Below are 72089 nucleotides of genomic sequence, written 5' to 3' on the forward strand. Positions count from 1 at the left end.
TACTACTATATCATCTGCATATAAACACTCTGTTATGAAGGCGGTGCAGTGTTCTGAGGCCCAAGGGTAGGGAGGGGGGCGCTCCCCTGATCCTTACAGCCATTGGCCGAAAGGGCTCCAATGATCTCTTTGCTGTATTTGCATGAGAACAGCGATTTAGATGGGTAGCTAAAGTGCACTTAAGTTTGAAGTGAGGCCTGCCCCTTTATGAATGAAAAGCAGATTCTGTAGTAGGGGATCTCTGTGTATAGTCATAATCTTTTGAATAGCCCGCCCATGTGCGGGGACCCCGGAGCAATCTAAATTGCCTCTTAAGTTGTCTTCTTCTGCAGTCCTGCATAGACACTTAAGAGAGAATCAAAGACAAATAATGCAGCCTAAAACTACAAGGCTACATTGGCCAGCACTTCATCCTGAAGTGAAAAGGATAGCCAAATAATGTCAAAATGTACACATTTTGCTAAGTTTCACACATAGAGAAACTCCCCTTCACAAAAATCCTTTGAAATGATGGAGAGGAAGGGTTGGACAGACAAGCCCCCTTAGGCTGCCATTATGTGTCTTGAAAAGGGATACAGTGCCTTTAAGGAACTCTCCAGAGACCCTCGGTATCCCAGGATGCACAGCCAAAGTCCTTTTACTTTCAGTTCTTTTTTCTGGCTCCAGCTAGCAGGACCCTGGAGCATTGAGCTCTACCTTTTTGGGTATTACTTCACTTTCTGGCACTTTTCCAGTGTTTTGAGTGTTTCACTTGACGTCTGGGGGCTTCCTCTTCCAGTTGCTGTGCTTTTTGGCTAGTTTTGCCACCTCTTTTTGTCAAAAATGCTAGCTTTATTCGACAAGTGCCCTGAGTGTGGCAGGAAGAAGGCTAAATCTGACCCTACAGAGTATACATACTCTGCCTCCCTTCCACCCATGTCCCTGACTCCTGTGAAATTTGTCACTGTTTCTCCAGGAGGACCCTGCGTGACAGGGAGAAGATTTGTCTCCCAGGCCTGGAGCAGAGAAGACACCAGGAACCAGGTGGGACTTCGGGGCATGGAAGGACCCTTTCATCATCCTATGCCCACGCATCGGCCTCTGGGGGGCTCCCCAGTCAAGAAAAGGCCCAGAAAAGGCACTGGTCCCGGTCGACGTTGATGGCTTCGACGTCGGTGTCGAGAGGTATGACCACCATATGCTCCCCGTCGACCCAGGGCTCCGGTTCGAAGCGGCGTCGCTGTTCGACGTCGAGGTGAAGAACGTCGAGACCTCGGACGAGGTCGACGTCGAGGACTTCACCGGTGTCAACACACCATCGATGTCGTGATGTGTCCCGAAGGCGAAGGCGAAGGCGCTCGCCGCCGAGCCATCACCGCCGTTCGCCGTCAACGTCGATGCGAAGGTCGACGTCAAGGAGAGGCAAGTCGATGTTGAGGAGAAGACTTTCGACGTCGAAGAGTTCGTCGACGTCTGGCAGGTCTGCCAGACGTCGAGAAAAGAAGAGTCGGGGAAATCGATCGACGTCGAGGAGAGAAAATCGACGTTGAGGAGACAGTCAAGGCCTAGGGCGGTGTCTAGTGCCTCGGTGGTTAGTCTGTCCTCGCCATCGGCGATTTTACGGTCGCGGCGGCGCTGGCGCTCATCCGCAGAAAGGTCTGCCTCCAGAGCATCTTCCCCGAGGCCTGCTCGTAAGAAGAAGAGATTGCCTAGGTCACCGGAATCTGATTTTTCACGGACCTATTCGCCCTCAAGGCCCAGGACGCCTACGCCTACTTCACTTCCTCCACTGCCTCCAACGAGGCCTCCTCCTCCTCCGCCTCCGTCTCCACCACCTCTGCCTTCTCTTCCACCGCTTCCCCGGCTTCCCAAGCCACAGCCTGGGGTTCGGCTATGACTCCTCCGCTTCCACCGCCTCCAAAGCCGGCGGTTCACGCGAGACCTAGGAGGTCAAGGTCCAGAGGGAGGCATCGCTCTCGCAGTGAGCGTCGATCCTCGATGAAGTCCCGTCATCAGCGACGGAGGGAAAGGTCACGGTCCCGGTGCACGGGCTCTTCTAGTAACAGGTGGTATTCTCCCACGTTGTCCAACTCTCCTCCTACGAGAGTGTCACCTGTGGACGACATTGTGACGTTCCGGGATGTGCTGCTGAGGGGAGCAGCGAAGTTAGAGATCACATTGACGGTGCCCACTCCTTCCACCACTGTGATCTTTGAAACATTGCACAAAAGGCATCTCTCTCGTCCATTGCTGCCTTTGGTACCAGGACTGGAGGAACCGGCGATGGAGCTGTTACTGATGCCGGCCTCGGTGAAGTCTGCGCCATCTCGACTTCAGAAGAACTACAGGCCACCGGATTCCGATCCGGCGCTCTTGAGGTCAGATCCGGTCCCGGATTCTGTGATCGTGACAGCGGCCAAGAAGCAGCATTCGACTGCCCCTTCATCAACGGTCCCTCCGGACAAGGAGAGCCATCAGATGGACTCTGCTGGACGGAAAGTCTGCGGTACAGCTGCCACCTCGATCAAAGCAGCGAGTGCCTCGGCGCTCTTGGGTCGCTATGACCGCTCATTGTGGGAGTCCCTACAACAGTTTATTGAGCTCCTCCCGAGGGATAGGCAAGGAGACTTCCAGGAGATACTGAACGAGGGCATGATGGTATCAAATCAAGTCATCAGCTCGGCTGCAGACGCCTCTCTCCTGGCTGCTCATGGGTACTGCCATGGCATCGACCTGAGATGCCATTCATGGTTGCGTCTTACCTCTCTTAAGCCAGAGGCACAGCAGAGGGTTGGGAATTTACCATTTTCGGGGTCAACCCTATTTGGTACGCATGCGGATGAAGAAATGGCCCGCAGGAAGGCGGAAGTAGAGACTCTGAAGGCCGTTGGTTTGGAGAAACCAAAGGAGCAGCGGAAGTCCTTCCAGCCTTTCCAGAGGCTGTACTCTTCCCAGAGGCGATGGAAAGGTCATCAAGCTGGCCAGCAGCAACAACAGCAGCAACAATACCAGCGACAGCCCTTCCAGAAGCGTCAGACAGGCAGACGCGGCCAACAGTCCTCCTCGGCGAACAAGGGCCCGGCCGGGTCTAAGGCCTGAGGAGTTACTTCCCCCTTGTCCATTACCCGCTCCGGTGGGGGGAAGCATACAAAATTACTTGGCAGAGTGGAGAAAAATTACTCAGGACAAGTGGGTGCTGAATATTGTTTTCAATGGATACAGTCTTCGTTTCGTCAGCCCTCCTCCAGCCATTCCAGCGGTTCGTTAGCATTACCAACTGTGCGAACTTCAGGCGGAGGCCGATACCCTGTTAAGAAAAAGGGTGATAGAAGACGCCGCACTGTCTCAAAGGGGAAAGGGTCTATACTCAAGGTTCTTTCTGGTACGCAAGAAAGACAAGAACAAGTTCAGGCCCATTCTGGATTTGCGACAAGCAAACAAATGGATTGCCAGGGAGAAGTTTTGCATGCTGTCTTTGCACCAGATTTACCCTCAGCTGCAAAGAGGAGACTGGCTTTGTGCAATAGATCTGCAGGATGCGTACTTCCATGTGCCCATTGCACAGAAACACCGGAAGTTCCTGCACTTTCTGGTCGGCACCAATCACTATCAGAACACCGTACTACCGTTTGGACTGAAGTCTGCACCCAGGACTTTTTCAAAATGCATGGCAGTGGTGGCAGCGCACCTGAGAAAGAGCAAGGTGTTTGTCTACCCTTACCTGGACGACTGGTTGATCAAAGCCTCCACCTTCCAGGAAGCACAACTGCACTTCAACAGAACGGCTGTTCTGTTGAACCAGCTGGGTTTGCATATAAACATGTCCAAGTCTGTCCGACTCCAGTTAAGTGCCTGCAGTACTTGGGAGCCTCCATCAATACTCTTTCAGCAAGGGTGTCTACTTCGGAGGAGCGACGCTTATTGATCCTTCGGAAGGCTCAGGCTCTCATGTTCATTCCTCTTGCATCTTCCTCACGCCACATGCACGCCTCCACATGAGGCCGCTGCAGGAATGTCTGGAGGATCAGTGGGACCAGAAACGAGGGAGCTGGGACGACAGGATCCGACTGTCTCTACACGCTCAACAGTCCCTGAGATGGTGGTGGTCCGCATAGAATCTCCTCAAGGGGGTTCCTTTCCCAAAGGACATTCCCAGTCAGACTATCGTGACCGATGCCTCTCTCCATGGCTGGGGAGCGCATTCGGACCAGTTATAGATCCAAGGAACTTGGTCCCCGGCGGAGTCCACGTATCACATCAATTTTCTGGAACTCAGAGCTGTTCACTTGGCACTGAAGGCCTTTCATCCGTCCTTCCAGACCAACTCCTGCTTGTGCAGATGGACAATACGACCACGATGTATTACCTCAACAAGCAGGGGGGCTCGAGATCGCGTACACTGTCACAGGAGGCGCAGATGATCTGGCACTGGCTGCTAGCCAGAGGACTGACGATAACGGCCACTCATCTGCCCGGTGTGCAGAATGCTCAGGCGGATACACTCAGGAGGCTGGTCCAAGAAAACCACAAGTGGGTTCTAAACGACGAGGTGCTAGGAAACATCTTTGACAGATGGGGCACTCCAGAAATAAATCTGTTCGCCACCGCCGAAAACAGAAAATGCTGCGACTTCGCCTCCAGGTTTTATCAACCGGGGACTCTGAGGAATGCGCTGTGGATCAGCTGGTCGAACAGCTTTCTGTACGCTTTTCCACCCATTCCCCTGATTCCGGCAGTACTCATCAAGCTGTCTCAGTCCAGAGTACGGATGATCCTCATTGCTCCAGAGTGGCCTCGACAGCGGGGGTTCACAGACCTGCTCCACCGGTCTCTCCAACCCCACCTGCGGCTGCCGTGTCGGCCGGACCTTCTCAGGAAGTTGAGGGACAGATGGTGCACCCCAACCTCTCATCGTTAAGTTTGACGGCATGGCTCCTGAGATAGTGCAATATGGACACCTGAATTTGCCTGCTGATTGCATGGACATACTCAAGGAGGCGAAGCGACTTTCCACAAGGACTTCCTATGCCTACAAGTGGAAGAGGTTCTGCATCTGGTGCATGTCCAATGACTATGATCCTACCACCTGCAAGGAAGATGTCATCCTTCCATACCTCTTGCATTTGGCACAATCTGGCCTTAATTTCCATTCTATTAAGGGCATTAACTGCGTATAGGAAATGCCCTTCACAAACATCCTTCTTCCAGATTCCTGTGATTAAAGATTTTCTGGAGGGATTGAAGAAAGTGTTTCCCCCTGTTCGGTGTCCTTCGCCTTCATGGGAGCTGAATGTGGTGCTGTCCAGGTTGATGAAGGAACCTTTTGAACCATTCATACGGCCTCACTACAGCACTTGTCCTGGAAGGCGTCCTTCCTTGTGGATATTACATCGGCCCGCAGGGTGAGTGAAATCCAGGCATTGTGTTGCCAAGAACCTTATACTGTATTTCATGCTTCTAAGTTTGTGATGCGTACTCACCATAAGTTCCTTCCTAAGGTTATTTATGATTTCCATGTCAATCAGACGATTACTTTACCTATGTTTTTTTCAACATCCTTCCACTCCAGCGGAGAGGTCTCTTCATTCCCTGGATGTCAGAAAAGTGTTGAAATTCTACTTGGATAAGACCAAGGACATTCGTAGGTCTGACCAATTGTTTGTCAATTATGGGTCGGTCAGGACTGGTCTTGCCACATCAAAACAGTCCATTTCTAGGTGGATTGTGTCCTGTATTCAATTATGTTACCAAAAGGTTAACAAAACCTTAGGGGGTAAGCCTAAGGCTCATTCCACCAGGGGCAAAGCGGCTACAACGACTTTGCTACGTAATGTTCCCATGGAAGATATCTGTAGGGCTGCCACTTGGAAGTCGGTCCATACCTTTGGTAAACACTACTGTCTGGACTCTGATGCCAGAGCAGACGCTCAGGTTGGACAGGCTTCATTGAGAAATCTGTTTACACAGTAGTGGTGTTGTCTTTTTCCTCCACCGTCGATTTGGTTTGTTGGGATGGGCTTGCCATTCTATTTACAAGATTATGACTATACACAGAGATCCCTCTACTACAGAAGGAGTAGTTTCTTACCTGTAACTCCAGTTCTGTAGTGGGGGTATCTCTGTTATATTCATAAGCGCCCGCCCACATCCCCGGTGGAGAAAATGATAATGTACTGTATGCTACAGGCCTGTCTTTATACGCCTTCAAAAAGAACTGAAAGTAAAAGGACTTTGGCCGTACATCCTGGGATACCGAGGGTCTCTGAAGAGTTCCTTAAAGGCACGGTATCCTTTTTCCAGACACATAATGGCAGCCTTTGGGGGCTTGTCTGTCCAACCCTTCCTCTCTATCATTTCAAAGGATTTTTGTGAAGGGGAGTTTCTCTATGTGTGAAACTTAGCAAAATGTGTACATTTTGACATTATTTGGCTATCCTTTTCACTTCAGGATGAAGTGATGGCCAATGTAGCCTTGTAGTTTTAGGCTGCATTATTTGTCTTTGATTCTCTCTTAAGTGTCTATGCAGGACTGCAGAAGAAGACAACTTAAGAGACAATTTCGATTGCTCCGGGGTCCCCGCACATGGGCGGGACTATTCACAAGATTATGACTATAACAGAGATACTCCTACTACAGAGCGAATAGTTTCTTACCTGTCGGTGTAGTTTTGCAGCTTGAAGATCTTTCTGGATTCACTATGCTGTGCATATTCCGCAATCTGGTGGTTGGGTCCGGAATCGTAGTCTTTTTTCTCTTTTTTTTTTTCCGTAGCCCAGGTGGGCGTCGACGTCCCACCATTTGGTGTACCTTCGGTGACGTCGGCATGCTTCCGGCGGAAGCTACCACCCTTGGGCGCCATCTTTGGATTCTTTTTTCTGTCTCTTTTCTTTTCTGTGTTTGTAGTGAATGCATGTTTGTTAATCCTTTTTTCTTTTTTTATTTTAAACGTAATTCTTTTCACGTATCTTGTAAGCTTCAACTTTCTTTCCTTTTCTATGCGTTTCCACCTTCTTTTCCAGCCTCATCTTTCTGGCGGAGGCGGGTGGGTTCGCTAGTGAATCCAGAAAGATTTTCAAGCTGCAAAACTACACCGACAGGTAAGAAACTATTCGTTTTGCAGCGTGAATTTTTCTGGATTCACTATGCTATGCATAGATTTTGTAGCAGTTTTTGTTACTTTTGTAGCGGCTGGGTGGAAGATGAGCGTTGTTTGTTGAATATATGTTGAAGCACCTTCTGTCCTACTTGTGCTTCCTTGTTCATTTGTACATCCACGCAATAGTGCTTAGTGAACGTGAGCACTGAAGCCCATGTTGCCGCCAGGCATATGTCCTGAATTGGTGTGTTGGCCAGAAAGGCAATTGTTGCTCCTTTCTTCCTGGTCGAGTGGGCCTGTGCCCCTCCTGTTAGCTCCTGGCCCGCTTGCTTGTGGCAGAATTGTATTGTCTGCACGATCCATCGAGCTATGGTGTTTTTTGTCACGGGTTTACCCATGTAACTGTTTGCGAAGGATACGAAGAACTGTTTTGTCTTCCTGTGTCCTTTCGTCCTTTCAATGTAGTGCATCACTGCCCTTCTTGCGTCTAGAGTGTGGAGTGCTCTCTCAGCGCTTGTAGTGAGGTTTTGGAAGAAACTAGGGATCTGAATACTCTGATTCATGTGGAACCTTGACACCACCTTCGGCATGAAGTGCGGGTCCATTCTCATTACGACCCTGTCACTGTGTATCTGGATGTAGGGCTCCTGTAGTGTTAGAGCCTGCAGTTTGCTCACTCTCCGTAGCGATGTGATTGCTACCAGAAAGGCTGTTTTCATAGTCAGCATTTGCAGTGATGCTTTGTGGATAGGTTCGAAAGGTGCTTTCATGAGCTCTGTCAGTACTACATTCAGGTTCCAAGCCGGTGGCGGCATTCTTTTTGGTGGCGCTATTCTTTTAGCCCCTTCCAGGAATCTTTTTACGACTTGAGATGTGAAGAAGCTTCTCCCTGTTTCTCCTCTTGTGTATGCCACAATCGCTGCCAGGTGTACCCTGAGCGAGGATGAGCTTAGCTTAGCCTTTATCAGGTGCGCGAGGTACCTTAGCACCGTAGATTCCCTGGTCAGTTTTCTATGGAGTTTTTTCTTGCAACAACATTGAGTGAATCTTTTCCATTTTTCCCCATAGCATTTTCGTGTGCTGGCCCTTCTTGCCTCTCGCAGCACCCGCAGGATGCTCTCTGGTAGCTTTAGATGTGCGAACTCTAAGTCTTCAGGAGCCAGGCTGAGAGGTTGAGGCTCTCCAGCTCTGGGTGTAGAACCTCTCAGTTTTCCATGGAGAGTAGGTCTCTTCTTTTTTAGAACTTGTGGGGGGGGGGGGGGGGGGGGCCTGCGCCATCTCCATTATCTGAGAGTACCAGGTCTGCCGGGCCCATTGTGGTGCCACCTGGATCAGCGTCATGTTGCTCGTCATGCATTTGTTGAGAAACCTGGGGATCAGTGGTATCGGGGGAAAAGCGTAGGCTAATGTTTTTGACCAGCTTATCCATAGGGCATTCCCCTGTGATAGTGCCTCTAGTTGCCTGGATGCAAAGTATTGGCATTTTGCATTTTGGTGTTGCAAATAGGTCTATTGTTGGAGTGCCCCACCTCCTGAATAGTCTCTCTGTTTCCTGTATATTGAGTTCCCACTCGTGGGATGCTGAAGTCTGCCTGCTGAGCCAATCCGCTTCTACATTGTCCTTCCCTGGCAGGTGTATGGCTAGCAGGTCTATTTTGAGTGGTATTGCCCATCTCCAGATTTCCTGTGCCAAGCTTGACAGAGGGAATGATTGAGTTCCCCCCTGTTTGTTTATGTAAAACATTGTTTTGGTGTTGTCTGTTTGTATCAGCACCTTCTGGCTGTACAGGTGTTTCTGGAAGGCCTTGAGGGCTAGCAACACTGTTTTCAGCTCCAGGTAATTGATGTGTATGACCGCATCTGTCGGGCTCCACAGGCCCCTCACTCTGAGCTTGTTCATGTGTGCGCCCCATCCCTTCTGGGATGCGTCTGTGGTGATGGTCACTGTTGGGTCCGGTGGTGTTAGAGGTTTCCCTACTGTTATCCTTTCCTTGGTCCACCACCTTATTTCTTCCTGCACCCTGTGCGTTACAACCACTAGATCCTCCCAACTTCCTGTAGCTTGTGACCATTGCTGTTGTAGCCACTCTTGGAGCGGTCTCATCTGTAGGCGTACATTGGGGACCAGGTGTATGCATGACGCCATCATCCCCAAGATCTTGCTCACTGTCCTCACTGTCAGAGCTCTCCCCTTCTGGTAGTGACGTTTCTCCCTCAGTAGGCTGAGTGTTCTCTTTTCGCTGGGTGACACCCAGCATTGGACGGTGTCGATTTGAGCACCCAAGAAAATCTTCACCTGCTCCGGTTCCATTGGGCATTTTCCCCAGTGTATGGAGAATCCCAGGCCTGTTAGCGTTCTTGTGACCTGCTGTGCGGGATCCTTGCATGTCCCGTAAGAGCTTGCATTTATGAGCCAGTCGTCGAGGTAGGGGTACACGTGTATCCCCTCCCTTCGCAGATGTGCGGCCACTGCCGCGAGGCATTTTGTGAACACCCTTGGTGCGGACTTTAGACCGAAAGCCAGGGTTGTGAATTGGTAGTGATCGTTGTTCACTGTGAATTTTAGCATGTGTTTGTGCTGCCTGTTCATGGGGATGTGCAGGTACGCATCTTTGAGGTCTATGGTGGACAAGAAGTCCCCGGCCTTTATCTGCAGGATGACCTCTTGTAGGGACGTCATCTTGAATTTTTGGGTCTTTACATATTTGTTTAGGAACCGTAGGTCCAGGATGGGTCTTAGGCTTTCGTCCACTTTTGGCACCAGGAAGTAGTTTGAGTACACTCCTCTGTTCCGTTCTTTGAATGGGACCGTTTTGATGGCCTCTTTGAGGAGGAGTTCTTGAGTTTCCTTTTGGAGCAATTGCAGCTCTGTTCCCGAGTGCTCTCTTCTCTTTGGCTTTCTGTTTGGTGCATTCTTTATCATCTCTATGCAGTATCCAAACTGCATGATGTTCAGTATCCACTTGTCTGTGGTGAGCCTGCCTCCTACTGGAGTTACATGTTTCTTTGGGTCTTGTCCGTGTAGCCCTCTCCTCTTGTTTTTCTGTGCTCTCCCCCCGGAGGGTTTGAGTGGGTGAGCTCCTTTTCTCGTGTGCAGTCACTTAGAGGGGGGTTGTTCACCGCCTCTCCTTCTCTGCCCTCGTCCATTTCCTCTTGATCAAAAGGACTGGCCCCTGTTCTGGTAGTTCCAGTTTTGCCTCTGCTGGCCCTGGTGACCTTGGTTGTCACTCTGTTGTCCCTGGTGGAATGCCTGGTGTGATTCTCCTCGCTGGCTTCCACCTCTGCCGTTCGGCATCCGCGTAGGAGTGCCCCTCCTCATCCCCCTGAATTGCAGGGCCCCCATGGACCTTGCCGTCTCGTTGTCCTTCTTCAGTTGTGTGAGCTTCTCATCAACTGGGGCTCCGAACAGTGTTTCCCCATTGAAGGGTGTGTTCAGGATGTTGTTCTGAACCTCCGCTTTGAAGCCTGAGATCCTGAGCCAGGCTTGCCTTCTCTCTGTGATGCCTATAGCCATCAGTCTGCTGGATGTTTCAGCCCCATCCAAGGCTGTTTTTAGGCTCGAGTTAGCAATGCTTTTCCCCTCTTCCACAAGGTGTGATGCTCTCTCACGGTATTGCTCCGGGAGGTGCTTGAGCAATTGCTCCATCTCATCCCAATGTTGGTACTGATGTCTGTTCAGGAGGGCATTTGAGTTCGCCATCCGCCAGTGCGTTGCGGCTTTTCTCTTTATTTTCCTGCCTGTTAGGGCCATCCTCCTGCTTTCCTTGTCAGGTGGAGGCCCAGATGTTGTTGGGACGTTGGCCCTTCTTCTGGCCGTCGCAGCGATTATTGAATCTGCTGTGACGGACCCCTTGATGTAAGCCGGGTCCTGGGAGGAGAATTTGTATTTCTTTTCCGTCCTCCACGTTACTGATCTGCATGTAGCCGGGTCCTTGAAGGCTTCCTTCCCCTGGTCTGTGATACTTTTCAGCATGGGCAGGAACTGGCTTCTTGTCTGTGTGGGGAGCAATGTTTCCAGCAGGAAATCTGCTTTTGGTTTCTCCTCCTCCAGCTTAACCCCATAAGCTGCTGCTGCCTTCCTGACGACCTCGTTGTATGCCCCGATGTCATCCGGTGGCGAAGGCCTCGAAGGGTATGTCTCCACAGCCACCTCCGGGTTTTCGGCCTCGATGTCCTGCCAATCCTGGTCGTGGGCCGTCGAGGAACCTGAGCCGTAGCTTGACTGCTGTTCCCCGTAATCACCTTCTGTATAATAGAGGTCCTCTTCCTCTTCGTGTTCCGAGAGCTCCGGAGTTTTCGGCGGCTCCTCGACGTCGAATTCCTCGTGCTCTTGCACCTCAGCGACGGCCGTTGCCGGCTTCGAGGGGATCTTGTAACTTCTCATTCTTTCATCGAAGTCTTTCTTTCTCTGGAGAATGTTCTCCATTTCGGCCTCAAGCCTTCTTTTCTTTCTCAGCATCTCCGCGGCCTGCTCGTCATCGAGCGTTTCGGCTGCTCTCTTCGGCGGTGTCGTCGACGTCGAAGCTTTCTTCAGCTCCTTTTCCTTCGAAGTCGAAGACCCTTTTTCGGGGGCTTGCTTCGACGACCTTTGCTTTTCGCCGGTCTTTGGCCTCCGGGAGTCCTTCTCGAAGGATTCGCTGGGCTCTTTTTCGTAGGATGCAGCTTCGGCCGTCGAACTTTTCGGCGCCGGTGCTCCTTTCGGGGCTTTGGACTCTGACTTTCAAGAGTCTGCCTCTGGCTTTCGAGGCCCTGTGGGAGTTTTCGGGGTCGTAGACTCTCCTACCTTGTCAGGCGTTTTCTTATCGGTCTCTGCGACCGTGAAGTCATCTGGACCTTCGGCGATGTTGTCCTCATCGTCGGTGGAGAGACCCAGTTCGTAAAGCGTCGGGGCCTGGCCCTTGCCCTGCATCGTGTAGTGAGGTGTCCTCTGCTTCTCTCGAACTCGGAGTGTCTTCGGCTTGAAGACGGAGCAGGCATTGCAGTCTCTGCTCTCGTGGTCGATTGGCAGGCAGAGGTTTCAGACGGGATGCTGGTACTTCTGCGCGAACTTGTGGTGGCAGTTTTTGCAGAATTTAAATGGAGTCTTGTACATCCCTGCACTCAGGGGGCCCCCTGTGTGCGCATTCCTCCAAGGATGTCGAAGATCTCGATGTTCTTCTCTTTCTTCGTCTTCTCTTCTCTGATGGTCTTCTTCTCCCAATCTTCTCAGGTCTTTACCGTCGAAGAGTTGTTGTATTTCCTCCTTTTCTCCTCCAAAATTTCTGGAGCTTCACGTGACGATCCAGACCCAATGGCGGAAAAAAGAATCTGAAGATGGCGCCCAAGGGTGGTAGCTTCCGCAGGAAGCATGCCGACGTCACCGAAGGTACACCAAATGGTGGGACGTCGACGCCCACCTGGGCTATGAAAAAAAAAATGAGAAAAAAGACTACGATTCCGGACCCAACCACCAGATTGCGGAATATGCACAGCACAGTGAATCCAGAAAGATCTTCACGCTGCAAAACTGGAGTTACAGGTAAGAAACTACTCCGTATCCTGCAGGGCTCACAATAAAAGACTATAACATATTGCGTCACAATGAACAGTGCTCACCTTAGGGTTAGGGATGCCAGCTTTCCAAGAGAAAAATGCCAGCCATTTGTTATTTATTGTTTTTAATGAGTCTACAAAGGCCCAGATGTTATGCAAAATAAGACCTTTAAATAACACTATGTATTAATTTGTAACTTGACTTTTCTGCCTTTCTTTACTTAGGAATTGTTAATGCATCTCTAGAACACATTTAAAAGTACTTTCTATTTATACCTGCTGTTTGAAGTATGTAGAGAAAAGGGTTAAACAAACCTGCTTTGGGAAATGTTGCTTCTTTTTTTATTTTGGACAGGACATTAAAATACAGGTGGTACTGGTAGAAAACTGGTCATTCGGCAATTCTATTCACCTAGGATAAAAGAAAAGGGGCGAAGAAGCACAAATAATGGAGGTGCAGTCCAAATAAAGGGGTACGACAAAGGAAAGAACTAAGATAAGAGATGGGGAGAGATGTGAGAGTAAAAGTACAGCAGAGAGGTGACAGATGATTGTAATCAGGGCATAACAGCAACAAAGAGCAAAAGGCTTGAGGAAACAGAAAGAGGAAGAGGGGTATTGTATGTGATGAGCTGAGTCAGTGAGAGAAGGAAAGAATTTGGGCAAGGACGGTGCTAAGAATGGGTAATGTGGGCAGCTAAAATGTGCTCAGGTTGAAAACATGGGGCCCTGCTTCTGTGTGCAAGCCATCAGTCAGCCCACCTGCTCCTCCAGTACACCCTCCCCAATCCGATCACATCACAAATGCATTTTTCAAGAGAGGTGTCTTAACCTCCCTCATCCAAGGGCATGGTGGCATACTTGGGGTGCAGGGATGGGGATAGGACACAGTGGGTGGGGAAGTGGGCAGCACTAAATCAAACAATGGTTTTGGCTCACAACGTCAGGAGCAGTGCAGACCATCACTTAAAAACCTGCACTGAAGGGGCGTGGGAAGCGGTCATAGCGGACGCGCCTTAACATCACTCCTACAGCCCACTATTAACCCTCCTATAATCCTGCCATCATACTGCAGTTACCTTTGCCTTGACCTCTCACGAATCACAGCGAAGGGACGGATCACTCGCTGTGCCTGTACTGGGCTTCTCCTGTCGCAGTGGAGCCGCCGTCCTCGCTGACGTTGCCTGGCCCGGGGCTCATCCTAGACGTGGTGTGCCTCCGGTGGAGGGGGTCTTCCGCCGCTGATCATGCCTGCCTGCTGGGGCCCCTCCGTATGCTGCCTGGGGTGTGGCTGGAGCTGTCTCTGCTACTTTGGATAGTGAGCCGCTGGCTGCAGAGGACGGCCATTTTGTAAAGGCAGGTCGTACTCCCTGCTCCGTTCCTGCCGTGAGATCCACGCAGTGGATGCCTGCGCTGCTGGCGGGCCGGACTGAACAATAACGGTGCCTCCTTCCACCTCGCACCGGGAGTTCTTCCCTGAATACCCGGAATCACCTGAAGTGGCTGCATGTGTGGGAGGGAGCAGCAAAGGGATCTGGACATGTGGCACCCCACACCCCTCTTTTCCGTCCTGCAATGGGGCCTGGAGGACGTGATCGCCAGCATCCCTGTCCACCCTTTTATTGCATATCTGGTGAACCGGGGCCTTGGTGGTGGCCCCCATGACGGGCGGCAACTCCTGTACTTTGGTGGCCAACCTGTCTGCTCCTCCGGCAAGAACTGTTTCCTGTGGTGGCTCAGAGGGGCCTACCTTATCCTCTCATCAGCCTGGTGAGTGATCTGGCCCCTACTAATTCTCTACTACCCCACGCCGGAGAGACTGTGACTAACTGACCCACTGCCCGGGTCTGCCCGCTAGAGGGGCTGGGGGTCTCCGCCGGCGGTGACGGGGTAGGTCCTGGTGCTGCTTGTGGGTGTTGGGCCCTCCCCGGTGACCGCGCTTGGCTGACCAGTGGTGCGTCCCTGTGGGGGGGGGGGGTTGTGATACTCTCTCACTTCCAGTCGCCTTCCACCGCTGGACTATTCCTCCCCAGTATCCTTCATGATGGCTAGAGACAAGCCTAGCAGAGCCACGTCTAAGCAACCTACCATAGACAAGTACACCGAGGCCACCCCCCAACCTCCCAGCTTGGAGGCCGCGGTGCCTGCCGTCCCTGATAATGCCGCACTGTTGGCGCAATCTCGAGATGCACTTGAAGCCAAAATTGGTGCTGTGGGATCCAATGTCATGCTCCTCTGGCAGGACCTTCAAAATGTGGTGCAGCGGATCACCGAAACTGAAACGCGGATTTCCGCGATGGAGGACATTGTTATCCCACTCCAGAAAAAAGTTTCTACTTTGAAGTCACTAACGTGCAGACTTGTGGCTAGGGCAGAAGACGCTGAGGGCCGAGCTCGGAGGATTAACTTTCGCTTTGTTGGTTTTCCCGAGAGCTGTGAGTCCGACGACGCTGCCACCTTCTTGACAAAATGGCTTACGGACTGGCTCCCTCCTGAATCCATGTCTCCCTGCTTTATCATCAAACAGGCACATCGCATTCTGCAACAGAAGCCACCCTCAGGAGCTCGCCCCCGTCCATTGATCGCCTGTTTGCTCAACTACAGGGATATGATTGTCCAGCAGGCCCGGATCACAGGGGTACTCACCTCTGCCTCACAGTCCATCATGGTCTTCCCCGGCCATACCAAATTGTTCCAGCAGCGTCGAAAGTCATTCACCGAGGCCAAGGTCCGTCTCCGTCTGCGTGGCTGGAAAATCCAGTATTTTTAATTGTACCTGGCCAGCCTGTGGATTTCATTTAAATCAAGGACCTATTTCTTTGACTACCCGGAAGAGGTTTTCAACTGGACAGATAAATCGGTCAAATGGAAGGTTAATACCCCCTCTGAAATGGACTCAGCAGGTTCGGATCGGGACATGCCTATGCCCACTGGGAAGCACTTGAAAACAAGATTCATAATTGTATTTCAAGGCACATTTAGTAAATGTTTGTAGAGGTGTAAAAACCTCATGTGCACACAGGATTACCTCACAGTGTATCGCCTAGATTGAGCGCGCGAACACTGACTGATTGTAAAAATATGTGGGTGTAAGCAACAAAAACTGATTTATGTTTATGTCTATAAATGTCTGTGCTGTAGATGTTTATATATAAAAATTGGTATATGTTTATGTCCACAAATGGTTGTTACGTAAATGTTTATATATGTGTAAAATAATCATTGATTTTTTTCAAAGGAAGTCATTGTAGTATGTGTATTTTTTAAATTGTTGTTTAAAAATTGGAATGGAATATTGACCAATTATAGGGTAATTTGATGTTCCATAGGAGTAAATAAGTACATAGATTTTTTCCCTCATACCAACCTTTTGCAAGATGTGTAGTTTTCTTGCCCAGGTACAGGAAGGTGATATGGGCAAACCCCGTTGAGTTTGTACCACTGGGATGCAACAGCGCTGGCGCGCTCGAGACAAAGATACCGGCCCCGCAGTGACTCTCGTAGGCTTACAATTGATGGTCGGCAGTCCCGGTCCCCAACATGATGGAACATTTCCGAACTCTCGTTAAGATGTATTCCTCTCAATGGCAATCTAACCTGGGCTGCATAGTTCTGTACATTCTGGCAAGACTTTAGTAGCCTGATGTACACTTTATGGTTTGTTGGGATCCATTGGATGGAAGCGGATCCTACCCCTCCATTGGGGGCGGGACGTTTCATACCGCAACAGATGCGTCCACTGTTTTGAGGTATTGAGGGGGGGGTTGGGATGTTGGGGAATTGTTTGCGGTTTGTTAATGTCCCGCTTCGAGTCTGCACATATCCTGATACCCATCCACCTGTCCATTTATGCGATGCCACTCTTACATGACTCTCACTCAGGATAGGCGCTTAACCATTGTTAGCAGGAACATCCGGGGCATACTGGACAAGGTTAAACGAGGGGCAGTACTCCGCCAGGCTAGGCGCTACAATTCTGACATTCTCATGCTGCAAGAAACACACCTAATGGGCATCAAGACACTCTGCCTAGCACACTTTGGTTTTGTTCAGACTTATCATTCGGGCTTCACCAGGGGATCCCGGGGTATGGCAATTCTGATCCAACGCAGACTGCCGTATGTCCACGACCACTCTTAGTCCGATCCCCAGGGCAGGTTTATAGCGGTATCTGGCACGCTCTATGGTGAGCCTCTCATGCTGGTGTGTGTATATATGCCCCAGCCTTTGTCGTCATCCTTGGTGGAATGGGTGACTTCCCTTTGGGCTGAATTTCCGCAGGGCCTGCTGTTGGCTGGGGGTGACTGGAATGATGTTATGTGTCCCTCGCAGGATAGATGGCGTGGCACAGGGCCAATGACTGGTATGCATGAGTCGAAACTACACGCGCTAGCACAGGGTCTGGGGTGGATTGATACCTGGCGGAAACTACACCCTGCTGCAAACGAAAACTCGTATTTTTCTGCCTCCCACAACTCCTTCTCACGCCAAGATTATATATTCATATCTCCCTCACACGTTCACAAGATTGAGAAGGCTGAGATCTTACCCAGAGGTCTGTCGGATCACTCTCCCATCACACTATTTGTGCAGCTGGGCCCGGCTTGCTTTACTCCCACTGGCACCTCTCTTCATGGTTACTACCGGACGATTCATACCACCAAAAGATGTATGTGGCCCTTACTGAATATTTCTCACTTAATAATGGTACTGTAGATTCCTCGGGAACCCTGTGGGAAGCCATGAAACCAACTCTGCCGGGGTAGACATTGCCTTCTGCATTGCGTGGCATCGGCAGCGCCGCGAGAAGCTGGTCCAATCAGAAGCATAAATCTTGGACTTGGAATGCAGGAGTAGGGAATCTGATGGTGCGGTAGCTTGTCCCCAGCTTCCCATCGCTCAACAGATATACACCAGTGACCTACTGGACGAGGCCAAGCTGTACTGGCTGGCCATGCGTAGCCGCATTTATCTATGGGGGGATAAATCCAGTGCCCTCCTACACCGCCTGTGCCAGCAGACACTTTCCACTGTGATCCTTCCGGGATCCTGGGACCGGCGGACCAGGTCCTTACTGATCCCACTGGCATTGCCGCTAGCCTCGCTGCTAGCTTCGCTGACTACTATGCAAACTTATACGCCTTGCAGGAGCCTCTTCTTGCAGACCACATTGACTGATTTCTGGCCGACCTGCCCCCGCGGTCTCTATCTGATGACGTGCGGGACAACCTAGATGCCCCGAACACCATGGAAGAGGTCCAAACTGCCCTTACAGATATACGCTCTGGTAAATCACTGGGACACTACTTGGCGACTCACCAGGCTGTGGTTGACTAGGGCCGTCTCCTGGTTGACTGGCGTTACGTCGAGATAGTGGTCTTCCCGAAGCCTGGCCGACCCCCTGAGTTGGATGCCTCATACAGACGAATCTCCCTCCTGAACGTTGAGTCCAAACTCCTTGCCAAAATTATTGCTAATTGGATTCTCCCACATATCTCTACACTTGTCCATCCCTACCTGGCAGGCTTTATGCCCAATCCTGCTACTCAACACAATATTCGTCGGGCACACAACCCGATTGCCTCTGTAGACCGGTTAAATGAACCGGCTGCGCTCCTTCTTGCCGTTATAGAGAAAGCCTTTGTTTTCCCTCAGTTGGACTTATCTGTTCGCACTATTGACCGCTTAAACATAGGCCCCAGACTTCTTCAATACACTAGTCTCCTGTTCACTGACATCACATCCTCGGTGCAAATCATTGATTCCACCTTGCGGCCTCTGCATATTGGGCGAGGTACCAGACAGGGTTGCCCTCTGTCTCCCTACTTGTTTGCACTTGCCATCTAGCTGCTTGCGGCTTGGGTGCGAATCGAAGCCCAGGTGCACAGCTTTGAGTGGTCACGTGAGGTGTCAGATCATATAGCGATATACACTGACGAAGTCCTATTCTTCTTCACATGCCCGAATAGGTCTGGTCCCTGGCTACTCCAAATAATGGAAATCTTTGGCCAAAATTCCGGCCTCTATATGAAAGCCCACAAGTCCTATTTATGGCCTCTGCATGGGAGCGACCAGCTTGGGACTTGGACGCAACAAGTCACGGTTGTGCCTGTTGGCTTTAAATATCTTGGGGTGTTCCTGTCGTCGTCTCAACCGGACTCCTGATCTAAAAATTTGGCCCCCCTACTGCCTCACATTAGACAACAGGTGAGCTCCTGGTCGTATATGCCCCTGACGCTGTTCGGCAGTTCGGCCATCTTCAAAATAGTTTTGCTGCCTTACCTACTTTACCCACTCCAAAACTCCCCATACCCCATACCCCACACATGCTTTCGACAACTGAACTCAGCTCTCAGCCATTTCCTCTGGGGGGGGGGGGCTCCATGCGGGTTGCCTTGCGAACATGCTTCCAATCCACGTCCTGTGGGGACCTTGCGACCTGTATGTCCAGCTCTACTATGCAGCTTCCCACCTCCTTGTCCTAAGTGACTGGTGGTACAGCGACCGGCGGGACCCTGCCTATGCACTTGAACGTTGGCTGATGGACCCTAAATCTCTACACACGATGCTATACTCTTAACGCGGAGCTTGGCACGCTGCTGCCCAAGGCCTGGACTGTTTTTGCGATTTGGCGGCAGGCTCTGCATAAGATCGGTCGGTGGGGTAGACTTACTAAGGAGACTCCCCACTGGCATAATGGCCTCCTGCCGCACTTGCTTGAGCTTTCTGGGTTTGTGGGCTGGGATGCTATCGGAATCTCAATGGTCGGCGATGTCCTTCGGGGCCAGACTCTCAAGTCATTTCAACAACTGCAGGCCGACTTCCAAATGCCCCGCTCCCAATTCTACAAATATCTTCAATTCCAACACACCTTCTCTCCTTATCTTTCGCAAAAAGATACTATTCCTGGTTTTAGCCCTATTGAAGCCAAGGTGTTTATGGGCAAGAAGGGCGCACACAAAATCACAGCTCTATACCGCACCCTAGTCATTAACAGTCATGATACACTTCACACGACTTCATTAGACTAGGGAGGCTTGGCAGGACGACCTGGGTCCACTTGACGAGGACGACTGGGTGGAGGCTCTTGAATCCCCACGAGGTGCGGCCTTAGCAGCGCGTTTTCGGCTCATACAATTTAAATACTTCCATAGGTCATACTTTACCAGCTATCGGCTCTGGTGCGCTTGGATGAGTGTCTCTCCTTATTGCCTCTGTTCCGGGTCGGCCAAGGGCACCTTTCTCCACATGGTTTGGGAATGTACCTTCCTGTTGGGCTTCTGGCGCGGGGTGCTGACCTGCCTTTCCGAGGTCCTGAGATGGGACATCCCACGGTCTCCGCGCCTAACCATGCTCCACATCACTGACGAAATCGGAGTTAATAGGTACACAAAGCACCTGCTATTCTTAGGGCTTACCCTTGCTAAGCGAGACATTGCCAGGGCGTGGAAGGCGGCTTCCCCGCCCTTGGTAGGGGCCTGAAAGCACGCGATTGATTTCGCCATGGGGCTAGAAATTAAAATTTGTAAGGCACGCAGATGCCCACAGAAACACCAGAGAATATGGAAGTGATGGGCCGATTATCGCGGTATTTACCTTGAACCAGTCACCACGGCACGCAGTATTAATGATCTGCCATGATGATTGCATGTTGGGTGTACACCCTAGGACCTATTGGACATATATTGTTCTATTGCGACTGGAGCTATTTTCAAATGTTAGTTGTGTAGATCAGGTGACACTTTTGTTTTTTGTTTATAATGCGTATTTTCCACAGACTTTGATTTATGTATCCTCATGTTCTAGACAGACTCATTGTAAAAAGTTGACATCTTCACCAATGTCATATTATATATGCGATGTACTGCCCCGGACCCTCCTGGGCTTTCTTCTGTCTGTCAACAATAAAATCTGTTGTGAAAAAAAAAACGGACTGAAGTCTTGCCTGCCTTTTCTGTTTTGCATTGCCAGGCAAAACAAGCATTTACAATGCAATGGTTTCGCCTTTGTTAAAGTTAGAGCTATTGGCATTGCTCTTGACATTATTTTTATTTATGTATTTTTTAACATAAATAAATGGCATTGTCATTTACAATGCCACTAGCTTTATCTCTCGCAAATGACACACACAGAGCCCCCCCCACACACACAGCCACACAAAGCTCCCCACACACACAGCCGCACAAAGCTCCCCACACACACAGCCGCACAAAGCTCCCCACACACACAGCCACACAAAGCTCCCCACACACACAGCCACACAAAGCTCCCCACACACACAGCCACACAAACCTCCCCACACACACAGCCACACAGAGCCCTCCACACACACCCACATGGCACAAGCAGGCAACAGGGGCACACTGAGGCACAAGCAGGCAACAGGGGCACACGGACGCACAAGCAGGCAACAGGGGCACACTGAGGCACAAGCAGGCAACAGGGGCACACGGAGGCACAAGCAGGCAACAGGGGCACACGGAGGCACAAGCAGGCAACAGGGGCACAAGCAGGCAACAAGGGCACACGGAGGCACAAGCAGGCAACAGGGGCACACGGAGGCACAAGCAGGCAACAGGGGCGCACAAGCAGGCAACAGGGGCACGAAAACTGAGGCACAAGCAGGCGACAGGGGCACACGGAGGCACAAGCAGGCAACAGGGGCACACGGAGGCACAAGCAGGCAACAGGGGCGCACAAGCAGGCAACAGGGGCACGAAAACTGAGGCACAAACAGGCGACAGGGGCACACGGAGGCACAAGCAGGCAACAGGGGCACACGGAGGCACAAGCAGGCAACAGGGTCAGGAAAACAAGCACAAGCAGGCAAAAGGGTCACAAGCAGGAATTGTAATTTAGACGGGGCTGAAGTGGAGAACGGTCAGTAGGGAAGTAGTGTGGCTGGTGCAGTGGTACCAAGTGGTACCAATTATTCTGCAATTGACACTTGCTTTATTCCCACCTTTCTGTTTACAGACTACACTCCGAGCTACTGTAGTGGCAGTATCCTCTGAGCTCGTGTCGCAGAGCTGCCAGGTGGCGCAATGTATATTCAAGAGCACGTATGGGCCCCTATGTATAATATAGTCTCGGCGTGAAAGCAGCAAAATACAAAAAATATGTATGATTACAGCTTTACAGATGAACAGCAGTAAAGATGCATGATTAGAAATAGTGAGTTTAAACTACTAGTGTGAACTTTTTGGGTGTGTTCCTGCCTAATCAAATATATGAAGAATGCTACCTTTTTTACTGGATCTGTACTATAAATGTATTAAAATGTGTTTTATTGGAATACAAATAGCTTAATTAAATCCCTCCTTCAGAAACAAAAAGAGTAGCTTTGGGTTCAAAAAGTATAAAACGAGCGTCTTCGCTAATTTCCATACTGCGCACTTAAAATATTCCCAGGTGAGTGACAAGAGAAGGCTAGCCCGGCTCGGAAAAGGGCACAGAGCCCCCTTTCTCTTTCTATCTCTGCATCTCCTGCCGAGCACCACGCCCTGCCCCGGCGGCCGCTCCACCCCCCACCTCCTAATGAGAAGAAAGTCCCTCGCACATTCCCGCATGACAATGGGGGTCCCTGGGAACTAAAAGTAAAATACTAAAAATAAAATATTCCATGTCGCAATTAAAGTTACCATCACCCAGTCACTCGTTAATGACTGTAAAAACAGCATCATCGCCTATGTACTAAAGGGAGGAGTAAAGAACCTCAGGATGCCCTTCAGTGTAAAAGTCTTCATTGGCTTAGGGTGCAGGTGAGCCTTACTTTTGTTTGAGAAAATGATTTGAGCAGGCCCTGTCCCGTCCTGATGCTCTATTCATTAGGTAAAGACAGGCACCAAGAAACAAGTTAAAATAATACAATAAGATGCACACATGCCACATCAAAATGTTGCTATGATATTTTTCATCTTGGGGTACATGATTCATAAGCTGGACTTTAGTGCACCCAATAAGTACCATAAAGAGAGAGATAAGGGGCCTAAGATAGAACGTCAAAGGCTTCATTAAACTGGAAGGTTTAAAAAATGTTGCTAAAATGTATGTGTTCTTGCTGTTTTCTGCAATCCTGTGGTAGGCATGCCACAGAACAACTGTTGTACTAAAACTGTTTTGCCCCCAAAGCTGCAACGTGCTCTGCCAGAGTCCTTGGATTTGGAGTGTGCATATCTTTTCATCCCTTTGTTGTCCAAAATATACTGGGGTGCGGGGGGTTGCAAAGATTGTGTATAAGGGAATAGCGAGCAAGGAAAGAGGACTTTCTCTCGGAGATAAATAACAGGGCAAGTCTTATGAAAAGCTTCCTGTTTATGGCAAAGTTGAAGTTCATCACAATTCCAATGTTCTTCACCTTGGAGGCCATATAAAATCCCCAAGAGGTACACACCATGTAAATAGTAATAACTGGGAAAGTTCTGAGGAGTTTGTATGCCGCTGGCAGCATTCTTGTATCCACCATAAAGGAGTCATGGATGGTCAGAGACTCAAACAGTTGCATAAGCACCTGTTGGCACATCAGCCTCAAATTCCAGACAACATGAACTAAATGTTAAGTTGCTCTGAGAACCAGAACATTTAACAGACCCTGATATCAAACAAAACAACCTAGGTCTGGACTATAGTCTCTATTAACATTAGGAAATTCCTTCCTGGATTGCCATAGCCCTTTCATGACTACTTACCGACGCTACCAAAGCGCACTACCAACACATGGAGCCCAGGGGTTTAGACACCGATCTCCCACTGCCCAATTGATACTGCAACTGGGCGCCGGGATACCTTTGAAGGTATGATAAGGGCCATGGTGTATAAGAGTTCTAAAAACTGAGGGTACTAGTGAGATAAAAGCTTAAATAAGTTTACTGCTAGAGGGATGTGTTTAGAACAAATACATATGTTTGTTATACCCCTGTTGTGTTCTCTTTTCATTTACTCATTCATGAGATTATAGACTGGTAAAACATGCTGCTCTACATTCCTTCAAGACTTAGCCTGAAGGCTGCTCCCCACAGCTACCACTAGGATAGCTTTCTAATAAGGTTGTCTTTAACCTACCATCAATAAGGGTCGTTTGGACTGGTGCCATGTGCCCCCTAGAATAGCGGACAGCATATGCCAGGCAACCTTCTCCCACTATGCTCACAAGCACCTCAATGGCTCCCTGCGCGTCTCCCATATAGAGCACTCAACATGAGCAGCACACTAAATTTCCACACCTCATTAGAGCACTCCGAGGTATATCTCTGTCCCTACCCACGGGAGTCCCCACTGCCCGAAGGAGCCCCCAGTTCAGATCTACACAAACAACCTATCCAGAGCTAAAGTGCTGCATAAATCGTCGAACTTTCAAACCTGGCTCTCTCCCATGATCAAATGCTTATATGTGGCTTGTTGTTAGAGTGCAGTCCTAGCCGCCAGGGGTGGCAGCACCGTACATAATAAACTCATCTTAGAAAGAAAACAAACACAGGGACTTGCTGCCTGTACGTGTGCTCACACTGCTGGATGTTCATGATATAACCATGTGACGCACCCAACATGGGAATGAGCCATGATTCAAATATCAAAATACGAGCCACCCTGATCTCTGGGCCCGTCCCAGCTAGTAGATGCAGAAAGAAAACAAACGGAGATGTTATGGCATGACGTCATGCCAGGCGAGCCTTGTAGGGGAAGGGAACTCACGTGAAGAGAGCCATTTTTCTAGGGATTTCTCTTCTCTTTTGACATAGTTGTCGTAGTGTCACCAGGCTTTAAGTGGAATCTTTTACTATTGTATACAAGCCCTAGTTGCTGTCTATTCATCTTAATACAACTAACAACCGTCGAAAACCTTGTAGTTCTGCAGTTTACTTGTATCACATAACTGGATGCAATGGCAGAAACCGCCAAACACAATTAGGGCCGCACACTATGCTAAGCCCGGGTGTTTAGCTTACGTAATTTTAACAACGTATATCGTTTTCTTAAAAACTGTACACATGTCTCTATTTCGAAACATGGATTTGGATTGATCTCGAAATGCAATAAGCAAGATCATCCCCGATATTACTAACATGCTAAACTAGATGGTAGCATAGAAAAATTCCCCTCCCAGACTCTCGTGGAACATCATGTCCTTTGTTTTTAAGTGCTTTTATATATTGCCAACTTAACCTGCATCTGTAAAAGTGCTTCACAAAGAAACAGCAGCGCTACATGGATAGAAACTTACCATTGGTCATGCTACAAAGGTACTGTGCATGTGCAGGCAAAACCTGAGACCCCGCCTGCATCGGTACACAACATTAACTTCCAGCCGGCTGCGCTGAATATCTCTAAATATACCTGAGCTCTCATAGCGCTCCCCCACGCACAGCTCGCACTCAATGCCAATCAGATACACAAACAGTGAACACTTACAACATGTCACAAAATGGGTGATCAGACTGCATTTTACAGCCTGCCGAACGGAAATATGACAGGATCATTTAGATGTGTGTCAGCCGCGTCAGTGAGCGCTATCCAGTTGTAGGAAAGGTATCGTGTGTAATTCTGCACAAAGCATAATTGGGAAACCTTATGTTTGTATCTCGTCAAGAAGCGCTTAATGAGGACTGCAGACAAACACTGCCAAAGCACCGAGACAGTGGTGGAGAGGAAAGCTGGGTCCTGTCCCCTGAGTGGATTCTGGCAGTGAGATATGAACGAGCTGGGCCCTATGTGGCCTCGCTCATTGCTTTGCACTGAAACTCCTGGCTGGGGCGTGGAGCCTACAGGGGATTAGTCCATAAAGGTAAACTACAACCATTACCGTGTACCATTCCCAACTCTGGACTGTCACAGTGCGTGTGTGTCCTCTACGCATGTCCATCTAGTTTCTGTTTACACCAAATGTGAGCATGTGTACCGAATTCACACATGTGAAAACACAGTTCCCCACTTTACCCGAAGGTGTCAGAGCGCTACACAATCGGACCCGTTACGTTACACGAGAGAACTGTTGCAGGAATAGAGCCAACAACATTTAGTAAGAACAGACTGTCTAAGCAAAGTAAAAACAAAATAAATAAATCTGACATTTTAGATGACTAACGAACTTCTTGGCGAACAATAGCAGGCCAGATAATCAAAACAACGCATGTAAAATGAACACAATTTCACACGGCAAGCACAGGATGTACTCCCCCCTATTTTCAAATATCTTGTTTGACATTGGCAAAGCCACTTTGTAAGAGCATTCCTGTCTGAAAGCATTGCCTGCTGGCGGTGATTTCTTTGCTGTGACAAACCTCCTTTAAAAAACGGCTTTATATATATAAAGCACACAATCACCAAAAACGGAAAAAACGTTGCTTTCCGTATTTTTACCGATGCACACGCGCCATTACTGGAAAATCTCTAACCTGGCCAGCTCCTGGGACTCAGCCACACACTGGAGCATTTATACACGTACTCATAGGCAAGCGCCGATATTCGTGTGGCAGCAACAGGATGTGGTGACTGGATGCCCGCATTAACCACATGGTCGAGGGAACGCATTCAGTTCATGACCTGGAGAATCCCTGCCCATACCGCTATACAGGCCAAATTGGTAAGCTCCTCGTGGGGCTATAATGACGTTCTCCCCTGACCCCCAAGGGCGACACCAGCAGTGAAAAACATCACCGCTAAGGTAACTAAATAATGTGCATTTTACAGTACATTTTTATATTGCTGCACTGACCTCACAAGAAACCGCATGGCAGCTTAAATTAGATTAAGTGAGTGGAAGCCGCAGCTCGAACACTGGTCACCAAGCTCAAGAGTCGGCAACTCGTACCGCTGAACACTCCACTGGCTTCCCTCCCCTCCACATTTTCAGACCTTACACACGCGGTTCAAACCCCGCAAGAGCGCCTTAAAAAACACGGGCAGTAATTCGAGGGGTTTAAATGACGCTCGATCAGCATGAAAGCACACGGCTAAGCAAAGAGAGTAAACCTTGTGTAATCTTAGGAGTAATTAACCACAGCGGGCCGCTGTTAATCCCAACCATATTAGTAGTAAAACATACACACGGGAAGCTTTAGCGGCGCCTTCTATGCACGACACAAGCACTAGTATTGTAACACTGCTCCCGGTTTGTGCCCAAGAAAACAAATGTGCGCCATGGATATAACCCCTCGGGCCCTCGCAACCTCTATACGCATGGCAGTCTTCCATTATAGTGTGCTATACAGTTTTCCCGCTCGAAGCAACTTAACTTTAAAATGCTCCTGCATCTTCGAGAAAGGCTCCTCCAATGACGACGCTTATGCTTCCCCTCGGACCAGAGACCTGAAAGTTGACTCGCCCTCTGCTTCGGGCAATTTTCACCATCGCAAACAGGCGACATTCCGCTCTTTCCCAGGATCAAGCTCCTCCGCCATTCCCGCATTGCAGGCACCAGTTGCTTGTAGTTACGAGACCGGAAACCTGCAGAGGGGACAAAAGAAAGAAAATTAAACAGCCCCACGGTGGGGCGAGGAGCGACCCTGGGGAGCGCGGGAAAAACAAGAAGCCCCGAGCGCGGGGCACAACACGCTGTGGAGGAGCGTCCAGGGAGGAAACAAGCGGGAGGGGGAGCAAGGGAGGTGCCGGCAATGCCGGACCAGACACGGGGGCGTTCCCGGCGTCCCGTGACGTCGGCAAAAGCCAAAGAATGTCGGGAACGCCCCCGTGTCTGGTCCGGCATTGACGGACAGGCCCCTCGTCCAATGGCAAGGCTCCGTTTACGGAGCCAGCCAATCAACGACGAGGGCCGAACCAAAGCACCCTACGGTTCTCAACAGGATTTCGCCTGCGCGGAAAAGCTGCGCAGAGCGCAGCTTCCGCTAGGCGAAACCTAAAAAGGGCCCCTTTATTCCAAGGACCAGCTGGACATTATCAGGTGAGGAGAGGTGGGTTGAGGGGAGAGGGAGCAGCCAGAAAAGACTAACATGGCTTGGTTTAGCAATGCTCAATCACATGGGCCTTAAAGCACTGCATCAGGCTTCGAGGTCCTGGTATGGGTCCCCCTTCCCTGGGCCTTGCTGCCATTATCCAGTGTAGTTATGTTCCAGGACAGCCCCCACCCCCCTTCCACCTCTCCTGGACCTCAGTACCGTGAAGCCCAGTGGATGAAACTCCCTTATCTGGGTTTTGCAACATATGGAGTAGTTTGATGGAAGTGGGGAACCAGGTATAGGTCCTGGCATTGGCTCTAAATCGTGTGATTTTGAAAAATCAGTAAAGCTCCCCATGCCTAATAAAAACCCTGACCTTTTTTAATGGAATAGATACTTTTGTAAAGCAGTCAAAAGACCTTGGGCTGAGTTTCTGCAATATAAAGTGCAAAAAAATAGGAACCAAAACGTCATGCCACAGCTGCCTCACATCCTGGCACTGTGCATCATTCATGACTTGTGAACCCCCTGCTGAGTAGATGGGCGGAAGGGTGGGTGGATGGAAGGGTGAAAGGGATGATGGATGGATTGACTGAAAGGGTGGATGGATGGATGAATGAACTCAAAGATGAATGGATAGATGGATAAGTAAAAGTGTGGCTGTAAGGATGGGTGAGTGAAAGAATGGATGACTGGAATAAAAAGGGATGATGGATGGAGTGAAAGGCTGGATGGACGGATGAGCAGAAGGATAGGTAAATGTGTGAAAGGATGGATGAGCAAAAGGATAGGTAAATATGTGAAAGGATGGATGAGTGAAATGATGAGTGTAAGGGTGGATGAGTGAAAGGATGGATGAATGGAGTGAAAGGGTGAATGGATGGAGTGGAAGGTTGAATGAACGGATTAGCAAAAGGATAGGTAAATGACTGGATGGATAAATAAAAGGATGGGCGTAAGTGTTGATGAGTGCGGGAATTGATAGATGAGTGAAAGTGAGGGTGGAGGGATAAAATGCGGGATGAGTAAGTGAAAGGATGGGTGAAAAGGTAAATGAATGGATGAGGGAAAGGATGGAGTGAGAGTGTGGCTTGGATGGATAGATGATCGAAAGGATGGGTGGATGGATGGGTGAAAGGGTGGATGGAGGGATGAATGAGGGAAAATATGGATGGAAAGGTTTGGATATGGATGGAAACACGGATGGACGGAAATATAATCAATCAACTAATCAATCAGTAAATTTGTAAAGCGCACTACTTACCCGTGAGGTTCTCAAGGCGCTGAGGGGAGGGGGTGCTGCTACTGCTCGAAGAGCCAGGTCTTGAGGAGCTTCCTGAAGGTAAGCCGGTCCTGGGTCTGCCGCAGATTGGTGGGGAGGGTGTTCCAGGTCTTGGCGTCGAGGAAGGAGAAGGATCTGTCGCCGGAGGTTGTTCGTTGGATGCGTGGGACGGCGGCGAGGGCAAGGCTGGCGGAGCGGAGTTGGCGGGCGGGGGTGTAGAAGTTGAGTCTGTTGTTCAGGTAGGCTGGTCCGGTGTTGTGGAATGCTTTGTGTGCATGGGTGAGGAGCTTGAAGGTGATCCTCTTGTTGACGGGGAGCCATTGAAGGTCTCTTAGGAGGGAGGTGATGTGGCTGCACCGAGGAATGTTGAGGATCAGGCGGGCGGAGGCATTCTGGATGCGTTGCAGCCGTTGTAGGTGTTTGGTCGGGATTCCTACGTAGAGTGCGTTGCCGTAGTCCATCCTGCTGCTGACGAGGGCTTCTAAAGACTATAGACTATAGACTGCTAAAAGACTGAATGATGTATGAAAGAATGAATAAATGACGGAATGTAAAGGGGAAATGGTGGATATGAGCAGTTGGATTGGAGGATGAAATGATGATGGACAGATATTTAGATGGAAGAGATAGAAAGCTCTTCTGGGGAGGGTTTAGATGACTTGCTTGGTGCCCTAAAAGCTTTGGTTCAAAGTGGGAGGTATTTTAATTTTCTGGCTATCCCTTGCCTATGTGAGAAGTTTTTGTATTTGCCCTGTGTTTCCATATGTCATATCTACATTATAAGTATGACATTTTGAGTGCCACCCAACTTCTACTTGAATGTTACACTAGTACATGTGAATTGTACCATGTTTTGTTTTAAGTGTATAGTCTATGGAAAGCCTTATAATGCCATAAGCTGTGCTTGAGGGGTATAATGTGCTTATAGCAGTAGGCAAGGTGCCCAAAATAAACGGTATAATTGTGTTTTCGCTATGCCTTCTTCAAAAGTGCTGCAGAGAAAAACCCCTTTGTGACCCCTGCCAGCCATTGCTAGCCTCCCGGTATGGCAAACGTATTGCAGCTTTACGGATTACCCCCATAAACAAAGTCTCACTCCCTAATTTAAGCCCCACTTCTTGATACACGTATAATGCACCCCCTATAATTGGTCCCCCAGAGCGGTCCTCCTCTTTTTTCATCACCACAGAAAGAGCTCTTTAGTAACATTCCCTCAACAATGCAATGCAATCACTTCCTAATGACTCCAATAGTTTATAAGACCAATTATCTGGGGATGAGTAAGGTGTCCGCTTCCAGTTTCTAGCAAAGAAATGGAGCTGTTCCGCAGTAGTCTTGAGGCAAAACCTAATTGCTGATACTTTTTCTCTGTTCAGATGATCCAAAGGCCTAAACTCTCATCTCACTGCAGCAGCAGGAAAAACAGTACTGGTATACTGGAGCAACAAACGCACACGCTTGCATGACCATAGTCACACTAAAGCTGAGTGCTTTATCCTCACACTGGCTTCACTAATAATTCCAAAATAAGTGCATCGTCAAACTTTTTTTCCAGTCACAGTACAAGGGATTTATATGAAAACTGTAGCTCTTACTAGAACAGACATCCACCAGAGGAGATCTCAAGTTGCTTCTTTAAACCACATGTAAGTAGTTCTGCTGTTATTTTCTTGCATCCTGGAACATGAGTTTTCATTTTTCCATAATAACTGCAGCAGTACAAGATCCAAATGAAAGGAATAAATCGAATGACGTATACATTTGGGAACTGTAAAAACCCACATTTTAAACAGGCTTTTCAGTACAAGGGTGATTTTAACCCTTCTTTGATGTGGCCTCACAACGCGTCGACAGTTTACCATTGATTTCGACACCCTTTGTTTGATTTGGAATCAATATGGGATATATTCCCTAGGAGTTGGATTGATTGAGAAGCCATAAAAACATTGAGTTGTGCTTCACTTACTCCTATATATATTTTTGGTGTTCGAAAAAGGAATTAAGGTTATAAGAGACATTACCAATTTTTCTTATTTGCAAGCTATTGGGCTTCAGACATAACCCATGGATTAAGGTTCAACAATTGTACAACTTTATTTGTTTTTTTGCTTGTATGTCTTGTTGAAAATTGCTCGACACAAGAATATATATTGTGTGATTCCTTGATGTGTATGACCAAAATACTGAAGATCTTAAAGAGATTCTTAAAAGATTACTAAAAGAGTACTATATATCACTTATGTGTTTTGTGTTTTTTTAGAAAATTAGCCATAAGATGAACATAAAAATAGGACAGTTGATTTAGTCAGTATAAATGTGTATGGTGGAGATAGATAATTGATGGTATCTGTTTCCTCAAATAATTACGTTTAAATTTGAATACCATTGGCATCACTTGTATTTTGCTAGTGGCCTCACATGGGGGCATGGCACTTTTCTACAATACATGCTTTGCTTTGTTTCTACAGCACTCTGCAGCCCTTTATGTTCTCACCTTTGATTTATAAAGCTTTCAAATAAAATGTAAAAGGTACATGTATTTGAACTCAACTTTTTTTCTCGCTATATCTGGTTGCCCTATTTTTACTATAGTGATGCCATTCAAATAATATTCTGCAGTGCTCTGGTCCTTTTATCATGCACTAATCTGGAAACAAACAGTTAATATTGAGTAAGGAAATCCATCTTTGTAAGACCAGTGCCTAGCTTTTCTGTTCAATGTGACTAATATAATCCATGTAATGCAGCGTTAAAATAGACTGACTTATTGCATTTGGAGATTTAACTTTTTATCCATGTTACTGATATGCACACACACGGTCCCTTGGCGATACCAAAGAAGATTGAAATTCCTGTGATGTCACTTTCTCCGATGTATTTTCCTAAGATGTCACATGTAAATTAGAGGGGCCTCACATCTTACCTTTCGCCCGGGGCCCTAAAATTCGTTTGACCAGCCCTGTCCTCTGGGTTTCACCATGCTGCATCGCGAAAGAGTGAGGAAAAGAGCGGGGTCATTGTTTTCAAAACAAGATTCAAATATGTCACTTTCTAGCTGACAGAGCTGCTCTTTTCTTCTTTCTTATTGGCCAGGATATCCTTAACAGGTGCTTTCATTTATCATCCTTTGACTATGCTGGAGAGTTTATCTCCTCGCTGGATGAGCGTTTATTTAAATACCTCTTGAAACTTTCTAAGATTCAGGTCACCAAGTCCTTAGTGACCTGAATCTTCTTCTAGATAATACTTCTTACCCACAAGGCAAACTACTTCTTGACAATGTGGCCTCTTGGAACTTGAGACAATTTATTCAGCAACCCATGCATTCTGCGGGTCATATTCTTGACACCATTTTTTTTCTAATGGACAGGTGTTCGCTACTGGTTCAAAAACGCGTGATTGGTCGACCCCCATCTTCATTTTCTTCACTTAGATGATTGGCTTTGTCCTGGCTAGCAGGAGGTTTATACCTCCTTCTCCCTATAGGAATTGGTCTAAAGTCTCAAGTTATGAGGTAGTGTCCATTTGTTATGAAACCTTTCCGAGGATGAGTTGAGATTTTGAGGTTGACTCTACAATCGTCAACTGAAAATTGCGAACACTGTTGCACCCACTAAAATTCAGAAATCAGCCACTTTTATAAGTAGACTCTCCTCTGCGCCCTGGTTTAATAATGAAGTTAGGGCACTACGCAAGTATTGTAAGAAACTAGAAAGAGTCTTGAGAAAGGAGTATCTCCTGTCTGACAAAGCCAATTACAAAATGCTCTGAATGAATATCACTGTGCCTTCAAGAAAGTTCCATATCAAGGGATCTTCTGACAGTGTTGAGGAAGATTTTGCATTTTAAATCACTTTGCATAGGATAACATTTTACAGAACTGGTTAACGTTTATTGACTGCTGTATAGAAGTGTTGACAGAAATGTCTTTTTACAAGTGTCTTCCTAAAAGACATTTTAAGAACTGTTATGATGCACATTTATAACACATAGGCCAGTAACATTCTGGTCAACTAGGTCTGGTTTAAGGACTCTTGTCAATGAAAGTTTGGGAAATATTGTGATAAATAGTTCAAATGAAACAGTGTCAAGTTAGTAACACTGGTGAGAGCTAGACATGATTTAAAGACCCCTTTGCACTGGGCCTCATAGGTGAGAAGTAACCTCATGTAATTCGTGACAACTTCAGTCAGATTTGCTTTCTTAGTCAACAATATCTTGAATGCTGGGAAGTTTGAGCTCATTATAATCTAAAACAAAAACTATGGGCCTCAGACTGCAATGTGCTCCTGGATGAAACAGGATTGGCTGAAGGTGTCACCCATGATAATTGGCCATTTGGCAGGGACTTCTTACCCGAAGAATCTCTGTGACATATTGTTAGAAAGTGTTTATTAAAGAGCACTAGCTTACCCGTCCCGCGTTGCTGCGATCTCAGAAGAAAGGAAATTTAAGGAAACTTGTTATCATAACATTTAATTTACATTGTGTCATTTTTATTGAAACTTATTCTTTTTAATATGGAAAACATTTTAAAGTGTTGTTTTAATTCTATTTATTTATTCGAGTGCTTGTGGATACACGGTATTTTTTGTTTTTCCGTCTGGTGTGTACACGAATAAATTAGAAGGTTTTCAGACGCGTGAGCGGGCCACATACAGTTGTCTATGTGAGAAGCACGGATTCTCCAAATCTAGTCCACACACTTGCAGCGATTGTCCTTGTGCTTTGTTGATGGTCATTGCAAAAGCGAGTCGCATCGGAAACTGTAATTGTTCAGTATTGGAAAGATTATGAGGGCCCTGGGGGGGCCGGGTGGCCGATATTTAACACATTTTTTCTTTTTGTTGTTTTGCCAGAAACCTTCGCGGGAGTGTACTCAACAACTTTTAACAATTCTTTTTTTTTTTTGCCAGAAACCTTCCCGGGAGTGTACTAAACAACTTCACAAAGTTTCATGCCGATCGGATGAATGGTGTAGTAATGCATAAAGGACAAACAGACATACTTTCGTTTTTTGTATATATAGATTGGACCAGAAAGTTTGGTCCTAGTTGGTTATCACATAAGGATCACTTTGACAAAGGCCTATGGGATATCACCCAAGAAAATCTCTGAAATAAAGCATTGTACAGCAGAATGGACAGCAAGATTGGTCAGAGCTTGATTTTACCAGAAGCCCATAGTTCTATAAATAATGTTATGCTAAATAGTGGTATGCAGGTTTTTCCCACACTCTTTACCCCGCAAGACGTTACAAAGCAGGGAAGTGCCACTCAGCCCTTTATTGGTACTTTACCCTGAGGTTATTCACCATGCAGGTAAGTCGTTTTTTTAATGACGTAATTATTGTGTCATTTAAAAACATGGGGTATTCAATGGTTAAGGGATGGGTACGGGTTAAGTGATGGATAAGGATAAGGGAGGGTAGAGGTAAGGGATGGTAATGTTGTCTCAAGGGTTAGAGGGGTGGGTAGTGCTAAAGGGAGGTAAGGTCTGTATACTAGTCTGTCTGTGGGGCTCCGCCATCGCCTCCAGACGGTTCAGAATGCCGCGGTGCGACTGGTTGGCGGTATCCCCCTACGGGAGTACATAGCTCCTCACTGTCGTGAACTTCACTGGCTACCGGTCCACAAAAGGGCAGAATTCAAAGCTCTGGTCCTGGCCCATCGTGCCTTGCGAGGCAAGGGCTCTGCCTACCTCTCCACGTGCCTGATTCCTTATAACAACTCCAGGACCCTACGCTCCTCTTCTAAAAACCTTCTTACTGTCCCTAGATTCAGGAAAACCCGTTCTGGTGGGAAATCCTTCCCAGTACTGACGGCGGCCCTCTGGAATAAATTACCCAAACCTACCTGTTTTGTTGAATAATTATTTTCTTTTAACAACCATTTCATGCAGTATGAAGTTACACAGAAGCGCCGGGACACCCAGTTGGGGTAGCTGTGCGCGATACCAAAACACACTAAAATAAATAAGGGATTTTTAGGGTGTAGGGGAAGATAGAGGTAAAGAGAGGTAAGATTTTTTTAGGGTTAATGGGTGGGTAGTGGCAAAGGAAAGTAAGGATATTATATGGTCTATGGACAGGTAGAGGTAAAGGAAGGTAAGGGGTTTCTAGGGTTCTGGGGTGGGTAGACGTACATGGAGGTAAAGGGTTTTTAGGAATATGGTGAGGGTAGGAGTAATGGGAGGTAAGGGTTTTTTTAGGGTTCAGCGGTGAACAGAGGTAGAGGGATGTAAGGGATTTTTAGGGTACTGAGGAAGGTAGAGGTAAATTGGGAATGGGGGTTAAAAGTAAAGGAGTTTGAGAGAGTTACCCCCAAAGCAGAAAAAGTACAAAAGGAGGGGTTGTAGGGGTTGCCCCCAAAATGAATATGTATATCAAATAAAAAACATGCATATGTATTTATATTTCCACAGCCTTCTTTTCACAGAAGAATTAGTACGCACTCACAGTGTCCTATAAATCCACATTTTCTTTAGTTGCAGTGAGGTTTGCAGGTTTAGAAAAGAAACACCAACGCGTTTCGTTAGTTACCACTAACTTGCTCACGGACCGTGAGCAAGTTAGTGGGGTGAGTGGGCCATCTGTACATGCCCTTCCCATTAGCTATCAACATCTAGGTGATTCACGGCATCAGGGGTGGTAGACAGTTGGCTCTAGTTAACGAGAGAGCCATTGTGTTTTGATCAAAAATGGCTTAACTATATCAGTGGAGGGGTCAGTGGATGCAGAAATGTGATACATTTAGCAATCACTGCATATACTGTCGCATGTTGGATCGGGACACACCGTTAGACTAGAGTATTCGATTATAGTCATGGCCCGCAGATATTCATCTTGTGCGTGGTACAATATAATGACTGCTATTCCAATGCACTATTTAACTTTGTGTTTCCTAGGTCATGAGGATGTAGTCATGGCCGTCAGATGTCCATTTCGTGCGTCGTACAGTACAGTCACCGTTATAATGATGTACCATCTACTTTTGTTTTCCCTAGAACTGGTTTGGGAACGTTTGACGATCTTGCTGGTCCAGTTAATATTGTGGCATCTGATTCAAATGTTTATGGTGGGTGCTTTCTTTTGATTTCTAGGTGGTAGATTCTTGCTTCGGCTAGTGGCCCACTCACTATTTTGTGATGTGTTTGGGTTATCATACCTCAAGAGTCCTGTCACTCTTTTATTGGCAAAGGTCAACTCTACTTGTGCATCTCTGATGATTTACTATTTAACTCTAGTTCCTAGTGATTTGGGTCTGTTGCTTATATCTGTAACCGAATTCTGTCACTCTTTTATTGGTAAAGGTAGACTCTACTTGTGCATGTCTGATGATTTACTATTTAACTCTAGTTCCTAGTGATTTGGGTCTGTTGCTTATATCTGTAACCGAATTCTGTCACTCTTTTATTGGTAAAGGTAGACTCTACTTGTGCATGTATGATGATTTACTATTTAACTCTAGTTCCTAGTGATTTGGGTCTGTTGCTTATATCTGTAACCGAATTCTGTCACTCTTTTATTGGTAAAGGTAGACTCTACTTGTGCATGTCTGATGATTTACTATTTAACTCTAGTTCCTAGTGATTTGGGTCTGTTGCTTATATCTGTAACCGAATTCTGTCACTCTTTTATTGGTAAAGGTAGACTCTACTTGTGCATGTCTGATGATTTACTATTTAACTCTAGTTCCTGGTGATTTGGGTCTGTTGCTTATTTCTGTAACCGCATAGGATGTATATGTTTAATGTTTACACCGCATGTACGTCTGCTACTCGGACAAACTTATAATAGTAATACATGTACCGTGGTTGTGTAATTTTTTCCTGTGGTTTATTCTTGTGTTTAATATAAGTGCATAGATATTTTAATTACATGTTTAAGAATGTAAACTTTTTATACATGTTAGTGAGTTGTATAATGTGTACATGTTGTCTCATGTGAATGTATGTATTGTGCATGTTATATGTATGGTATTATTGTTTGACATTCCAGCCTTGAAAAAGTCTTAGAAAAAGACAAAACACATGTCGGCAAACCATGTACTGGGAGTTTTTTACATTTTCTATATACAAATAAAGGACTGCTGAACAGCAAGAAGATTGACCTATCTGGATTTTTATTTTCTGATTAGTGTTATTGAGTTGCTTCAATTATACAGTAGAGGGTTACCTATACCCTGAGAAGTGATGATTACAATGAAGACTAAACAGGGACTAATGGTGTGCTGCTAAAGCCCTAATTTTTTGTATTTAATTTGGTTGCAGATTGAGTTGTGCCTACAACACCTTGAGGTAGTAGGTGTTTGGGGCAAATTTAGCACCCGTATATGGTTACATAGTGGGACACCCATATTTATCACGCTGAATAATTGCTATATTACTATTTTGTTTAGTGAATGTGCGAACGTTTCCCTACCGGAACACTACTACCTGTCCATTGGCAAAGCCAATAGGTTTCACCTATGTGAATTCTATTGATTTTGTCAAAGTGTTTTTACCTATTCTAGAGCAGTTGAGCTGCTGTGCAGCCTGGTTTAAAGTTAAAAAAGCGCTATGATATGCACAACGCTGGCCGCGTCATAGTGCGTTTAAAAAAAGATTAAGCCATGTTTCACAGCAGCTCAACTGCTTTGTGACACGTAAAAAAACAAACATTGACAAAGCCAATAGATTTTGCATAGGCAAAAGGTATTGGCTTTGCCAATGCTTGTTATAGTTACAAAAGAGTGCATGTAACTGTTACGTTGTACTGAGGAATCAGGTTTGATTCTTTAACACTTGCTTTTTTAATTTTTCCTTAATTCTGGACACCAAGATTTCTGAATATAAAATACATGTATTTGTTTGCAAGCAATTTTCACATGGACGAAAGGACCTCATGCAACTGTAATGCACAAATCATTTGAACAGACAAGATGTCTCAATTTCGTATTAATGCATTTGCGGGACTTCTGATGGAAAGAAACAATGTTTTCTTTTGCAGATCTCATATTTTTTTTATACAATCTCTTTCATCAGATAGTTCAGGATTGTAATGAATTAGCCACTTCATAGTACTTGTTTGTGCTCGCACAAACTTTCTACCTGAATTCCTGAATTTACATATTACAAATAATTCTTTGTGCTATCCCGTACTTAGGCCCTCATTAGGATTGCGGTTTAGCCGCATCCTCCGGGCTGGCGGAAGGGTCCGCCGGCCCGGAGGATGCAGAAAAACCGCTACGGACACTTCAAAGACCCCCCCGCCAGATTAGGATGGCTGGGGGGTCAGGAAGACCGCGGCGGAAAAGCTCTAATATGGAGGCGGTGTCTAACAGACACCGCCAGCCATATTAGGAAGGGGGAAAACTGATGCCTTTCCGCGGCGGCTTCTCCGCCGTGGAAAGGCATACGGAGATGTCTTTGGGGGCCTGTTGCGGGCCCCCAGGGTGACGGGGGGTGGGGGGTGCACATGGGGGTACCCATGGTACCCCCCTGCATTTGCGTGCAAGAAGCAGCAGGCACCGCGCAGTGCCTGCCTCTTTGTGCATGCAAATGCGATGAATGCATATTTAACCTTGCGGCGGGTGCTGCTTCAAGCAGCACCGGCCGCAATGTTAAATATTGAGGATGTGACCGCCAGGGTGGCGGTCCCATCCTAATCTGCACAGAGGGACCGCCGCTGCCCCTGCGGATGGTCCCTCCTACTCTGGGGTGGCGGACGGACGCAGGTCCGTCCGCCATCCTAATGAGCACCTAGATTTTGTGGCGCACGTTTTAGAACATCAAATAAAGAGCTGGTGACTTCAACAGGTAGATAACCTAATTAGGATCCTGTTTGTGTTTTGGGTGTAACATACTTTGCATCTTAATAAAAAAAATGCTTCAGTTATTTCATCACTTTATGATGCTCTTTTTCATAACATTTCAATTACGTTTCTTTGTATAAAGATCATTTCATTATTAGAAAGCAGGCTGGACATGTGTTGTGCCAAAGAACTTGAAATATAAACATTTATCTTTTGTCGTACCTATTCTTAGATATAACTACCAGCTGATTTATTGATTTTATGCATCTACTGCGTCTCAATGCATTTTCCCATTGAAAAAAATAAATATTTTAGGCATTTAACATATGCACTGCGTCAGTTAAAATTGTACATCTTTATTTCTACGTAGAACTAATTTTTCTTTCCCTATACGTTTAAATATTTTTGGTCTTCCACATACATTAAATGCACTGCATGGCCACATTATAAATTACTCTGACAGACTAGACAGTTACAGACAGAGATAGATTGTTTTAAAGTACCATTACATATAATTCTCAAAAATGCTTGAACCATACTTGGAACAGACTGTCATAAGGCTAATCCATGTGCTTTGAACATCAAAGTGAAAATGCTGAAAGCAAGCATTGTTGAAATTATGTTAAAGGCTGGATGCCTCCTTCCTGTGAAGAGATCTTATCATTTGCTTCAGCAATCCATAGAGAATATTCCTGGTTTCAGCTTGAACCGGTTTCTTCTCTGATTAACATTTTTATTTAAATATTTGTCTGCTATTTAATGTTTTTATTTAACCATTAGCATTTCCTTTGTGCTTGCCAACTGGTAGTAATTTGCCCAGTATAAAAAAAAAATCTGTGGCAACCTGGTACACCAGAAATCGTTTGACGACTGCTTAATTTTGGCTACCCTGAAGATTTCCTGTCACAGGACAACACTTCCAGCCTTAACGTTGTATTTAACAGATCAGAGCAGACCCTTCTCCCACCCCGCCGCCAAGACCTGGAACACCCTCCCCACCAACCTACGGCAGACCCAAGATCTACTGGCCTTCAGAAGACTTCTTAAGCCCTGGCTCTTCGATCAGTAGCTGACCCCCTCCCCCCTCCCCCCCAGCGCCTTGAGACCCTCTCGGGTATGTAGCGCGCTAAACAAATGTCCTGATTGATTGATTGATTGCATTCAAATGAATCAATTGCACTGTCACAGCTGAAAACGAGAATTTGTAAAAAAGGAAGGTCCAGGACTGTAAAGGTGACATGAAGTCCTAGGATAATAATGGGAGAATTGCCACCAGGGATTGTAGGTATTAAAACCACGAACAATAAATCACAGGGTTACCACGGTAGATGAGTAAAATTAATTCAGAGTGGACCTGATTACATTTTTTCCAAGATTTAAAAAAAAAAAAAAATACTGACATCTGTATTGCTTGAATTCACTACAAGCAGCTCCAGTAAATTCAAGTTCAAATTTCCTACAAGAGTGTTCATGGGCACAAACACACACACCTACAGATTCGGGTAACTGGGCAATGTAACATCTGGAACTTCACGTGGCCTTAAAACATTAACACCGGTGAAGCCGTTGCTTGTACGCAGTAGAATTAGTATATTCTGTTTCAAGTATACCTGGAACTCATGCATAGATTACTTTAACGTGATAGATTACGGACAGTGCTGTGAGCACTTATCATCATTGTTACTTAACTACTTGGCTGTTGATCAGTGTCTGTTTTAATTTATGCTTCCAAAGTGTGTGGATATCTACCACAACCCCAAATTTGGGGTACATCAGGAACTAATGAATGGATTACTTTTACCCAACAGATCTCAGACAGTCCCATGATCCTTTCCTACGTTGCTACTTTGCCACATACAAAGACTTAAAACAAAGAGTCCCTTTGTGTTCTGTTTAATTAGAGCATACAGCACCCATCAACATACATTCACAGACCACGCGCACTACATCAGAAAGACACCCAAGGGGTTGAAGAATACAATGTCAAAGTAGGTTACCAAAACAATTAATAAAAACGTCCTTTTCCCATCTCCAATTTATTTTAAAAAAATTATTTTAAACCGTTATTATTATCAAATCAGATTACACATTGTTTTTAAGCAAAAATACACATAATACATAAATCCATACACAAAATGTGACCCTATAGGAATAAAACAAATTCATTAAGTGATTATACAAAATTAAAAATGCAGAGTATACATACAAACAGGGAAGATATGATCTTTTGTCAAAAACGCTTTTTAAAATCAAATTTCAGTGTGCTATATTGATGTTTATCAATACTAGTGAATTCCGGCATAGGTCTGCTTGAGAGCCCAGCTTCGTGTTGATTATTCTTATGACCCAAACCAATGATTGAAACAAACAAAGCGACGCGTTTCGGTGGCATGTGATACTTTCCACCTTCCTCAGGCTAACACAAGATAATTTGGTAAATCTCCCCACGAATAATCAATAGAATTCGTGAGTTATCGGAGGAAATCAATCTCTCCTGGTTCGCTGCTCTAATTTCCACAGATGGTACACAAGCAGATCAATCGGTGAAATGAAGGGCAGAGATAATCACCCTCTGTTGTTGAATCTCCCAAATCTCAAAGGGTCACTCAGATCCCAAAGCGAAGGGGATGAACACCTCAAAAAGATGGCCTCGCATACAAGACACTGTAGTTAATGAAAGCTTGTACACTGCACTCGGTGGTAACCTTGAACTTCACGTTGTGGTGAAATTAGTATTTAAAATGAATGATATTTAAAAGTGCCGGGACTCACAGGTCTCCTGGCGTGCTCCTGAAAATATTCACGGAAAGTGCCACATAGCCACTGATAAGTGTTTGTTTAAATGTATGCTTCCAAAGTATGCGGACAACCACCCCATATTAGGGGTAGACCTGAGTTATTCACGCCACAGCACTTATGCACCCAGTCATGAATTTACGTGTACTAGACCCCATCGTTATGGATAATATGCTTCAAATATCACCCAAATTTTGTCACCAGTAATTAATATTTGTTATGCTTGATGCACCAGACTCAAATTATACCCACATAGTTTTGGCAATGAGTCTGACTTTATGTATTTCTCACTTATAGATAAAATCACCCACAGATTCATAAGTCCTGTGTACTGTACTGGGACGCTATAAGGTAAGACATTACCTGTTCCTATGTAAGAAGTCTGAGAATGGTGAAATAGCTAGAGATATGTTTAGATACAATGTAATTGAAGCTTGGGTTTCTGTACAGATTTACAACAGAATTCTATATTTATTACTTTACCTAAATAATACAGGATCAAGTCAAAGAGACTGAGTGAGTGACCTCTCCTACTTGAGCTCTTTAAATACCACTAAATATGTCACTTGGCACTAAGGGAATTCCGGGACGAATGACACACTGGTGTGTTAATATTTCGGCATGACACTTGATGATCCTATTCACATACCAATCCATGAAAATACATCATATACTCCCCAAACACGTATGGCATGTCTAGAGTCACCTGACCCAGGTTATGGGCCTTCTATACAACTCCATATCTACTCCTTCTAAAAATTGGATTAGGACATTGTTGTAGATATTAAGCCCTGAGGAAGTTTGCTGTAATAAGAACAGCTTGAAACACGTGTTGGCAAAGTACTCATACATTTTCAAGAAAATAAAAGAACTATTGAAACCACAACCTCAATTTTAGCTCTGTGTGCCTGGAGAACACACATATGTACAGTTTAACGAATCTGCATAATACCCAAAAATAAAATTCATCTTTTTGGAAAGTGTCGACGTGATCCGTCAAACAGGTGTCAAGAAAAAGGGGGAGTCACAAAATGTGCCACTGTTTGATGAATCTAAATGAAACTTACCAAAAAAAGTTCATCTACCACAGCTCCTTATTGGAAAGTTTTGTGAAGATTTGTCAAACAACGCCAAAGACATTAACAAAACAAAAAATGCTCCTAGTATGGAATCTCTCAAATAACTATATTTAAACTGTGGCAGTGCCACAAATGTGTAATATATATAATTAAATATATATGTATATATATGTATATATAAATCATGGCTAAGCCTTCTTATCAAATGCTTGACAGTGGTTTCAAAGCTCATATTCATTTGTAAACAGGGAGGACCTGAATGTCTGCTGCGTCTTCATGTGCCCAATACCACATTGCTGCCGAAGGCCGTGCAGAGTGGAGGGTAGACCATACACTACGGACAACTCCAAAACAAAAGCAATGCATGGCAGGTGGGGAGTTGGCCACCCACTGGGAGCTTTGAAGATGGGTTTTGCCACAGGCCAGACCCTGTGTAGCCAACCTCATGCTGCATACAGCCTTTGACTGTGAGCGGTGTGGGGTTGGCTTTATATATGGTAATAAATTATTATTATGGTAGGAAAAAATTGGCAATTCTCTGAAAAAAGCTAAGGTTTAAGTGACGTTCTAGGTGAGAATTGTAATTACATTTGACTTTACATTAAAAAACTCTTCAAAATTCACAGAAAAAAATAAAGGTTAAAGAAAGTTATAGTTAGAGAAAAAATTCAAAGATAACATAACGTTTTAAACAAAAAAAAAACACAAAAATTCACCAATTATAGTTATCTTTAGTAACTATAACTTATGTCCTAAAGTACCTAAAGTAACTACAACTCGTTGCCTCCCATGGCCTGCTTATGACCACAAATAGTACATTACTCATGATATGTTCCATGACATCATTGATAGCATGACTGTACCATCTAAAATGACATCGCTGATGACAAGACTGTGCGTAACGAGGGCACAAGTTATAGTTAATTTAGGGCAGGATTTATGGTTACTACAGATAACTATAAGTGATGAATTTCAATGTTTTAGTTTAAAATGTCACGTTGTCACTGAAATTTTCATCTAACAATAATCAGAACATTAGAATGTTGAGCACTCCATTGCAGACCGTGGAGTGCTCCTGGCTTCTATGGCCCGGTAGAAGCCAGCAGAACAACATTCTAATGTTTTTTTTTCCATTCACAGCTGCTGTGAAACAAGCATTTACAATGCAATGGTTTTGCCTTTGTTAAAGTTAGAGCTATTGGCATTGCTCTTGACATTATTTTTATTTATGTTTTTTTTAACATAAATAAATGGCATTGTCATTTACAATGCCACTAGCTTTATCTCTCGCAAATGACACACACAAACACACAGAGCCCCCCCCCACACACACAGAGCCCCACACACACACAGACAGCTTCCCACATACTATCACTATAAATGCAACACTCGCCGCACACTTTCACAACAAATGCAACACTCTGCTAACAACTACCTCCTCAACCGGGTACTGTCCGAAAATACTCCTCAGCGCCCCACAACTACGTATAAAGGGCTCTATAAATACTTCAAAAGGACTAAATTAATAGCGGTTACTGTGCTACTCGCAAATACAAGCAGGGTGAATATCACCACAAGAACATGGTCGGAGAGTATGGCGAAGCCGAAGCATACTTGCTCTTGCAATGATGCAGTGCTGTTCTACATGACGCCGCGTATTAACACACATTACGTGCAGTAGCAGTGGGAAGGAGCGATTTAGGGAAAGTTCAGGGGCTGGCAGTGAACGACGGGTGTCACAGCGGGGCGGTATGGGGCACAACTAAGGGGGGCAGAGCCGAGGGTGCGCAGGGTGGTAAAGGGGGTACAACTAAGCGTGGTAAAGCCGGGTGTGCGCAGGGCGGTCGAGGCAGAGCTGCCGGGCGGTTCGGTATGCCATGCCTGAGGAGCTCGTACCTGCTGTCCGCAGCCCCTCCGGTCGGTCCCCGCCGGGCTGCCCGTCCAGCCCCACAGAAGCTCCCCGGCAGCTCTCTCGCATGCTTCCCAGGGCCGCGGCGGTGCAGTGACTCCAGAGGGACCTTCCCCGGTCCTGCGAGCCTCGGACCCTCTCCTCGGAGCGACACTTGGCCTCTTTGTGCCGGAGTCCCCGTCGTCCCCCTCTCCTCGTGGTCACTGGTCGCTCCAGCCTCTTCCAGGACCGGCTCAGTCTTGTCATGAGGGAGCTGCGGGCGGCGTCGGGCAGAGGGCGCTACGCCCCCACGCCCCAATGGACGAACCGCGCCTGCCAGTATTAAGTGCTAACAAGTGCTGGAAAAGTATAGTATTCATCAATTTTAGCATAGATACAGGTGACTGTATTACCATCTATAGTTCCCATCTCGACAAAACATTATAACGGTTGTTAAATAGGACCTGCTGGAAACAGTGGAGGGGCGTGTTCAGAGGACTTTTCACAAGAATCTAAACATACACAGTGATATAATAAAAAGCAAAAAAAGGAAGTGTGTGCAGACTTTACAAGCAACCAAAACACTCAATATGCTCTTTCTACCAGCAACATATAGTGCAAAGCTTAACAAACCAGGGGGTCCAATTCAGTCGTTATGGCCCTTAACGGAGTCTGTTTATGAGCATTCTTAATGTTTACAGATAAACTAACGGAATAAGGAGATTGTGAGGCCGAAGATGCGATTTAATTCCAATTCAACAATCAAGATACTTCCAGTGCACACTTGACTCACTAAAGGTAGCAATAGCAAGCAGAGCAGGCTTACCCAAGGGTGCGGTACATGGATAGCGACTAAAACACAGTCTAGCAAGGTATTGTTCAATCTGTGTCTCTTCCATAGACAAGGGGCACAATTTAGAGAGCAATATGGAATGGAATGAAATCCTCAAAATAACTCCATTCCATTTACATGCTTCGCTCCACCAACGCCCACCATACAGACCTCTCTCCCCTGACACCAACCCTGCTGGCATCAATGCGGCCCTAAGCCACATCATAGACCATATACTTTTGACCCCTGAGAAAATGTTTGCAAGTAGTAAAGAGTATATCACAACTAAACAAATAGTGGCACAGTCAATAGGCACAAAAGACGAGGCTTATTGGGTTTGACAATGCTCGTTTATATACCGGTTCGTATCACATATGATGTGTTTAAGCACTGCAAGTAACTGCTAGCTATTACATCATACAATTGTAATCAGATGTAATGGTCACTCGATGTCATCGCTTCCAGCCCTGTGCTTTCGTGTGACAACCTAATGCATTCTGGGTATAGTAGTCTTGTTTGCTCCAATTGACCCAACTGCTTTAATGCAGTTGACGTTGCCACCCTGCTTACAGTGGCATGATTCACTGGACTTCCCCTTGATGAGTTGCCCTTGGCAACTTGCAATAGAAGTGGCTGTAGGGGCCCTGGCGAGGGGCTCCAGCGCACGTCAGAGCTTCTTAACACCACAGCCTCGCGAGCGGACTGTTCTTCCAGTGATGTCAGGCCTGTTCGGCAGGAAACTCCCTCCTCGGTTTACAGAGCTCGAGGGGGAGCCCGGAGTGCAGATGTGCACTGAGCAGGGAAGAGAAACCCAGCACTGAAATCGGAGACACACGCGCCGTCCCAGACACGATCCCTTCTGGGGCAGGCGCTCCCCATTGGACCCCGGGAGGACACAGACGGCCGGCCATGAGGCCCCAAACTAGAGCAAAAGTGCAACTCCGGGGGATAGGACCGTAAAGTGGGACAGAGGGCATTCCCCACTGATTGCAGCGCTTAGAAAAACACTTCAAGGAGCAAGACGTTTTTCGCCAGAGATCGGAAAGTAGTACATTTAGAACCGTGTTGCGTGCTGGTTTAGAGCCTCGTTTCAGCACACATCTGCTATGCCGTAGTTATCTGTTAATTTCTCGTTCACAAAAAGTAAAAAACCTAAAAAGCGGGGTGGGGTGTATGTCCTTGCGGAATGCTTCTAAAAAGAAGCCAAACATAAAAATCATCGCTCGAAAGGAGAGGCTGACCAGAAAAGAGTGTCCTGTGTGGAGACAGGCTCTCCAGAGTAAAGCACAGCTGGCAGGCAGTGGAGGGACCCCCGGAGGCAAGCGGGGCTCCCCGACGAGACGTGGGCGGACCCCGCAGCACAGACGGGAGGGGGGGGATGCACGCCAGAAGGAGTTTGGCCAGGGGCTCCCCGGGACGCGGCACAGCTGAGGCGATGACGCAAGCAGCACATCTGCTTAGGGGTGGACCTGCATCCACTCAGTACAGTAGTGTCACGGCCGGACACGCCACTGAGCAGCACATCTGGGCCAGGCGGGACTTCACTCACAGGCATATAGGGGAGCCGGCTAATAACGCGCGCAGAGGAGTGTGAAGCACAGCTGGGAGAGCACTAGTAATGCGCGCAGAGGGGTGTTAAGCACAGCTGGGGGAGCACTATTAATGCGCACAGCGGGGCGCCCATCACTCTTGTGAGAAGCGCATCTCGGAGGGGCAAGATCCCGAATGACAGCTGGGGTCGGGTGGAGGGGCCGAAGCACAGCTGGGGATGGGTGGAGGTGCTCCTGAGGGGAACACAGCTGGAGGGGGCGGTGCTGGTGATACGCACAGCTGGATATGGGTGGAGGTGCTCCGATGAGCAGTAAATGAATGTGTCCTCATGTATCGTAACTGGTGCTGGGTAAAGCGCTCTGATACCCGATTCAGGTCAAGTTCGCGCTATATAAAACTCTGCAAAAAAAAAATCAGAGGGTGGAGGTGGGCGAGAATCACGCTGGGGTTGATGGGGGCATAGCGGGGTGAGAGGTGGTGATGCTGCAAGCGAGGAGTGCTCAGTACACAAATCACCTCATGTGCTGCGACGTTTGTAGCCTCCGGGGTCAGTGGGAAAGAAAACACTACAGGCCGGCAGAAGCGCTGTCCTGGCGCAGAGCAGCAGCCACAAGTACTGGCACCGCCGAGACGATGCGGTTGGGGCGGGTAGAGTAGAGAGGGTGGTGCACTGCCAGGACTTTGTCCTAATATCTGAGTGCACGCACCTTCTATAATCCATAACATACGACCTCGTCTATACTGAAGGTGTCCTGTCTAGACTACCAGGTGTAGTAAAAATGTGAACCCATGATTCACGTGATATTTTTCCCTACTTCGCACGTTTATCTGCAGCCTACTTTTGCAGTAAAACTTGGAAGATTTGAGATGTGCGAGACTGTTCTTAATCAGGTTCCAAAAAAGAATTGAATTACTAAACTTCAGTAACCAGCAACATACATCAAGCATTTCACACCAAGGTAACACTACATCTCTCATTTGTAATGCTCCGTGAAGACACCAATGGTACCAAAAACGCAGAATTGCCATCCGGATTTGCACACTTGGCTGTTGATATAGTTTTAACTTAACTTGCTTGCAAAGGCGTACGAAGTGCGGCTGCAGAGTTCAATATCATACTGACGGCTTCGTAGGCACTTCAATTATCAACAGGCATTACAACTGATAATTACTGAAACCGCAGGCGTAAATGCTGTAATGCAGCGGGATGGGGGCGGGAACGGCCACACACTGACAGCGGAGGGGGGGGGGGAGCGGGAACAGACACACACGGACACACTGACAGCGGCGGGGGGGGCAGTTTCATGTGGAATAAAAATTTAAAATTATAAGAATGTAAGTGTGTGCGCTTAAGCATAAAGACAAAGTCGGTGTAATTTTGGTAGCTCACAGGCCTCTTCACTAATAAATAAACTAGCATGAGGGTTGAAAATAGAAAAATCTCATCCGCACTCCCTACGGCTGGACACTATCTCCATATATGGTACATAACTTACCAAAATAGAAATGTGCAGATATGCAGCAGATGGTTTAGAAAACAGGGGTGATGAGGATAACTGGCTCTGCAGAACACATCTAATGGTAATCGACGAGGCTCCAGCAAATAACGTAAAGGCTCAATATATAATAGCTGACAAAATGTTTGCTTTAACTGCTAATAAACTGCGGGGGCGGGGGTTTACAGGGCCGCTTCGAACCACTCTGGATTTTCTTTTCTCGCCTTTAGGGGTAGGATTTAAAGTGCACTGCCAGTGGTAGGCCTTCTTACTTGGCCTCCACTTCTGTCACAAACACTCAACAACCACAGCGTAAAAACAGTCAACAGCAAAATAAATGGCAGCAGTAATAAAGGGAGGGGCGCTGGAAAAAAAGTGCACTCAAGACCAATTTAACAGCACCAAAAAGGGCGGCTTACAGAGCGTCATCGCAAACTGAACTACTCTAGCATTTGTTGCACGAGGTTGGACGGGGGGAGGGGGGAAGGGGGGAGGGGGGGGGAGTGCGGTAAGGAACGGGAACACGGACATTATGGAGCTGGGGGGCCAGGGTCGAGTCTCGGCGTCGACAACATGAAAAGCATCGTACTTTCACCCGTGTCAGCGGGAGAGGGGGTGCGGGGCGGGAACGGACACACGGAGCGGGAACGGCCACACACTGACAGCGGAGGGGGGGGGGAGCGGGAACAGACACACACGGACATAAGGCACAAAACCTAAAATACAAAGCATTCACGCAAGCAGGAAGGCGGGTGCCGGCTCAATGCCGGACCAGATTCGGGGGCGTTCCCGAGGGCTTTTGGCTGACGTAGCCAAAAGCCAAAAAATCTCGGGAACGCCCCCGAATCTGGTCCGAGATTGAGGGACGGAGCCCTCTCCCAATGGCTAGCCTCCATTTATGGAGCTAGCCAATGAGAGGAGAGGGCGTATTCCCGACCCCACACACACACATCAAAAGGTTTTTTGGCGCATGCGTACTGAAGTACGCATCGCCAGTCAAAACCTAAAAAGGCTTCTCCGAGCCCAAGGGGATTTAAATCCCCTTGTGCCCCGAGAGGCCTTTGTTTAATTTGTTAGACCATTCTGCCCTCTAGTGGCAGAATGTTCTAATAGCCTTATAGCCCTCCATAGCTGGGCTATACTGGCCATTAAAGTCTTGCCTTCGCCTTGGGACTTTAACGCTACAGCAGGCTATAAGGATATATTATCATAAACCTTTGAGTTTTTTGTGAATATATGACCAACAATTAAGAACACATGCTGCATGGGGGGCGGAGCTACCTTTTCATCGAACAGGAGGAGGAAAGGTATTTAAACCGTTCACACTGTCTGTCTCCTGTGAAACCATCTGGCGCTGACGAAGGCAAACCCATGCCGAAATGCATCCTCCCTGACATTTGGTTTTATTTGGCATTAAAGATCTTCCTCCGCAGACTCCCCTGTGTGGTCTCTCTCCTTCTTTGCTTCAGAGAGGATTCTGCTCATATTACAAGCGCAGGTTCCAGTAACGCGCTCTGAGAGATCCCTGTGCTTCGAGTGGACCGGACCAAGCTGGCTTTTCCGCTTCTGTTGAGAAAATTCGTTCCCAGGGTACTGGGATGATCTGGTTCCCACACATAGAACCGGCAAGAAAATTGGCAGTGCTGAGAGCCACTGTGCCCCACATCGGGTGAGCTGAAATGTCAGTCCTACCCCTGCCTAATGAGTTGCTGGGACTTTGCAGTGTGCACAGTACGGGGAGCTGAGGAGGCTACAGCCATGAACTTTGCATTTGAAAACGGCCCGCCTGATTTTACTTACCCCCATTGCAATACAAGATCAGCCTACAGCATTCTGGACTCTGCAGTACTGACGCACTGGGCGTCCTACAGCGAGACCCGACCAACAATTAAGAACACATGCTGCATGGGGGGCGGAGCTACCTTTTCATCGAACAGGAGGAGGAAAGGTATTTAAACCATTCACACTGTCTGCCTCCTGTGAAACCATCTGGCGCTGACGAAGGCAAACCCATGCCGAAATGCATCCGCCCTGACATTTGGTTTAATTTGGCATTAAAGATCTTCCTCCGCAGACTCCCCTGTGTGGACTCTCTCCTTCTTTGCTTCAGAGAGGATTCTGCTCATATGAAAATATATATCTATATATATATATATATAAACAAACTCCCTCGAAGAAAGAGAAGAGGCCACACAGGGGAAATTTAGGAGCCAGCTTTATTCAGAGGTCACACAGAATGGCGGATGCATTTCGGCGTCATAACCTTCTTCAGCACCAGGAGTGTGGTCAGGATGTAGGTGCATGTCACGTGTTTAAAATACCCAGCCGCATCCTGATAGGTTTTTAGCTGCTCCTCCCCCAGGTGAATCCCATGTGCTAATACCTTACGTAGGCCGCCCGGTGGATGGTGCCTACAAGTCCCAGAATGCTTGATTCTTGACGGGTTGGTATTGCGGGGGTGGAAAAGCGTTGTAGTTTGGCACAATACTCCAAAGTCCGTGTGTTTCCGAACTCTGCTTTCTCCTCCAGTCCCCAAGCTGCAGCACCCTCCAGACAACAGGGATCCATTCAGCGTGGGCAAGTATGTAGATACACCTCGCCAAAGTGCAGTCAATGACCACAACACCGACCCATCTCCTCCCGTGCCTGAAGGTGGGCCTTGGCAAATCCAGCAACCTGGATATAAACGAAGATCTGCCGAAGCAGTGTCCAGCAAAACCAGGGCCAACTTGAAGCTGCGTGGGCCTCTTAAGCACAATACTGGAACTTGCGTGAATTAATGTCAAAACAAACTCCCTCGAAGAAAGAGAAGAGGCCACACAGGGGAAATTTTGGAGCCAGCTTTATTCGGAGGTCACACAGAATGGCGGATGCATTTCGGCGTCATAGCCTTCTTCAGCGCCAGGAATGTGGTAAGGATGTAGGTGCATGTCACGGGTTTAAAATACCCAGCCCCATCCTGATAGGTGTTTAGCTGCTCCTGCCGCAAGGTGAATCCCATGTGCTAATACATTACGTAGGCCGCCCGGCTCCAAACTACGCGGTACACAAAAATTCTTGATTATTGCTTTATATGAAATAAATTGAAGATACATAAAATGTAAAGATTCATCATGATTAAGCGCAACAAAGTGAACAAGATACACGCTTTGTAATTAAATGAAATGCCCATAATACATGCTCTTGTAAATGATTATGTAAATATGTATAAATTGTCAAACTACATGTCCCATAATGCTACATCATGGCAGACATGGGGTAAAAAGTAGAAACTAAGGAGGGCTCACTGACCATGAACAAAGCCGGTAGGCTGAAACGCATTGGTCTGAGTGTTGCAACTTAAAATAAAAAAGCAATAATCAAGAATTTTTGTGTGCCGCGTACTTTGGAGTAAAATTGATGAATTGGGCCAGGATCCGGCCCCCACGCAGAGCACCCGTGATTGAGCGAGCAGAATTTTGTGGATCACTTTTGAGGAAAAAAAAACAAATATATATATATATATATAGAGAGAGAGAGAAAGAGAGAGAGAGAGAGAGAGAGAGAGAGAGAGAGAGAATATTAGACAACACAACTTCATAAAGTTATTCTGGAATAAAGGCATGCATTTTAAAGCCCTACATGGCATCGTAACGCTTTGTAGAGGTCAGCGTGTGGTTATGCCTGTGGGGGTAAACGGTCTGCGGGTAAATCCTTACGTTGTAAAGTCTGATATTCTAATCGTTTTGCGATTGCGATTGTCAGCTGTGGTAGTCTGTTGCCGGCCGCGTCCCATCAGAGTGATTTCCGCGGCTCGTCAGGAAGGTGTGTCGACGTGGGTGGGCGGAGAAGCTGAGGCGGCGGGAGCGCGGTGTGTGTGAGACGCGGCGTTCGAGAGCCGGGAAGACCGGGAGCCGGGTGCTGCGGGGGCTGCAGGGGCATTGGGCAGTTGAACGTCTGCACGCCCACAACCCCAGGAGACTCAGGGAACTCGGGGAGTTGAAGACCTGCTGTATCGCGGTAAGGTGGAAGCGCTAATTAGCACACGAAAGGGGTGAGAGGCGCGGGGGTGCAGGGGCTGTCCGAGAGGCAGATATCGTTTCCCGTCGTTGACGGGTCTTGGTGTGTAGGCGCCTGGCGGCTCTCTATCACGCGCCCCCCCTCAACCACACGAAGTTGCTTGGCGCAAAGAGCCCCTCGCGCACAGATCTCCTCCGAGTTCTCCTGTTCATTGTACTCCTTGTGGCTTAGCGCTCCCACAGGGCTCTCAGCCGTGACTTTACCACCCGCGCCCTTAGTCTCAGCTATCCCCCACCTCCTCGCTCACCACCCAGGACAGCTGCAGGGGATCACTAGTTTTGGGGCTGCTCCCCCTGCTCTCCACCCCGGAGCCCGCCCGGGTCCCGACCATCTCGGCCAGGCTCTGCCAGCTCCACCGCAATTACCCCCTCTAAGCGTGTTTGGCGCGTTGAGATCACACTGCGCTGCTTTCCTCAGGCTCTAGCTTGAATTGGAGGGGTGAGGCGACGGCTGGTGGGGTCAAGGCTGGGTGGGGTCGGGGGGCCTAGGGTGGGCTGGATTAGGTGAGCAGGGGGGTGCCACTAGCTATTCATAAACATAGCTATGATTGCACAGACATAACGCACGGTGGCTAGACTTTAATAAGAAAACCACGCTGAAAAAAGAAAAACCTACTGTGAGTGACAGTAAGCTCGGCCCAGTTCATTCGTGCCCTGGGCCGTGAGTACCCAGAGGAGTCTGATCACACCCTAATTACATCGTGGAATATGAGGTCCGGAAAAGTCAGGAAATATACGGCGCCAGTCAAGCGAAAGAAACCCAATCACTCTGAAGCCACCGAGGCATCAAACGAGGCCAACCATAGACCAAAACCCTTAAGCCTTCGGGACTATTTTAGAAGAACGCCAGCAAAAACCGCCACATTGTCACAATCAGACCCTCAAACTCTGGAGGTGACCACATCCACACCTATAACCCCGGCTCAATCCGGGCTGACCCAATTGGCTTCCCTGCAATATTGGGCATTTGAAACCAAAAAGGCGACGGAACCACCTGAAGTCTACGTCTTTGGATCTACCCATAACAATCTCTTGAGGAAGCAGGAAAAAGACGAAACCTCTATTGCTAACAGCAAAAACTCTCAACATACTCATTTCACCCAGGGCAACTCTTCCTCACCCCCAGCAGAGGACAAAGGATCATCTCACCTATCGCAAACTCAGCCGGAAGGTACCCTGTGCACAACAAGGGCCTGCTTAGTTCCAACACAGCCTCCTAATATCCGTCTGGTGATCCCAATGGAGCCCTCACTGGTTTTGCACCAACAAACAACGACGGCGCAAATACACAAGGAAGACAACTTTGTGCCACTCAATAGAAGCCAACCACCCTCAGCATCACCAACCTCAATCACTCCTATTGCGTCACCAGCATTAAGCCCCCTGCATATGATATTTTCGCCACCTGGATTAACAAAGGTCTCACTGCAAAATCAGCCAGAACTGCCCGAACCGAATGATCAGCTCATCTCAGACTTATCTCTTTTTTTCAAGACTAATCAAAACTCTCCCAGGCACATCCCAAATGATAAGTCTAACCTCGAAGAACACATAGCAACCAGCGCTTAGCCGCAACTCCTCCAGACTCTACAACAAACTGTTAACGCACTAAATTACCATTCGGTAAAACTGGAGGTGCAGGTGGATTTATTAAACACCCTGGCTTTATTTACGTCCGGGATCGACAGCAAACTGGATAAACTAAACAATTTAATCTTAAGGGCACAAGCATCTGCAAAACTCTCCCAACCAGTCTGCTGCTGCTCCCCAATTATAGACTCTCTCTCCCTGCTCCCAGAATGCCTGTCTACCTACTGTCATAAGGGAAGTGAAGCTGATGAGGGGAGGAAACGTTAATACTACACCTCCCTCACCTTCACAGCAAGAACAACATCTCACCCGAGACGGCCAGAGCCACCACGGCCAACCACAACCAAAATTGACAGACGACAATGGTCCGTCATGTACCTTAATTGGGCCTACAATTGGCCCAGACCAAGCTGTGACCGAGCCAAAAGCTAGTCCAGCGCCTCAGACCGCCCCAACAGTGGAAGTCCCCCCACCGCTCCCCCCAGCATGCAGTAAGAGAGAGCGCAAACGCCAGCGTAAAAAAAGAAACAAACTCAGGGAAAGCACCAACGTGGTCCACCAGAAACTCTTCCCTCTTTTTCTAAAAACAGAAAATAAAAAATCTCTCACTACAACTAGTGCACTATCGCCCACGACAAATAATAATGGAGATCCCTCAGTGACAGCCACCCAACAACAAGCGAGGAGTCGCCAGGATCAAAGCATTGCAAATCCAGACTCAGAAACTGATAACCTTGGCGTACCTACAGTAAGCATAACGACGACCTCCGATAAAACAAGTGTAACTGGGCCCATAATGACAACAGGGAAACCCAAAGCTCAAATGGCTTCAATCTCATCCGCTTCGGTCAATGTAACCCCAAGACCAAACTTCTCTAAAACCATTTGAAATAATTTAATAACCCCGACTAGTTACAGCCCATCGTTGAAAATGGCCCCTCAAAGACTGACACAACAGATATGCGAAACCAAACCAGTCATACTACCCGAAAAACTGGACAATCTGCCTCCAAATGCATCGGACGGGAGAAAAAACGACCCACCGCGCCACCAGATCTTACTGGTTCCTGAATATGAATCCAAGGGTCGGCATGACATTCTTAACAGATCGAATCTGATAAAACTCGTGGAAGGTATCCCAGGGCTTGCGGCGCTGTCAACGGACAGCATAGATTCCATCAAATTCCTCCCTCCCAGAGGCAATCAACCGTCTGAGGCCACTGTGGTGACCTTTAAATCGGCCAGTTGGGTAGGAGCTTTTTTGGAACACAAGTCCATCCTGCGAAACTGGGGAATTAGAGTGTACCTATATTTCACGCCAGGGTACCCAACCTCCCTGCTCACCAGATTAACGCCACCCAGACAACCGACCGCCTCCAAACCAACAGTACTAGCAAGGCCCTACTCCATCCTAAAAAATGCGTCAGGACCAGAAGCTCACTTCAAACCATTTAAAAAGGAAGGCACCCAGGTTGACTCAAGCCAAGGCTGGGGGTGGCTGCCAGCGCTCCTGTCCTCAAAAAATGCAAACTGACCATCCGTGGCCGGGAAGCAGGAGGATAAATATAAACTCCCCCGAAAACCACACCCAGTAGCAGAATCACAGGTAAAAAAAGACAACAGACAGGGGCCGTCGCTATTTTCATTGTGCTCATGGAACATCAGTGGGCTCCATCAAAAAACCTCTAACAATGACACTCTGACCTTCCTATGTAAACACGAAGCAATCACACTACAGGAAACCTGGGCCACAGAGGGCCGCCCCATCGCAGGCTACATTGAATTTCGGACGCTGGCACTAAGGGACAGCCATTACGGTCACCCTAAAGGCGGTCTGTCTACATATATTTCCAACAACCTAAAAGGCACATTCAATCACCTTCCATTTAAAGAAAACTGGCTACTAGGGGTCAAAATCAACCCGTGGAGGAAGCAGCGTCCACTCTACCTCATAAATGTTTACATCAACCCCAGTACTCGAACCAAAAAAGACCACCTGGCCCGTCTAAGTGAAATTATGAACGATCTTGCCACAGAACATCCTAACTCGGATCGTATTGTGACGGGGGACTTCAATACCAACTTATTTCAGGGGAAAGCCGCAGACATGGAAGGGCCTGCTCTGACTAACATCATCGAGGCCATGACCCAAACTAAACCTTTGAATCAAGCTCCCAATAAACTGGGTGAGCTTTCCGTGATGAGATTTTACAATGCAGGCTACCTGGTTATGAACGGAAGGTCAACCGGTGACACCCCCCCAAATTGGACCTGGTCTAATGGAAGCAAAAAATCATATTTAGATTTCACCATCAGTAACTCAGAATTATTATTTAACCTGGACTGTTTCAGCATCCACCCACGGTCAGAAAGTGACCACAGGCCACAGGTCATCACCTTTAACACAAAGATAGAATTTCACAATACGGCGCCCGTAACCTACAAGGGAATATATACTGAAATTCTAAAGCGTCTCAAATGGAGCGAGAACAACAGCAAGAACATCCTAACAATAAGCAAGGACTTTATCAAAGGTAGATCTGGAGAAGACGCCAACCCAACAGTGAAATGGTCGCTGCTCTGCTCTCATCTGATTAACAGTCTTCCAGCGACAGTGCAGGGCTTAAGCCGCACTCCATCAGCCGAGCTCACAGTTTCCACCGACACAAAGACTCTAAAGAAAACGAGAAACAACGCCCTAAGGTTATACTTAAAATTTCCAGGGAACAGCGTCTACCACATAACCTACCAACAAGCCCAAAAAGCGTTCAAGAGGGCAATTATCCAAGAAAAAAGGGCGAAGGAATCTCAATACTGGGTCGAATTGGTGTGGGAGAGCAAGAAAAAAAACTCGAGGAAATTTTGGGCACTCGTGAACCGCACCAATCAAAACCTGACAAACTCAGGCTCAGCAAATATTCAGGAAGCGGAATGGGCAACATATCTAATGGTCCACTTTCAGGATCAAGATCATTCGGGCCACTCTGGACCACTCAGTGCATATGGCACTTGTGCTAGCGTAAACTGGTGTGGTTTTAGGACTATCGCACTCCTGAGTTATTAAGATTTCAAAGTCTGGTCTTTGACGTTAAATTGGTGCTATCCGGTAATCCTTTAGGGACTGTAGGACCACGTAAAATGCTAAGTTGCGCTATCCCAAGCGTGGGTAGCGACACCGGATGCACACAGTGAAAGAAATTTTCAGCAAGGTAAGTTGTGCATTTGAAATGATTTTATTGCGAATCAAATTTTTTAGCTTCATTCAAAATGTTGTATTCACATGATGAAATAAATACATCAATCTTCATTTCTTTGTTAGTTCAAAAAGGTTCCCCATGAATTCCCAATGCATTTCGGGCGCAGGGGCCCTTCATCAGGGGATTTAATGATACTGTTGACAAAAAGAAAAGGTGATACACATATATTAGTACGCCATATTGTATGCGAAAATGCATATCAAAAAACATTTCCAAAACATTTCATACAATGTCCCATGAGCGTTCATCTGATCATGAGAGACGGGAATCTAAAAGGTGACCCGGTTTAAATGAATGTAGTACACATGTAACCCCTGAACATTATCGAGAGTGAGTGGGAGTCAAGAAAAACAATGTATCGTGTTTGCGTGTTGCCGAATAAAAGCAGTGGTTGTGATCGTGAACTAACTCGGGACCATTTAGTGAACGGAAGGTGGAGGCGAGTGAAAGTCAACAACTGAAAAGCTATCAAACATAGACATCAGTCTAAATGGGTAAAATCATCGGGCGCCAAGTATGTAAGGCGGGTCTCAACCCCGGTAAACAGAAAGCGAAGTAAACATAGAGCCAACGGTAGATTCTAACGATCGGGACCCGAAGGGGTACCGGCAACAATTTAACCTAAATGGCGGTGGCTTACCAGTATCAGTGCGGAGCACTGGCAACAATGTCACTCTCCATGTGCGGTCGGCGGGATGGAATGCGGAAGTACCGTGTGTGTTTTTAACGTGAAAATGACGTGTGACGTGTGCGGTCATGTGATAGACGGGGGTGAAAAACAGACTGCTCGGGGTTTGAAATGTCCGTGTACTGCGGATGAAAGACTCGTAAACCGAGGGTAAATGTGTAACAACGGGCGCAGCTGTACAAGGCCAACAAAGCACTAATGCTGTAAACATTCTTCTACAAAAACGCTGTAAATATTTTTAGAAAAATTAATGTGCTAATATGCAAAATTAATTGTAAACATCACCACAATAGAAAATTGAAAAATAAAAAATTGAAAAATAAATAAAATACACATGTCAATTGCACAGATTGAAAACTAATACTGTTATGCAACAAGGCGTGTCATTTTATAGAAAGCAATGAAAGTCAATCCGATCATTTAATCCTTTCGGATAAGTCGTGGTGAGACGGTCTATCCAGTATATTTCACGTCTCAATAGGTACTGGCTATTGTCTCTACCAGGTAGAATACTTGGTTGTTCCAACACTAGGAATCGTAGTTGACTGGGGGTGTGATTGTGAAGTTCAAAATGTGCTGCCAACGGAGTTTTGGAGTTCTTGGTTCGAATGTTACTCTTGTGTTCAGTCAACCTGGTTTTTATCTTGCGCTCAGTCTTGCCAACATAGGCCAAGCCACACGGGCATTTCAACATGTAAATTACATTGCGACTGTCACAGGTAGCAGATACTTTTAATTTAATCACTGTTCCTTGACTAGGATGTCTGACTTGATTCCCTTTGATGATGGCATTGCAATTACCACAGTTGTGGCATGGCAATGTACCTTTGTGAACTGTAGTTTTTCTTTCAGTTTTGGTGTTCAGTATTTCTTTGATATTTCTGGATCGCTGGTATGCAAACCTGGGTGGACTTGAGAAAATACCCTTGAAATCTTCTTCAAGTGCTAGTAATGGCCAGTGTTTGAGAATGATCTTTTTGATCTGATAGCTTTCTGTGGAATATTTGGAAATGAATGCTGTTCTCTCTTGTTGGGTGATGCTAGCCTTTTCTTTCAATAATGTGGTTCTGGAAATAATAGATGCCTTAGTTTTTGCTTCCTCGAGGATTGCCGTGGGATAACCTCGCTTCTGAAATTTGTCAATGAGTTTGGGGAAATTTTCATTGTAAATTTGTTCAGATGAAGAGATTCTCTTAACTCTTAATAGCTGAGAGTACGGAAGGTGTTGTTTCAAAGATGGTTGGTGGAAACTTTGAAAATGTAACAAATTATTTCTGTCCGTAGCTTTGGTGAAGATTGTCGTTTCCAATTGCCCCTGTTTGTTTTCAATCATTACATCCAAAAAAGATATTTTCTCCTCCTGTATGTTGTGGGTAAATTGGATTCTTTCATTTACCTCATTCAAGTTTTTGATGGCATTTATCAAGCTTTCCTTCGTTCCTTTCCACAAAATGAAGATATCATCTATATATCTTTTATATAGAATTAAGTTGTTAGTCCATGAGTGGTTGTTCAAAATGTGGTCGAGTTCGTACCTGTGCATAAAAAGATTCGCGTACGCCGGTGCGGCGCAATTTCCCATGGCGGTACCAGAAGATTGGATATAGTACTCATCGTTCCATTGAAAGTAGCTGTGGTATAAGGTGAAGTTAAGTAACTCCATGAGGAATATGGTGAAATTTTCCTCCATTTCAGATGTCACCAAAAAGGATGCCACTGCTTCTGTTCCTAAGTTGTGCGGAATTGAAGTGTACAAGGATTGTACATCAATCGTGCATAGTAACATTTCTTTGGTGTTTGTCAATGCCTTTTCCTTCAAAATGTTCAGAAAATTCGTGGTGTCCTTAATGTATGTGGACATTTTTTGTACGATGGGTTGCAGGTGTTTATCAAGATATCTTCCTACCGGTTCGTGAATGGAATTGACCGTTGAAACAATGGGCCGACATGGTGGGTGGGTGGGATGTTTATGAACCTTAGGGATCATATATATGTACGGCACTGATGGGTTGTCTTTGATGAGATAATTCTTCTCCTTGGTTCCAATGATGTTGAGGTTTATGGCTTTATCAATGATGATGGTCAATATAGCAATAAACTGTTTAGTGGGGTCATTGGAAATTTTGTGATATATTTGGGTGTCTTTGACATGGTTATCCAATTGTTGTTCGTAATATTCAGTGTCCAGGATGACGAGGGCGCCGCCCTTATCTGCCTGTCGAATGGTTATCTCCGTGGTCTCTGCCAATTTCTTAAGAGCCTGATACTCTTGTTTTGACATGTTGGTAGATTTGGATGAAGGTTTTTTGTATATGGCTTCAATTTCCTTAGAGATCACCTTCTCGTAAGCGTCTAGTACTTTATGACTAGAGGGAGGTGTGAATTTGCTTTTGTTACGTAAACCCATGAGTGTGTCCTTGGTGGGTTCAGAAGGTTTGGGAATGACATTCGAAAAAAAGTGTCTCAAACGTAAAAGTCTCATAAACTTGTATATGCAAACTTGGGTATCCAATGAATTGGAGTGATAAGTTGAGACAAACGTGGTACCCTTTTGTAAAACTTGTTCTTGCTTGGTGGAGATTTTGTATTTGGACAAGTTGATGACTAAATTTTCTGACTCCTCGTATTTTTTGCCACTATGTCTCTTTTTGTTCCTCCCTTTGCCCCTCCGGGTTCTTCTTGGATGCTTGGGCCTTTCTCTAAAAAAGGATCGGTTGTTTCGTGGCTTTGTCCTTCACTTAATGTAGTGCTTGGTCCTTCTCTTGATGTTGTTGGCCTCTCCATTGTTTTACTTGTTGTTGTTTTGTTGGGTGGATATCTCTTCCGTTGTGATTCGTCAGAGGATGAAGTTTCATCCGTTGATCTGTTGGTGTTGGTTTTTTGTTGTCTGCGTTTAGCATAAATGTCAGCCCAAGTATATACTTCTCCTAACTTATAGTCTAGAGAATCACGTTTGAATTTTCTGATTTTTTCGTTCATTTATTTCTTTGGTGTAGACGTCCAGCTGTTTGTTAATGTCGTTGATGATGTCGTCCATTTCCTCTGTCGTGAGCATTTGGTTTAATTCTGATTTTAGTTGAGAAGTTTCTTTATTGAGATCTTGAATTAATTTAGCCAATTCCTCTATGATGAGAAGGATCAAATCTAAAGAACATTTGTTCAATATCGCTTGCCATTTCTCTGTGAATTTGGAGTTGTTCTTGCATAGTGTGGATTTCAAAGAGATGCGAAGTCCACGCGGAATCCTCTGCACTTTATGATATTTTATTAAAGTACTTGCGTGCAATTTTTGATTTACTATTTTTTTGGACATGTATAGCAGTTGCCTGAAGTTACTCTCCTTTGATCCTGCATTCGTGGTGGAATCATCGGTGTCTTGAATTAGCGCATATATCCGTTGTGTATCATCTTCTGTGTATCTAAAAGTTTCGGTTGGTTGATCATTGATGTTGATGCCATCTTCATCCATGATGTAACGTGGGTGCGGAGTCCTGGGTTAGCCCCAAGGTGAATGATAAACTGGTGTGGTTTTAGGACTATCGCACTCCTGAGTTATTAAGATTTCAAAGTCTGGTCTTTGACGTTAAATTGGTGCTATCCGGTAATCCTTTAGGGACTGTAGGACCACGTAAAATGCTAAGTTGCGCTATCCCAAGCGTGGGTAGCGACACCGGATGCACACAGTGAAAGAAATTTTCAGCAAGGTAAGTTGTGCATTTGAAATGATTTTATTGCGAATCAAATTTTTTAGCTTCATTCAAAATGTTGTATTCACATGATGAAATAAATACATCAATCTTCATTTCTTTGTTAGTTCAAAAAGGTTCCCCATGAATTCCCAATCCCGGGTCCCGATCGTTAGAATCTACCGTTGGCTCTATGTTTACTTCGCTTTCTGTTTACCGGGGTTGAGACCCGCCTTACATACTTGGCGCCCGATGATTTTACCCATTTAGACTGATGTCTATGTTTGATAGCTTTTCAGTTGTTGACTTTCACTCGCCTCCACCTTCCGTTCACTAAATGGTCCCGAGTTAGTTCACGATCACAACCACTGCTTTTATTCGGCAACACGCAAACACGATACATTGTTTTTCTTGACTCCCACTCACTCTCGATAATGTTCAGGGGTTACATGTGTACTACATTCATTTAAACCGGGTCACCTTTTAGATTCCCGTCTCTCATGATCAGATGAACGCTCATGGGACATTGTATGAAATGTTTTGGAAATGTTTTTTGATATGCATTTTCGCATACAATATGGCGTACTAATATATGTGTATCACCTTTTCTTTTTGTCAACAGTATCATTAAATCCCCTGATGAAGGGCCCCTGCGCCCGAAATGCATTGGGAATTCATGGGGAACCTTTTTGAACTAACAAAGAAATGAAGATTGATGTATTTATTTCATCATGTGAATACAACATTTTGAATGAAGCTAAAAAATTTGATTTGCAATAAAATCATTTCAAATGCACAACTTACCTTGCTGAAAATTTCTTTCACTGTGTGCATCCGGTGTCGCTACCCACGCTTGGGATAGCGCAACTTAGCACTTGTGCTAGCGTAACATCGAGCACCCCTTCAGCCCCAGCACAAGAGCCCACTGTGGAATATGTATTACCTGAAGAAAGAGTCATCAAAGCAGTGACAAAAGGGAGACAAGACGGAGCACCAGGCCCGAACGGCCTCCCACAGAGGCTGTTTAGTTCAGACATTCCCTTCTGGTCTTCGGAGCTAACGGCCCTATTTAATTACACCCTGAGGACAGCAACAATCCCGGACTCATGGCGTGGCGCAATCATCCACCCTATTCACAAAACTGGATCTCGCGCTGCCCCTAAAAACTACAGACTAATTGCCCTGCTAGACATAGAGGCGAAACACTATGCCGGGCTTATTCTGGAGGACCTTGGGCAATGGGTAAAGGACCACAACCTGATTCCACTGAACCAAACTGGGTTTGTTGCCAACTCGGGAACCATGACAAACTTATTAGCAGTTTCCACCATCATCGACAAAGCCTTTTTAACATCTAGGACATTATTTTGCTGCTTCGTCGACTTTAAAGCTGCATTTGACAGGGTTCCCAGGGCGCTACTCTGGGAAAAATTGAGGCGGTGGGGAATTCCAGACAAAATCCTAAATCCCATTATCCAACTGCACACTAATACCTGGGTTCGAGTGAAGCTAGGGTCCGGCACGCATCTCTCGCGAAAAATCATGACCTCAAGAGGAGTTAAGCAGGGATGCGTGCTGGCCCCCCTTCTCTTCAATCTTTTCATAGCAGACCTGTCAAGCACCCTAGATAAAGTAAACAGCCACCCGCCCAAAGTAGGAGGCACGGCATTATGTAACCTTTTATATGCCGATGATCTGGCCTTGTTCAGCCTCACAAGGGTAGGGTTACAAAGGCTCCTTGACTCACTGATGCAATACACGACGATTAATCAACTAGAAGTCAACATGAAAAAGACCCTGATCGTCCCCTTTGGCAAGAAACGTTATGGAGGTGGCGGCTGGTCTCTAAATAAAACAAGCCTCAGTACTGGCCAATCATACAAATACCTAGGCGTCCACTTGGACTCCAGAGGTAATTTTGTAAAGCAGAGTAACGTGATTGCAGCCAAAGCCTCAGCACTAATGGTATCATTGTCCAAGCTGTCGGCGAAACTCTCGGGCCCAACCCTTTTCCCTCTATTAGAAGTCCTAAGAGCAAAGATCGGCCCCACATTCTCATATGGTATAGAGACCTTCAAAGGTAAAATGAACACTGTCTTAAATAAATACACAACAAAAATTTACAAAAAAGTACTCCATCTGCCAAGCTCTGCATCCCCAGCACAGATTAGATTAGAGTTAGGGCTAACAAATTATGATTCCCAGAACCTTGGTACATATCTCAAGCTCTGCCACAAACTAAGACAGGCCAAATCTGGCACACTAGAATTTCTAGTCTGGAAAGAAATTTATGAGAGTAACCCAGGAGGATCATTTGGCTGTCTCCTGAAGGATTATATACACCAGATGTCAGCCGCTGATCTCTGGGCCCTCAATCCCAGCCAGTGTGCCTTTAAAAATGCAATTAAAAAATGTGTGAGATCGATATCTCTCGCTACAGATAAAGCCCTCCTCACGAAACGCAGCCATTCTTGGGCAGTAGTAAACTCCTACAAACAAGTATCCGCAGCTAAGTATTTATCCACCACTTTTTCACTCCATTTAAAACGCTGCTTTATCGCCCTAAGAATGGGGGACTGGCGCTTTCTTCAAAATCTACCCATCTGGCGCCGCACAGAGGGGGACACAACCTGTAGAGGATGTGGGTTAGCGATAGAATCAATTATGCACGTGGTCTGTATCTGCCCCACCTTTAATTCCCAACGCAGGCGCATGCTTAGGTTAGAATGGAACAGGTTGGGGGTCCGGACCTGCAGGCATGCCATCATTGCCGCTTTGTGCACGGACAATACTGTTTTAAATATAAAAATTGCCAAATTTATTCAACAAGCGTATCGCTACCTTAACATCAAGAAAACTGCCACGGCATTGCCACTGGCCCTTCAGACTAATTAATGTTCTGTAACAGAATTCCCACTGACCAGGGGGCTAATAACACCAATCGAAACTCTGTCGTACGTACCCTCTACGGTTTGATTTGCAATTGAATACGATGGGAGATGTTTGTGACACGCCAGGTCACCTTTTATAAAACAGCTTAAATTCTTGTTCATTTAATTTATTATTATTTTTTTTGAATTCTTTTTAATGCTATTTATGTCTGTACGGGTTTCCCTTTTAAATCTTTTTTCTCACAAAACTGTACATAATGTGATTTGGGAAAAACTTTCAAAGATAGTGTTCTATATCTAAATAAAGACACTGGATGTTGAGCTGGCGGGAAAAGAGCTGGGAGCTAGGTGGATTTTAACATAGCCAGCTGAATTTTTCTACTCTTTCAATCATTTTTTATTTTTAAAACTGTACACAATGTGATTTGTGCAATCTTTTAAAGATATGTTTTATATCTAAATAAAGGAATTATTATTATTATTATTAGTGGATTACAAAGACGTGCATACTGTACAAACTCAGAAATTGATTTACTTTTCCCCACTGTCCTCTATGTAATTTCCCCAGTAATGACCCCAAGTATACTGCAGCGAGTGATCATGACTCATCCTGGCACATCAGGTTTTGTGCTCTTACACTCATATGATCAACATTAAAACAAGGTAGCAGTGAACAAGTAGTAACTGGGAGTGCAAGTTGAATTAGCAGAACATCCCATGTCACAAGGATAAAGTTCAAATAGTCCTCACTTTTCAGCAAACAGCAATAAGACTATTGGGATGTTTAGGCCAATGCCTTTGATGGGAATTGAAACTTCAACACCCTTCCTAGATATGTTAAATGAAACACCAGGCTGAAAGTTACAGTTACAACATGGTCAGCTTACAGTTAGAAAGGGCATTGCTATTTTTGAGGAATATTTCCAGTATAGCATCATACCTAAGTCATTTGTAAATTGGTTTATGTGGTATGGCAAATGGCCAAAGATCTTCTTGACCCAAATAAACTTGAATTAGAAGAACCAACTTTGATATAAAAACATAGTATTTCACCAATATTTACCAGGTTCCTGTTAAAAGAGCTAAGAATCGAAGGGCAAAGGAAAGAAAGATGGCACATTACGTTGATGGAATGAAACATTGATCACACATTTATTTAAAATCTTTTAAATACAAGCACAACTTATTGGGACATTGTGGGATTTGTACATGCACAAAACATTTCTTAGCACAAGCCTGATGGAAATAGGTGATTCCTGCCTAGACAAAAACCATTGCATCTCTGGAGGTGCTACAGGTGACTAGAGGGGCCAAGGAAGCATGGAATCTTTGTGGCCTTTTAAAAAAGGAAAACAAGATTGAAATGAAAACATTTCCACAAGACCTCCTGCTCTCCTCTCCTCATATCGTTCGAATCCTCAGAATCTAAATTGCCGAACTGCACCTCTCACTGGAGATGGCAGTTCATCTAAGACATCTAGGCTTCATCCCAGATCTCTTGCCAGGGGTGTCATTGGATCTCCAAGAGCCAAGCCCTGCCAAGGTTTCCTGGCCAATGCTCAAGTTCAGGTTTTTTCTTTGCTTTGTGGCTTTATTGTTTTATCTGTTTTTTTTGTTTTTTTGTTTTTTTGTTTGTATGTTCTTATATAGCGCTCGAATCACCCGGAGGCACCTCAGCGCTTGCCTTGGGAACCCGTCCTGGCTTTTCCCTGTGAGATAGCCCCTAACGGGCATCCCCAAGGTGAAAGCCAGGCATCCCGCCGCGGGGGGCCGTTGTGGAGATTAAGCAAGCTTAATGCCCAGAGTTGCAGAGTGTGAACCCATGATTAGATCAGGCACCGAAGCGAGAATTATCGAGTCCGTGGACGTTTGAGTTCAAGACCCTGCCGCGTCGGGAATTGAACCCTGGTCCCGGGTCTGACCTCTGCTTCAGGGTCTGCCTGCTCTAACCAGTGAGCCACACCACATCTGTCACACTATGAAATAAGACTACGCGTCCCAGACTGCAAAAAACAGTGGAGTGGTGCATCTAGTCAAGCAAAGATCTGTGAAACTTGGCTGCTATGGAAGACCGGCTTTTCCATTACATGTACGCTTGGCCACAGCACCACCACAAGATGACTGGAGTTGATAGGAAATTGGATAGTTCCTATCAGGACCGTGTCTCTGGAAAGCCTCTAAGGCAGGGACAGAGTCAGCCATTTAAGTCTAATACCCAGGCTTTGCCGGACATGCACCTGACCGACTCTTCGCCAATCCTACCAGCATTTCAAATGCACCAGTTTCAGAGGATTGGTTGGTTGCTCTGGAAGTCAGTCCTCAGGTTGCAGCTCATCAAGAGAGCGCTTTTGGATAAGTGGTTAGCACAGCACATCTCAATTTGTGTTAAACGTTGCTGGGTACTAAATGGTTGATTGGCAAGCATGTAAACTGCAACCCAAAGGGTTGTATGTTCTTACAACGCACTCCATTGTAATGCATGCCTTTACCACGAATGCGTTACAACGGAATGGTATTTCAACGCTTATCCTTCTTCACGAATTCTTCCGTGGTGACGCCGTACGTCGTAAAGAGGAAGCAGAAGTTTCTTTCCATTTCCTCTTATACGACGCCGATTGCCTGCACATCTCGACTTCAGGTGAGGTTTTTTAATTGTACCCTTTACCACACATGCCTTTACTACATACCTCGTAGTAAACGTATGCGTGGTAAAGGCTTTCGTTGTAACCACGCATGCGTTGTAATGCATGCGTGGTTAAGGTTTTCGTCGAAACAGCCACGTTATAGTGGCTGTTTCCCAACCCAAAGTGATTGGGTCAGCTGTGTTTTATAGGAAGATTGATTCATGGCCCTGTTTATTGTAAGAATCACTACTTTGGCTACTGTCCTGCTGCGCTGTACAATATAGACCTCACTTACTTTTTTCCCATTTTCATTGAAAGTGTCAAGCTAAATTTGCAGGTGTGTATCCTTGTAAATACTGATGATACTCACGAATTGCGGGTGAGAATACAGGTCTGCACCTCAGTATGAGTATTTCATGCCTACACTGTCTTGAACTAATCCCTGGAGGAGCAGTGGTAGCAGTGCCGGATTACTAAATAGGCAAAGTAGGCACCGGCCTATGGGCCCCACTCCTGTTAGGGGCCCGTGAAAACAGCTCAAAATAATATTGATTTGATCTTGAAAGAGAATTACAATCAAGCTTTCCTAAATATTGTTTCCAAAAGATGGAAACAAAATTAATCAACTCAAAGATAGGAAAACTTTACATTAAAGACACTATAGAGAAAATCCTGTATTAATGAAATGTACCCACTAACAACTTAAAGTACATAAACCAGTGACATCAGATTCACACAACAGTTTGTAAAAAAATACGGTGCATTGGATATTAGAAGATAATTTGCGAGGGGGGCCCTGAAATTTCAACGGCCTAGGGGCCTCCACGGGGTTTAATCCGGCATTGGGTGGTTGCTTGCAGCTAGATCTGTTCTGAAGAGAAGCCCCAGCAGGCATGTAGTCAAAAGTCACCTGTTAAAGTGCTTGTGCAGTATGCAAAACTGAGTAAACATGCTGGGAGCGTGCGCAATCGAATTTCCATCACGTCTCCCTGTTTCACCTCTCATGCTGATCATAGAGGGCCAATGGGGAGCCAGGAGCTGGCACTCTCATGAGGACACAAATATTTGGGGTTTGGTAACGCACTCTTTGATTAATGCTGTTTTGTAATTGGTAATAGACTTTCACAATTGTCGGTGGTGCATAGGTAGGCTACCCTGCTGAGCTTTCAGGGTTAGTTATAGCAATACTCTCACATGTGTTTCCGGTGCCACAGGGCCCACTCCTTCCTTGCACTCCTTTTTGTTTTCACTCAATTATTACTCCACTCTTTCAATTGTTGTTTGCAAATTTTATTTTCATTTCCAAACGTTGCTTATTAGCGAGTTTTTCATTCTTCATTTTTTATGCACTTCATTTCACATGATTGTTTAGACCCAATGCATTTCAAGCGTAAAGCCCTTCCTCAGGGGATTTCTTTTATCTGAAAAAGTTATACATCCTTATGAGTACACGGTAAACCATATTAACATATAGTACTTAATTAACAAAACATTTCTACTCATATATTATCCATGCATGTTTTTGTCAGACGTTTTTCGGTGTGTAAATCTCTTATATACCATAGTAGTGCTCAGTATATTGTGTGGAGAAACTAGTGTTCACGCTGTGTCGTTTGTATGAACGTGATTGCTATTATACCTTATAACCCATTATTAAGATATGTGCACGCGTTTCGTACTGACCTTGAAAGATTAGCTTTTTCTTCCAGGCTGTAAATGAAGAAAAAATGGTACCGTAAATTACTATTGTCTCGATCAGTATAAAAATAAATGATTTTAGATATGTAGGAGCCGTGTCCTTACTAAACATGGGCGTAAAATCCGTTACGCTCGTGGATTTTGCAGATTTTCGGTAAATTCGCAATCCGCGAACGCTCGCGAATTTACCGAAAATCCGCAAATTCGCACGCAGCGGATTTTTTTTTCTTGGTGATACAATTTTGCGGCGCGCGGCGTTTACTTACCGTCATTCAGTGTTTGCCAAGTAGTTTTTCTCGATATTTTGCGAGTGCTGCGCCATTTTGGATCTTGCTGCGGGATCCCGCGGGAATTTGGCGAGCGTGATTACGTAATCGCGGCTTGCCAACTTGCACAGCGAGAGTTTGTCAACGCGAGTACGCCGTGATCACGTATCGCGGGACTTCGCAATTGCGAGCTTGTAGATGCGGCGAGCAGCAACAATCTCGCACAGAAATCCACCAGCAAGCAGCATAAACCTTCTGGAAATGATGATTTTTATCTGAATAACTCCTCAGGTTGACATTTGCCTGCACTTTTTTTGCGAGGAGTCCATTTTGGGGAGGGGGGGGGTGGGAGGAAGGAAGTGCCCCACAGTCTTCCACTTCCTGTTCCTGTCCAGCAGGCTCCTCCCAGTGCTTTGTCCATCTCCTGGTCACTTTTCATTTGGATCTGGAGCTGGAAGGATTACTTTTTGTGGATGCTGCTGGATATTTGGATTTGAGGCCTATTTGACTTTCTTTGGATCACTTTTGGATTAGAAATTTCACAAGTAAGTTTGTTTGGGGCATTACAGTTGCTGCAACTACAATTTTGGAATTTTTGATTTTTGGGCTGTTTTGGGGCCTTTTGCCCAGGGGTACTCAGTGGTGGGTGCACTGACTCTTTCTGTGGGGTGTTTTGAATTTAAACATCATGGAGGGGCTGGATGGCTTGGGATTGTGCTGATTTTTCTGTGATTTTCGTTTTTTTGGCCTGTTGTTGTGGCCTTTTCACCAGGGGTAGTGAGTGTTGCATGGGCCTAGGCTTTCTGTGGGGTATCTTGAATTTAAACATCATGGAGGGCCTGGATAGTTTGGGATTGTGCTGATTTTTCTGTGATTTTCGTTTTTTTGGCCTGTTGTTGTGGCCTTTTCACCAGGGGTAGTGAGTGTTGCATGGGCCTAGTCTTTCTGTGGGGTGTCTTGAATTTAAACATCATGGAGGGCCTGGATGGTTTGGGATTGTGCTGATTTTTCTGTGTTTTTCGATTTTTTGGGTTGTTCATGGGGACAGGCCATGTGGGTGGGGGCCATTTTGAGTGCTGGTACAGGCAGGCCATGTGCTGGGAGGCAAGTGGCCATTTTGAATGCAGTCAGTGTTGTTAGGCCTGCAACCATTTTGCCTCGTTTTCAACCTTTATGCCCAGGGGTAGTGAGTGTTGCATGGGCCTAGTCTTTCTGTGGGGTGTCTTGAATTTAAACATCAAGGAGGGCCTGGATGGTTTGTGATTGTGCTGATTTTTCTGTGATTTTCGTTTTTTGGCCTGTTGTTGTGGCCTTTTCACCAGGGGTAGTGAGTGTTGCATGGGCCTAGTCTTTCTGTGGGGTGTCTTGAATTTAAACATCATGGAGGACCTGGATGGTTTTGGATTGTGCGGATTTTTCTGTGATTTTCGTTTTTTTAGCCTGTTGTTGTGGCCTTTTCACCAGGGGTAGTGAGTGTTGCATGGGCCTAGTCTTTCTGTGGGGTGTCTTGAATTTAAACATCATGGAGGGCCTGGATGGCTTGGGATTGTGCTGATTTTTCTGTGTTTTCGATTTTTTGGCGTGTTCATGGGGACAGGCCATGTGGGTGGGGGCCATTTTGAGTGCTGGTACAGGCAGGCCATGTGCTGGGAGGCAAGTGGCCATTTTGAATGCAGTCAGTGTTGTTAGGCCTGCAACCATTTTGCCTAGTTTTCAACCTTTATGCCCAGGGGTAGTGAGTGTTGCATGGGCCTAGTCTTTCTGTGGGGTGTCTTGAATTTAAACATCATGGAGGGCCTGGATGGTTTGGGATTGTGCTGATTTTTCTGTGATTTTCATTTTTTTGGCCAGTTGTTGTGGCCTTTTCACCAGGGGTAGTGAGTGTTGCATGGGCCTAGTCTTTCTGTGGGGTGTCTTTAATTTAAACATCATGGAGGGCCTGGATGGTTTGGGATTGTGCTGATTTTTCTGTGATTTTCGTTTTTTGGCCCGTTGTTGTGGCCTTTTCACCAGGGGTAGTGAGTGTTGCATGGGCCTAGTCTTTCTGTGGGGTGTCTTGAATTTGAATATCATGGAGGGCCTGGATGGTTTGGGATTGTGCTGATTTTTCTGTGTTTTTCGATTTTCTGGGGTGTTCATGGGGACAGGCCATGTGGGTGGGGGCCATTTTGAGTGCTGGTACAGGCAGGCCATGTGCTGGGAGGGAGGGGGCCATTTTGAATGCAGGCAGTGTTGTTAGGTCTGCAACCATTTTGCCTAGCTTTCAACCTTTATGCCCAGGGGTACTGAGTGGTGCATAGGCCTAGTCTTTCTGTGGGTTGTCTTGAATTTAAACATCATGGAGGGCTTGGGATTGTGCTGATTTTTCTGTGATTTTCGTTTTTTTGGCCTGTTGTTGTGGCCTTTTCACCAGGGATAGTGAATAGTGCATGTGCCTAGTCTTTCTGTGGGGTGTCTTGAATTTATACATCATGGAGGGCATGGGATTGTGCTGATTTTTCTGTGTTTTTTCGATTTTTTGGGGGTGTATAACTGAACTGATGTTCCTCTGTCTTCCATTGCTTTTACGTGCACAAGACTCAAGAGAACCACCAGTGCCAGGAAGAAGTCCTGCAGCGGTGTGTGTGTGCAGCATAACGTCACGCGACGTCACGTCTGGCCACAGACAACTCTGCAACTCGTGCAACTGCGGCCTGCTGTTCTGACCTGCTCTGAAGAAGATGGCCCCAAAAAGAGTTCCCCGTAGCTCCTCTAGCAAGAAAGTTGCCAGTAAGGAGCAGAAGAAGCAAGTTACCAAGGAGGCTGGTGTGCCGCCCGCCACGTTTTTTGGGAGTAAAAAAAAAAGTACGCCTGCAGCAGCAGTGGGATCTGCTGGGGACCAAGCTGGGAGCAGCACCACCGCTCCATTGGGCTCAGTGCCACCACCACCACCACGCCAACTTAAGTCCAAGCCCTTGAGTGCTGCAGAGGCACTTAGTCTAGTTGTTCAATCACCATCGACCAGTGATGTTGGCTCATCGCAAGAAAGTAGCAGCAATGTCCCTGAATCAACACAGGTTGTTGTAACTCATCTGATGAGTGTTGAACAACCACAGCCGCAACAACAACCACATG

The 72089-nt window shown here is 46.3% G+C and overlaps 1 protein-coding gene across 1 annotated transcript; it reads right to left on the reverse strand.

Moving 5' to 3' along the window:
- Positions 1-10070: 10070 nt before the first annotated feature.
- On the reverse strand, positions 10071-11535 carry LOC147691818 (uncharacterized). The gene is made up of 2 exons (XM_086939481.1): positions 10637-11535; positions 10071-10254 (listed from the first exon to the last, which is right to left on the reverse strand). The coding sequence occupies exons 1-2, from the start codon at positions 11533-11535 to the stop codon at positions 10071-10073; spliced, it is 1083 nt and encodes a 360-aa protein (XP_086795607.1).
- Positions 11536-72089: the final 60554 nt, after the last annotated feature.

Source organism: Lissotriton vulgaris, chromosome 9, assembly GCF_964263255.1.
Source record: "Lissotriton vulgaris chromosome 9, aLisVul1.2, whole genome shotgun sequence".
NCBI classification, from domain to species: Eukaryota; Metazoa; Chordata; class Amphibia; order Caudata; family Salamandridae; genus Lissotriton; species Lissotriton vulgaris.

Bases quoted from the DNA above. Each gene is read 5' to 3' on its own strand.
- LOC147691818 (XM_086939481.1), bottom strand. From the start codon at position 11,535: ATGCTGAGAAAGAAAAGAAGGCTTGAGGCCGAAATGGAGAACATTCTC. The intron at 10,255-10,636 runs GAGCCTAAAAAC...TGGAACTACCAG, and splicing joins GGGAAAAGCATTGCTAACTC to AACAGGGGCCAGTCCTTTTG.